This window comes from Oryctolagus cuniculus, chromosome 1, assembly GCF_051225735.1.
Source record: "Oryctolagus cuniculus isolate XC-2025 breed Fujian yellow rabbit chromosome 1, ASM5122573v1, whole genome shotgun sequence".
In the NCBI taxonomy this organism is placed as follows: Eukaryota; Metazoa; Chordata; class Mammalia; order Lagomorpha; family Leporidae; genus Oryctolagus; species Oryctolagus cuniculus.
This window is the reverse complement of record NC_142867.1, coordinates 237,211,428-237,274,464: the sequence shown is the minus strand read 5'-3', so window position 1 is coordinate 237,274,464 and position 63,037 is coordinate 237,211,428. Positions and strand designations below refer to the sequence as shown.

The following is a 63,037-nucleotide window of genomic DNA, read 5'->3' as shown; positions in this document are numbered from 1 at the left end:
CGGCCGGGACCCAACCCAGCCCTCCGACGTGCGACCCGGCACCTAACCACGCGGCCAGAAGCCCACCCTGGCTTCAGAGGAGTCCCACCGTGAAAATGAGCCCAGGCGCAGGGCCGGCGTCCGCGGGCGGGTAGCACCTCCCGGAGCTGCGCCCCAGCCCCGGCCCCGGAACCCCGCAGGGAGACCGGAGCTGCACACAGGGCCGAGAGGCCACGGACGCAACAGAGGTCGTGGGTGAGCTCCGACCGGCGTGACAGTCACCTCCCACGGGAGTCCTGCACGGAGAACTTCTATCAGTCGAGAGAACGGCCCAATTAAAGCAGCTCAATTAAAACTGGCCGAGAAGGAGGCGCCGCGGCTCACTAGGCTAATCCTCCGCCTTGCGGCACCGGCACACTGGGTTCTAGTCCCGGTCGGGGCGCCGGATTCTGTCCCGGTTGCCCCTCTTCCAGGCCAGCTCTCTGATGTGGCCCGGGAGTGCAGTGGAGGATGGCCCAGGTGCTTGGGCCCTGCACCCCATGGGAGACCAAGAGAAGCACCTGGCTCCTGGCTTCGGATCAGCACGGTGCGCCGGCTGCAGCAGCCATTGGAGGGTGAACCAACGGCAAAGGAAGACCTTTCTCTCTGTCTCTCTCTCTCTCACTGTCCACTCTGTCAAAAAATTAAAAAAAAAAAATTAAAACCGGCCAAGAAGTTGCAGGACCAGTGACGCCCACCCGGCACCTGGGCCCCGACACCACCACGCCAGACAGGAGGCGCCAGACAAGGGCAGGAGCACCGGGCTGGGCCCTGAGCCAGGGCTGGGCCTGGACACGCCCAGGACACGCGTGCTCAGCAGATCCCCCCTCCGTGGGACACGGCTTCCCCCATATCACCCCGCCACACACGTTCCAGCGGCTTCGGGCCGGCCCCTCGCACCTGACTTGGGGGTACCGGGAACGGTCAGGTGTAGGAGCCAGGGCAGGCGTCACGGAGACACTGTCGCCGCCCGGTCCCCAGGCCCCTCTACCTGTCAGTTCTGCCCATCCCAGCAGAGCCCGCCTCAGCCCCCCGGGGCCGAGCCAGGCGCCACGAGGGCGTTTGCTGCCGCCTGTCCTGTGGACACCAGCAGCAGGGCCGGCAGCGGCCACACTCAGGGCGGGTGCAGAGAGGCTCCGTGCCACGCGCTCCGACAGGCTCAGGTGGCCCAGGGCTCCCAGCTCAAGAGCGTGGCTTCCGGGGCAAGCGGCCAGAGGGTGGGAAGCACGGCGTCACCGCAAGCCACGCCAACCACGCGCCGATCGCTCGGCCTGGCCCGGCTGCAAGTTCAGACCGCCGGCCGCTGGCTGTTTGCTTCTCCCATCTGCCGGCTCACTCCCCGGGTGCCTGCGACAGCCTGGATTCCACGCCCATTCGGTGTGGCACTGGCACTGAACCAACCACCCTCCCGGCCGCGCGGGGCCCCGCGGCCCGTGCCCACGCTCTCGGGAGGCGCCCGGCCCAGCACCAATTCCCTTCCCCGGGTCTCGACCCCTCGGGGAGACACTCAGGGAGCCGGGGCTCCCCTGCCACACCAGGGGAGACTGAAGGAGCCGCTGCCAGAGCCCCAGACCTCCGGGGGCGCCCAGTGCAGTGGGAGGTCCCGCTCCCCACTCCAGCCTCCCGCGGACGGGCACCACGGGGGGCCCTAACACCCTCGTGGGCCTCAGACTCAGGTCTCCCGGCTCCTGGCTTCAGCCGGGCCCAGCCCTGGCCGCTGCTGGTATTTGGGGAGCCAACAGGAAGATGGAAGACCTCTGTCCTCCAACTAGGTGAAGGTCATTACAAGGATGTAAAGAACACACCCACCCAGACGCTGGAGAAGGCTTCCCGGTGAACTGGAAGGACGGACTCGTGGCCGGACCCGTGGGCGCCCGGCCGACCGCGGCCACGCACAGCCGCCCACGCCCCCCGCACGAGTGGCCTCGGGACGAGCTGGCTTTGAAGACGCCGGGTGTGGTTCTCAAGGTCAGGACCCCCGCTCCGGTCGCCCCCCACGCAGCGGCAGCTCCAAGGAATGGACGTAACCTGCAGAGCGCCCCACGCGCCCACGGGGCTCGCGGCAGCCCCGGTCCCAGGTCCAACAGGGTGTGTCCATCTGCACGTGTGTAACACGCGGGCTCACTCGGGCTCCATGGCCGTGAGCTCCCCCGCGGGCCGGGATCCTCCGCGCTCACCCGACACCGGCTCGCCACCACCGTCAGGTCCGACGCAGGGCGCCCCGACTCGGCATCTTCAGCCCGGACGCTGACTGCGCCACGGCCGAGCCGGGAAGGCCTCCAACCGCCACGGAAATGAAGCGCGGGGCCTTTGGTGGCAAGTCAGAGAGGGCGTTCCGTGGCGCTTCCGCCAGCCCACGCAACGCCAGCCAGGGCACTGAAGACACCGGGGCCGGGGCACGGGCTGCTGGCCTGCAGTCCTCGCGACATTCCGCACTCACGCCACCAGGAAGACCCAGGGCTTACGCGGCCGCTCGGGGGGCACGTGCCGGAAGCGGTGAGCTCCACCGGGCCGCGCTCCGCGGACGCCAGGAGCCGGGGCACCGCACACACCGCACACAGGAGGCGTTAGCTCATTCCTTTATTACACTGTAGTGCTTTCTTAAAATAAATACGGTCGCATAAGGGCCAACAGTGAGGGGTCAGCACACACAGGGACGGCGCGGTCATGGGAGGCCGCGCGGCACCCGGCGAGCCGGAGGCCCGGTCGCTCCCACGCCCAGCGTCCAGGTGCGGCGGTCACCCTCGTGTCCGGCGTCCTGCAGGGCTCAGGACGGTTCCAGTGGCACTCCCCAGGGAGCCTGGGCGAGACACAGCAGCTGCAGCCTCCCGGGCGGGCGGCCACGGCGCCGGGCCCCGCGTGGACAGCGCTGCCCTGGGTTCCCGACGGCAGCAGAGCGCCGCCCACCGGAGCTGAGCCGGGCGGGCGCAGCGAGCGTCTCCTCCCTCACGGGGCCTGTCTGCTCAGGAGCACAAGCCCCCAGCGCCGTGCGCTGCGAGGCGGCCCGCCCTGCCTGCAGGAGCCAGACTGCAGAACTCAGTGCCTGGAGTGAACGGAGTTTCAGTAAACTTTCTCTGAGCAGCAAGAAACAAGAATAGTTCAGAACCTTGGAACTGGGTACAAACGTTGGCAGTAGACACGGTCAATAAATATCTTACAGCTTCCTACACGGAGACAACCCCCACGACCTGACACCTGAGCGGAGGGCGGGCCGTCCGCTGCCGAGGGCGTCAGGCTGCGTGCAGGGGGCGGCGAGGGGCCACGGAGCAGGGCTTCAAGTAGGGAGCCACACGGCTCGAGGGACCACACTCTGCGCTCGCCCCCCGCCCGCCAGCCCCGCGAGCCCCCAGAGCACGGCCGGGCCGCCCCCGCGCCGCCTGGGCCCCCGCGGGAGTGCGGCCGGCGTTCCTCTCGCCAGCCAGAAGCCGCCCGGGACAGGTCTGGTTCTGCACGCGTCGTAGCAGGCCGGCGGCGGCAGGTCGCCCCGCCCGGCCGCGCGGGTCATTTGCGGTTCTGCGCCTTCTTGGGCGCCGCAGGCCGCTTGGGCTGCCACAGGTGGTTGTGGATGGTGAGGGCGTCCACGCTGACCGACATGGTCTTGGCCGGGATCAAGTTGAACTGCTTCCGGTCTGAGCTGTACTTGTACAGCTTGTCGATCATCTTCCTGGTGATGCTCCGGGGCCCCGTGCCCGTGAGCTTGTGGATCTCCTCGGAGTCGGGGTAGTAGCAGTACAGGGCCCGGAACTGGCAGCCGGCGTCACGGAACAGGATGATGTAGTGGTTGGCGTCACACTTCTCCAGCTCCTGCACGGGGAGGGGTGAGCAGCAGTTTAGAGTCAGGCCCCGCGCACGGGAGGGCAGCCGGGCCCACTCACGGCAGGGCAGCCGGGCCCGCTCAGGGGAGGGCAGCCGGGCCCGCGCACGGGAGGGCAGCCGGGCCCGCTCACGGCAGGGCAGCCGGGCCCGCTCACGGCAGGGCAGCCTTTCTGCACAGGTGACGCAGGCACTGAGCTCCGACAGGCCCAGCGAAGCCAGGGGCGTGCTCCCAGGGTGAACGCTGACCGCGAGCCCCCTCGTCCTGGTGGCTGCAGTCGCCGGGGACGAGGTGTGGCGCGCTCTCCCGCTGGCAGGAGACAGATGGCCACACCCCCGTCAGCACTGACGCCAGCAACCCTGCCCACTCCCGGCAAACGGCAACCCGTGCCCGACCACCAACGCCCGCCGTCCCCGGCAGTCAGCAGGTGCACGCAGGGTGGCGCGGCCATCCTGTCCGGACGGCGGTTCCGGTCCCGGCTGCTGGAGGCCCAAGAGCTGGGAGACCTGCAGAGTCCAGGCCCAGCCGCTGCGGCCACCTGGGGAGTGAGCCAGCAGCCAGAAGGGAGGGGTGTGTGTGTGTCCCTCTCTGTAACTCTGCCTTTCAAACAAAAAATAAACCTTAAAAAGAGAAAGAACCAGGGGGATGGGGGGCTCGGAGCACAGAGGTCAGAGGTCAGCTGGCTCCACCCTGAGGCCGCGTGCGAGGACCGCACCTGCCACGCAAAAACCGGAAAGGATCAACCTGAGAAGCAGGAGCAGCTTGAGCGCCTACAGCCGGCACCCAGCACCCAGCACCCGGCACCCGGCACCCAGCACCCCCGGGTGGTACCCGGCCTCCAGAAGGACGCTCGGCGGGCGGCGACGCCCCTCACAGCACGCGCCAGCAGAGGCGAGGCCGTGGACACAGGCGGGAGGATGGGGGCGACAGCTCGCGGCACGGCGTTCTGGGGAGGGGGGAGCCCGGATCCGGTGGGGGGATGGCCGCGGCTTGGAGTCTGCACGGCCACCGTGCACCTGGAAGGAGCCCTCCCAACGGTCTGGGAATCCTGTCAGCACAGCAAGACCCCGAGACCAGGGACGCGGTCCAGCCGTCCGGACGCTGGACACGGGTCTTCCCCGGCTCCTCGAGCCGACGCCCAGCGCAGTCTGTCGTGGTCCAGGGGTCCCAGGGCCCCTGAAGCCACCGCGCCATCTGCCTGTCAGGAGGCGCTAACAGGAGCCAGAGAAAGAACCAGCCAGGGCTTCCACAGGCCCGGCTGGCGAGGGACGAGCGCACGGGCTCCGGAGTGGCCGTGGTTCCAGCTGCCACTTCAGCCGCTCACACCAGGGCTCGGCCCGCGTGGCGGTGAGGCAGGATTTCTGAGGGGCCAAGGCTGCTGCAGCCTCGCCCGGGTAACGACCCAGACGCCCGGACGCGGTGGGGCTGCAGCGCCCGGCCTGGGCGGCCTCCAGACACGCCCCTGCAGGGAGACGCCTCCCCGCCCCCACACGCCCCTGCATAAGATGCATCCTCACCCCACACGCCCCTGCAGGGAGACGGCTCCCCGCCCCCACACACCCCTGCAGGGAGATGCCTCCCCGCCCCACACGCCCCTGCAGGGAGACAGCTCCCCGCCCCCACACGCCCCTGCAGGGAGACGGCTCCCCGCCCCCACACGCCCCTGCAGGGAGATGCATCCCGCCCCCACACGCCCCTGCATAAGATGCATCCTGCCCCCACACGCCCCTGCACAAGACGCATCCCCGCCCCCACACGCCCCTGCACAAGACGCATCCCCGCCCCCACACGCCCCTGCACAAGACGCATCCCCGCCCCCACACACCCCCGCAGGGAGACGCCTCCCCGCCCCCACGCCCCTGCACAAGACGCATCCCCACCGTGCCGCAGCAGGAGAGCCCGCGGCCCCGTCTACACCGCCAGTAGTTCCGCTCACAAGCTGCCGCTGTGCTGGCCGGGGCCCCAGCCTCGCAGGCATTCGCCCAGGCCAGGGGTCTCCCCCCGCCGACCTAGAACGCTCCCGCCTTGCCCTCCTCCTAGTCTCTGCTCAGACGCCCATTTCTCGCCAAGGCCCCCGTGAACAGTCCACTGGGCACGCACCGTTTTCTGAACACAGACCTGGACCCGATTGGGATGAGCCAGACCTACCCGCCTGTGTGCCGACAGGCTGTGCCGAGGCCGCCCTCGGCGTCTGACACTGGTGGGGCCCAGGCGTGGACACCCGCTATGGACGGGCTGGCCGTGGGTGTGTCCTGGGTGTCCCCTCTCCTCCGCCCCCGCTGTTGGGGGCACGCCAAGGCCTCCCCTCCCCCTGCACACGCTACCCCGTCCCACGCTCCACCTGCAGGGCCACCACCGGACTCGCTGGCAGCTGCACGCTCAGAGGCAGCAGTCGGCAAACCCAACCCAGCCCCTCGTGGAATGCCCTGAGACCACCAGCCACTTCCCCACCCTGAGCCCAGGGTCCCCCCCAAGTGCCCATGTCCACCTCCCCGCCACCCCGCCCTCCTCACGACACGGCCCCCCACCTGTGGTCAAACTGCTCTCAGCAGCCAACTCACTCGAGTGACCCCCGGAGGGTCCCAGCTGTCGGGACCCAAGGCCCGCCCTCTGCCATCACTGCAGTCCCCGCGCTCGGCTGGTCTGGGTCCCGCCCTCCTGCCCGGCGCCGCTCCCCGGGGGCTCTGTGCCTGCGCTGCCGTGACGTCGCGGGTGTGCGGCAGCAGCCACGCGGCAGGACCAGGCAGTCCCGGCTGCTCCGCCTCCGTGCAGCTGCCTGCTGGGGCCCAAGCGCTCGGCCTGCGCCCGGCTCAGCCCGGCTGTCACGGCCATCGGGGAGCAGATCAGCAGGGGCGCTTGCCCTCGGCCACTCCTTCAACTAAGACACACATTTCTCAAAGCAGGAAGCAAGAGGGGGACTGGCCTGCAGCACCGAGTCCTTGTGCGGCTCGTTCACCTTCCCGGCCAGGCAGCAGTGGCACACGGCGTTGTGGATGATCGGCTTGTTGGACTTGCTGCTGGGCTCCTTGAACAGCCTGGGACCTGAGGACACAGCGGGCTGGCACTCGCCGCGCTCCAGGCGCGCGCGCACACACAGACAGACAGACAGAAACCCGCGGCGTTTCACAGACCCGAGCAACGAGGGCGATCACGGGTACAAACGAGTTTTTGAAAACGAGAAGAGCCGCTTCCCATCTACCCCAAAAAATCCAAACGAAACTTAGGAAACCAAACACAAGGTGAGTGACTGACGCTGCACCCCGTCCTGCCCGGCGGCCGCGGCGCACAGTGGCCACTCTGGGGCGGGGGCGTGGCCGCTCTGGGGCGGGGGCGTGGCCACTCTGGGGCGGGGGCGTGGCCGCTCTGGGGCAGGGGCGTGGCCGCTCTGGGGCGGGGGGCGTGGCTGGCAGCGAAGACGGCTGCGGCCCACGCCGGGGCTCCCGGCTCCCGCTGCTGACCCCGGCTTCCTAGCGAGGCGGCCTGAGCGGCTGGGCCCTGCCGTGCACCTGGGAGACCTGCACTGAGCGCCCGGCCCCCGGCTACTGCAGGCCCCTGGGGAGCAGGCCGGGACGTGTCCCGCCTCTGTACAAACTGCAGCCATAACCGAGCCCCGGGGATGCTCTCCAGGGCCCAACAGCCCAAGCGTCAGAACTCCCCGCACCCTGGGCACCTGCGCCCATGGCAGGGAAGGGGAGGCGGGGCTTCCTCAGCCACAGGACACCACCCTCCCCAGCCGCCGTCCACCGCGCTCAGCGGCACGGACGAGACCTTGTATCTCATCAAAGTGAGGAACAGCAGTACAGGCCGCCCTGGGGGGCACGCGCCCTCACCTGTGTACTCCGCCACCGAGGCCAGGGAGGACGCCGCCGAAGCCGTCTCCCAGTCCCGGTCGGTGCTCCTGCTCGGGTTGCGGCTCAGGATGGGCAGGGCTTCCATCGACTCCACCCTGCGGCAGAACAGGGCGGAGGTGAGCAGGGCCTGGCCGCGGGCCGCACTCACCCAGCTGCTTCCCCCCGCCCACAGCAGGTGGGCAGCACCAGGGCAGGGCTTTCCGGAACGGCCTGGCGGGGCGTGTGTGTGTGTACACCTGTGTGTCTGTGTGTGTGTGTACCTGTGTGTGTGTGTGTGTACACCTGTGTGTCTGTGTGTGTGTGTGTACCTGTGTGTCTGTGTGTGTGTGTACCTGTGTGTCTATGTGTGTGTATACACCTGTGTGTGTGTGTGTACACCTGTGTGTCTGTGTACACCTGTGTCTATGTGTGTGTGTACACCTGTGTCTGTGTATACACCTGTGTCTATGTGTGTGTGTACACCTGTGTGTGTGTACATGTGTCTATGTGTGTGTACACACCTGTGTCTGTGTATACACCTGTGTGTGTGTACACCTGTGTCTGTGTGTGTGTACACCTGTGTGTCTATGTGTGTGTGTACACCTGTGTGTCTATGTGTGTGTGTACACCTGTGTGTCTGTGTGTGTGTGTACACCTGTGTGTGTGTGTACACCTGTGTCTATGTGTGTGTGTACACCTGTGTCTATGTGTGTGTGTACACCTGTGTGTCTATGTGTGTGTACACCTGTGTGTGTGTACATGTGTGTCTATGTGTGTGTACACACCTGTGTCTGTGTATACACCTGTGTGTCTGTGTGTGTGTGTACCTGTGTCTATGTGTGTGTACACCTGTGTCTATGTGTGTGTACACCTGTGTCTGTGTGTGTACACCTGTGTCTGTGTGTACGCCTGCTCTGGGTAATACAAGAAGCCAGCAAGTGTTGCGTGCACACAGCAGTGCGGGCAGGGGCAGGCACCCAGAGGGCCGTGGTGCCGCTGGCTTCGGGCTGCCTGGCCGCACCTGAGTAGGGGTGAGGTCCCTGGGTGCAAGGGCCCCGGCTGCACCCCTGGGCGGTTCCTGCAGCTAAGTCCCCACCAGGCACAGCAGATGCCAGGGCCAGGAGGCTGGGCACCGCGGTCAGGGCTCAGGCCCAGCCAGGGACCTGAATGCTGGGCCAAGACTCCAAGAGGGCCCGAGCCCCTCAGAGGCACCGCCGCGTGGCCCCGGAGACACAAGAGGCAGGGAACCAGCCCACGGTGGCCTCAGGGGCAGGCACGCGTGGAGGGACACACGGCGGGCAGAGGAGCAGGGGGCTCGGCAGCAGCTCCAAACGTGGACAAAGGGGCCATGGCGGCCACCGCGCTCCCTGCATCTCCGTGGAAACGACTTTCCAATCGCAAGGGATTGTGGGTGCACACCCACCGACCTGGAAAAGACCCCTCCCTGTGGGCTGCACCAGCCAGAAGCACAAACGTCCGTCTGACTATGGGAGGCCCACTCTGAGGGGCAGTCCACACACAGACAGAGGCACCGGCTCCACCCAGCGCTCGGCCCAGCCTGGATGCTGACCTGGGGAGACACAGCCGCCAGGGTGGTACTGGGAACGTGCGGAGGGCACAGATCAGCCGTGTCCAACCCGCCCTCGGAGACACACTCGTGGGACGAGCGACAAAGCAGACAACTGGCCACCTAGCAGGGCTCGGGACTCCTGACGGCATCCGCCACTCCACGAACCTAAGACGGCGTCAAGGCGACGCGACAGAAGCACCTGCCACACAGCCCCTTACCGCTGAGAGGGAGTGCCCCCTGAGTGGACGCTCTCGGGCTCCGTGGTCGCCGCGGACGCCAAGGACAGGCTGGAGCCAGACTGAGTCCGGCTCAAGTTGTCGGCTGCCAGAGACGGAGAGAGAGAGGCGGCTGTGAGAGGCTGGGCCACGTCCCCCAGCCCGCACGGGAGAGCCGGCGGGGCAGCCGCCCCCACCCTGCCCTGGGGAGACCACCCCATCTCAAAACACCAGAGCTGGCCTCAACCCTCTCATCTGTAAAATGGGGACAACCGCGGCCTCCGCCCCCTCCCAGAGCTGGAGCCCGACGGTGAGCCGCGCCCCGCAGCTGCTCACGGGTGGAGGAGCACTTGGTCCCCGAGTCACTGCACGACTCCTCCCGGTGGACGGACTTCGGCCGTGGCTTTTTTGGCTTTGACTTCGGCTTGGCCAGCCCCTGCTCCTCCAGGATCTGCTGCTGCTTCCTGCGCAGGTACTCCTGCTTGATGAGCTCCCGCCGTGCCTTCTCCTCCTCCTTCCGCACCCGGTCCTCCTCCGCTTTGCGCCTGAGGAGACGCGGGTCACGGCCCAGGCCCGCGCGGCCCTGCACCTGCCGCTCCCTGGGCCTGCTCGGTGGCCCTGCGACTGCGCCAGCCGCTGCCAGGAGGGGCCACGGGGCTACAGGGCAGGCGCCGAGCCAGCTCTGGGTTAACAGCTCGCCGGGGAGCACCGCGACCAGGCTCCTCGCTGCCCGGGCAGCAGAGCGGAGGCCTCGCTATCACAACGGGGAGAGAGGGGGCGTTGGCGGGCGGGCCGCCGCAGCACTGCAACACGAGCCCCTCAGAGACATGGCCCCGGGGAGCACCGCGCTGGCCCGGGAGGGACAGGCTGCCGGGGAGCACCGCGCTGGCCCGCCAGCCCCGCGCCCGCGCCCGCGCCGGGGGCAGCCTACCGGGCCTCGTCTCTCTTGAGCTCCACCTCGGCCTCCAGCTGCTGCTTGCGCGCCCGGGCCTCCTCGGCCTTGCGCTGCTGCTTCAGGAGGAAGGCCGCCCGCCTCTTGGCCAGCTCGTCCTCCGCCTTCTGTTCATCCTGCGAGCAGACACCGCGGGCAGCCGGCGGCCTCGGCGCACAGCCCGCCCCACCCGCCGCTTCTCGGCTCCAACGCGGGCACAGCACAACTCCAAGCCCTCTGAAGCGGAACTGGAGGAGCCATTGGGCCGCTGGCCAGGCCCCGCGGTGGGGCAGCCCCTGCGGCTCCCCCGGGCGTCTGCTCATATGTTTCTAAGACAGGGGCGAGCACGCAAGCTGGACGCTGACGTGTTTCCAAACACCGAACAGGGCCAGCGCGGCCGGCCAGTGTCTGTCACCGCGCCCGTCCCGGCAGGAGGAGAGGCCTCGACAGAAGGCACCGGAAAGGACATGGGCGGAGGGAGACGAACCTGCCGTGGATGGCCCGCGCCTGCCCAGGCCAGGCCCCGCCACCTGCCTACAGGCGACAGTGACGTCCACGGCGGGTGAGTGGCCCCAAGAGAAAAACGCCTGTGATGGGCGACACGACGTGGCACGCAAACCTCAGGGACCCCCGAGGGGCACTCGCCTACCTTGAAGAAGAAGCCGACCCCGGGCTTCTGGTCGGCGTCCCCCGGGAGCTCCGGGCCACGGTCGTGGCCGCCCCCCTCTCCGTCCTCTCCGGGGGCCCTCAGGTCTGCGAGGTCCACCTCGATGAGGCTGGCCTTGCTCCTCAGGGGCTCCTCCGCGGGCGCGGCCACCTTCCCTGAGCCGTCCTGGGGGCTGGGCCCCGCCTCGCGCACGCCCGCGCCCAGGCCGTCCTGCAGGCCCATCTGCTCCGCCAGGATGTTGGGGTCTGGGGCTGCGGGCACGGCCAGCGCGCGCTGCTTGCTCTCGTGGTAGAGCCTGTAGCCGTCACACGGGCTCTCCTCGTGCGGCTCGCCCCCGGGCTCCGCGGCAGCGTCCGGGTCGGAGGGCGTCCGTGCGTGGCTGCTCGGGGGCAGGGCGCGCAGGTGCGGCAGGGTCTCGGCGCTGGGGGTCGGGGTCTTACTCCGGGAGGAGCCCTGCGGCCGGTCCTTCGGCACCTTCAGCTCGGCGGGCCTCCCTGCCCGCGAACTCCGACCCTGGCCGAGGCGCGGCGGTTTGCGGTGACCGGCCGTCCCGGGAGGAGACAGCGGCTCGCCGAGGGGGACGGGGGCCCTGGCCCTCTGGTCCTGGGCACTGTGCCTTGGGGCGGGCGCGGGCGCGGGCGCGGCCGGGGACTGGAGCAGCAGCTGCTCCTGCTGCTGGGAGATCCTCAGGATGGCCTGCTGCAGCGTGCTGATGCTCGCGTTCAGCTTCTCGATGGACAGCTCGCACTCCGCGTCGGCCGCCTCGCCCAGGCCGTCCTCCAGGAGCGCGGCCGACAGCGCCTTCGTCTTCTCGGCGTCGTGCAGCGCGGCAGGGCCCCTGGCTCTGTGCTGCACCAGGGCCAGGCCCGCCACGTCCAGGGCCGCGGACTCGCCCAGGAGAGCCTCCCTCTGCTCTTCCGCGCCGGGCACGCCGGCGTCCAGGTCCTCCCCGCCGTGCTGGGAGGGCTCCGGCCTGGGCAGCTGGGGGGCGCCCTCGGCCTTGCCCTTCCGCACCACGTGCAGGAAGGCGGCCTTGCCCAGCCGCAGGCGCTGCCTCGCCGACGAGGCCTCCACCCGCTTCTTCTGGGCCTCGATGGCCCTGCGCTTCTCCTCCAGCTGCATGCGCAGCTGCGCCAGCTCCGAGGCCAGCAGGCTGCCGGCGTCTCTGCCGCGCCGGCCGGGGCTCTGCTCCCGCTTCTGCCTCCAGGTCGTCAGCGGGGCCGGGCAGCTCTCCGACCCGTCCGGCGTGGTCTTCTGGGAGCTGCTGGTGCTGGACTTGGTCTCGCAGCTGTTGAGCCTCTGCAGCTTGCGCTCGGCGAAGCTGGTCATCGTGACGCCGCCGCTGGCCGCGGACACGCTGCTGAGCCGCGAGGCCGTGCTCAGACACGGGCTGGAGCGGCCGCTGGCGTCATCCTTGTCCTCGTGCTCCTTCAGCTGCATGTCCTCCTGCAGCTTGGCCGACTCCTCCTCGCCGTCGTACCGCGCCACGAGCACCGGCGACTCCTCGCCCATGAGCACGTGCTCCACTTCCTCCACGTCCAGGCCGTCGGAGTCGGACCCCTGCCCCAGGAAAGCCCACGGCTCGGAATCCCGGGGGCTGGGGCTCCTGGAAGCAATGTACATCCTGCCCCCGGCGCCCACATGAAGGAAGAAGCCGTCGGCAGACTGGCCCTGCGGCGACAGGTCAAGTCCGCCGACAGCCGGGGGCCCGCCACAAGCCTCTCCTGCAGCACCCGGCGGCGGCGGCCCGGCCTCTGCGGGCGCGACGCTCGTGGGAGACTCGGGACACGGGATCGGGGTGAAGGTCCTGTTCAGGTCGTGGGCACCATGGCCGCCGGCCAGCCTCCTTCGCCCCAGAGGCTGGTGGCCGTCGCTGGGCCTCTTGGCCGTGCTGCTCCTCGGCCGCCCCTCCCCCAGCTCGTCCTCCTTGCTGACGACCTGCTTCTCCTTCGCCGGCTTGAGCACCGCCGGCATCAAGGGCTCCAAGAAAAAGCTGTCGGGCTTACTGTCCAGGCCGTCTGCCTGCCACTGGGGAGGCCGGGCAGTGGCCAGCGGGCCCGGGGCCCGGGGTGAGGCCCTGGGGCCTGCGGGGTCCTCACGGCGGGCAGCCACGTCGGACCCGATGATGGCCGCAAGCTCCTCCTCCTCGTCCTCAATACTGACGTTGGTCAAGAGGCTCCTGCCGCTGGTCTCGGCAGCCGCGGGCTGAGGCCGGTGCTGGGGGGTCAGATGAACGACGCTGGAGGCCAGACTGTCTTTGCTGATGGAGCGGGCCAGGCTGATGCTGTCGCCGGAGCCGGGGTCCACGTCACAACTGGCAGCATGATGGACAGCAGGTGTTGGCTGGGACACGGGCCTGGAACACGAGGGGACAGCATGTGCACACGACTCAGCACGGGCTGAGTGACACGGGCACCAGCCAGTGAGAGCGGGACAGGCATCGCACATGCCGGAGCTTCACCCCCACCTCGGGGCAGGGACGACGGACGCACTTTGAATTCTCCAGGGCCTGCACCTTACAGAGTTCTGGGGACCCCGGAGAAGACCCGCTCATGTCAGCAATCTGTCTGCCATAGTAAAGCTCAGACCCCAGTGACAGCTGTGGGCTGGCACTGCGGCACGACCGTTTAGGCCACTGCTTGGGACGCCTGCACGGGACTGCCTGCAGGTGTCGGTCCTGCCTCTGCTTCCTGCCCAGTGTCCTGCGGACGCACGCCCTGCGAGAAAGCAGGAGACGCTCAAGTACTGCGGCCCCTGCCTCCCATGTGGGAGACCCGGATGCAGCGTCCAGCTCCTGACTCAGGCCTGGTCCAGCCCCGGCTGTCGGAGGCACTCGGGTGAACGAGTGGATGGAGGGTCTCCATCTCTCTCTGTCGCTCTGCCTTTCAGGCAAAAAAAAAAAAAAAAAAGATTCCAAAGCCTCTTTAAAAATTACAGTGCTAAGTTCATGGCATGAGAAATATAGCTTCGGAAACAAGACGGCCTGCGGCCCACGTCGCCAGGGCTGGCACCAGGAGGCCCTGGTGCCTGGCAGCACACGGCAGGAGCCTCTGGACATCCCACCCCGCTGGCGAGACCACGCGTGGGACACGGCAGCGAAGCTCCCAGCACGGCTGAAGACAACTCTGGCCTCAAAGCTGCCCTGGGGTCTCCCTGGGCCCCGGCGTCCCCGGCGGCGACAGACCACGACCCACCTGGTCTTCCTTTCCGGCCACGCCGTCGCCGCGCCTCGTGGCTGACCATCCACGCGGGTGAGGGAGTTGGAGCGATGCCGCTGACCTGCAGTTGGCGGGAGCAGGGAGAGGGCTCAGGCTCAGCGGCTGCTCTCGCACCTCCTCCGACAACCACTTTCCAGGACCCGATCCGGGACGGCGCCAGCGACGCGAGGGCAGCGGGGCAGCACCCAGGGCGCCGCGGCGGGCTCACGTGTGAGCACGGCGGGCAGATGGCCGTGGACTACGCCACGTGAGCGCAGTGAGCATCGGTCGCCGAGTGCTCGCCCAGACGCCACGGCGCCCTGCGGGCACACACGTGCCATCAGGCCGCAAGGACCTCCCCTCTTTGAGACAGACTCTAGGCCACATCACAGACGCGACGTGACTCTGCTGCGGCCTCTGAGCCACGCGAATACGGCCGAGGCCGGCGAGCGGAGACGGACAGAGGGAGGCAGCGGAAGCAGCTCCTCACCAGAGGGGTCCTCGCCCTGCACCGGCTTTTGCTGTTTCTGTCTCAGTGGCAGCAAAGGATGGGACGGGCTGAAGGCCGAGGCTCCTCTCCCGCTAGATGGAAACAGGGCAGAGAAGTGTCACCAGGTTATCAGACTCCCAGAGCCCTCCGCACGCTCACGACGCCGCGCGGGACAGATTCTCGGGGAAACTGCTGTGAAGCAGGGCCGGGGAGACCCCGCCAACAGAGCCGTGCGGGCTTCCGGCCCCAGGCTGCACCGCCGCTCGGCTCCGACAGCCAGCGCTGAGCGCGTAGCTGAGATCACCTTTTTTTTTTTTTTTTTTTTTTTGACAGGCAGAGTGGACAGTGAGAGAGAGAGACAGAGAGAAAGGTCTTCCTTTGCCGTTGGTTCACCCTCCAATGGCCACCGCAGCCGGCGCGCTGCGGCCGGCGCACCGTGCTGATGCGATGGCAGGAGCCAGGTGCTTCTCCTGGTCTCCCATGGGGTGCAGGGCCAAGCACCTGGGCCATCCTCCACTGCACTCCCTGGCCACAGCAGAGGGCTGGCCTGGAAGAGGGGCAACCGGGACAGAATCCGGCGCCCCAACCGGGACTAGAACCCGGTGTGCCGGCGCCGCTAGGCGGAGGATTAGCCTAGTGAGCCGCGGCGCCGGCCCTGAGATCACCTCTTGAGAGGAGAAAGAGTAAAGAGAGAAAGTGACCACTTGAAAAGCACAATTTTCAAACACACACACAGCTTCCTGTGGACACGGCCGTGTCACTGCCACGTGGGAGACCAGGACGCAGCGGGGCCTCTGCGGGTCTTGGAGAGCGACCCAGCAGACGCGAGCTCTAACTAGGCTGTCTGTTGCACTAATGGTTAAAATACCCACAAAGCTGAAGACATGGAGGAGTGGCCAGACCGGGAACCCCACTTGCTGCCAGGCACAAAAATGCTCCCTCGTGGAGGACGCGACGGCAGCACCCACAGTGCACTGACGTCATCGCCCCGCCTACTTCCTGCACTGAGGTTCAGGAAAAGGGGGTGCATCACAGAGCAGGGCACAGAGCAGGGCACAGCACGGAGCAGGGCGCGGCCACGGAGCAGGGCACAGCACGGAGCAGGGCACGGCACGGAGCAGGGCACAGCACGGAGCAGGGCACAGCACGGAGCAGGGCGCGGGCACGGAGCAGGGCACAGCACGGAGCAGGGCGCGGGCACGGAGCAGGGCACAGCACGGAGCAGGGCACAGCACGGAGCAGGGCACGGCACGGAGCAGGGCACAGCACGGAGCAGGGCACAGCACGGAGCAGGGCACAGCACGGAGCAGGGCACAGCACGGAGCAGGGCGCGGGCACGGAGCAGGGCACGGCACGGAGCAGGGCACGGCACGGAGCAGGGCACAGCACGGAGCAGGGCACAGCACGGAGCAGGGCACAGCACGGAGCAGGGCGCGGGCACGGAGCAGGGCACGGCACGGAGCAGGGCACAGCACGGAGCAGGGCACAGCACGGAGCAGGGCACAGCACGGAGCAGGGCGCGGGCACGGAGCAGGGCACGGCACGGAGCAGGGCACAGCACGGAGCAGGGCGCGGGCACGGAGCAGGGCACAGCACGGAGCAGGGCACGGCACGGAGCAGGGCACGGCACGGAGCAGGGCACAGCACGGAGCAGGGCAGAGCACGGAGCAGGGCAGAGCACAGAGCAGGGCACAGCACGGAGCAGGGCACGGCACGGAGCAGGGCAGAGCACAGAGCAGGGCACAGCACGGAGCAGGGCACAGCACGGAGCAGGGCACGGCACGGAGCAGGGCACGGCACGGAGCAGGGCACAGCACGGAGCAGGGCGCGGGCACGGAGCAGGGCACAGCACGGAGCAGGGCACAGCACGGAGCAGGGCACAGCACGGAGCAGGGCACAGCACGGAGCAGGGCGCGGGCACGGAGCAGGGCACGGCACGGAGCAGGGCAGAGCACGGAGCAGGGCACAGCACGGAGCAGGGCACAGCACGGAGCAGGGCACAGCACGGAGCAGGGCACGGCACGGAGCAGGGCACGGCACGGAGCAGGGCACAGCACGGAGCAGGGCGCGGGCACGGAGCAGGGCACAGCACGGAGCAGGGCACAGCACGGAGCAGGGCACAGCACGGAGCAGGGCACAGCACGGAGCAGGGCACAGCACGGAGCAGGGCGCGGGCACGGAGCAGGGCACAGCACGGAGCAGGGCACGGCACGGAGCAGGGCACGGCACGGAGCAGGGCACGGCACGGAGCAGGGCACGGCACGGAGCAGGGCACGGCACGGAGCAGGGCAGAGCACGGAGCAGGGCAGAGCACGGAGCAGGGCACAGCACGGAGCAGGGCACGGCACGGAGCAGGGCAGAGCACAGAGCAGGGCGCGGGCACGGAGCAGGGCAGAGCACGGAGCAGGGCGCGGGCACGGAGCAGGGCACAGCACGGAGCAGGGCACGGCACGGAGCAGGGCACGGCACGGAGCAGGGCACGGCACGGAGCAGGGCACGGCACGGAGCAGGGCAGAGCACAGAGCAGGGTGCGGGCACGGAGCAGGGCGCGGGCACGGAGCAGGGCACAGCACGGAGCAGGGCACAGCACGGAGCAGGGCGCGGGCACGGAGCAGGGCACAGCACGGAGCAGGGTGCGGGCACGGAGCAGGGCGCGGGCACGGAGCAGGGCGCGGGCACGGAGCAGGGCACAGCACGGAGCACGGCACAGCACGGAGCAGGGCGCGGGCACGGCCCCCACGCGCGCACCACCCCTGCCCCACTCTCCTGCCCCTGGCCTGGGTCCGCTCGCTCCAGCTCTGCCTGTGCTCTGGGCCCCGAGCACCTGGGCGCACACCCAGCGCTCCCTCCCCCCGCCCCAGCAGCAGGGCTGCAGCACGCGCAGGCGTGAGGACCAGGGTCTCTGGACAACTTCGCCTCTCCTCGCACCCAGCCTCTCAGTGAGGTCGCCAGTGTCACGGCTGAAAACCCAGCTAACGGCCCCACTCCTCGTGGAGCCATCCTCCTCGTGGACCACTTAAAACCACGTTGCAGGGGCCGGCGCCGGGGCACAGCGGGTTAAATGGCCACTTGCGACACAGGCATCCCTTGTCAACACGTCAGGAGCCCCAGCTGCCCCAATTCCAATCTAGCTGCCGTCTAACGCCCCTGGGAAAGCAGTGCAAGATGGCCCAAGCCCTCTGGCCCCAGCGCCCACGCGGGAGACCCAGGTGGAGTTCCGGGATCCTGGCTGTGGCCTGGCCCAGCCCGTCACCGTGGCCATTTGGAGAATGAACCAGTGGATAGAAGATCTCTGTCTCTCCCTCCCTTTGCCACTCTGCCTTTCAAATAAATCAACCTGTGCGCTGGCATCCCCTGTAGGCGCTGGTTCCAGTCCCGGCTGCTCCACTTCTGGTCCAGCTCCCTGCTATGGTCTGGAAAGGCAGTGGAGGACGTCCCAGTGCCTGGGCCCTGCACTCACAGGGGAGACCCGGATGGAGCTCCTGGCTCCTGGCTTCAGCTTGGTCCAGCCCTGACCATTGTAGCCATCTGGGGAGTGAACCAGCGGATGCAAGATCTCTGTCTCTCCCTCTCTCTCTGTAATTTTAACTTTCAAGTAAATAAATCTTTAAAAAAATTTTTTTTCCACTAGAAACTCGCGCCCAGCAAGTGAGCGCAGTGCTGCGTGCAGGCCGGGACCGCAGGCCCCGCTCTCGAGGTCGGCACCAGACCAGGACTCCTGATGGAAAACGCTTCCTAAACAGCGCTGCCACTCGGTCACAAATCGGACCCTGACCACCGTGCACGGACGCTAACGAGGCAAAGCGTGACGATTCCCCCCACTCAACAGCGCTCTGTCCGTTCTACCACGTCATAAAGCCTCTGTCCATTCTACCAGACGTCACAGGGCCTCTGTCCATTCTACCAGACGTCACAGGGCCTCTGTCCATTCTACCAGACGTCACAGGGCCTCTGTCCATTCTACCAGACGTCACAGGGCCTCTGTCCATTCTACCACGTCACAGGGCCTCTGTCCATTCTACCAGACGTCACAGGGCCTCTGTCCATTCTACCACGTCACAGGGCCTCTGTCCATTCTACCAGACGTCACAGGGCCTCTGTCCATTCTACCAGACGTCACAGGGCCTCTGTCCATGCTACCAGACGTCACAGGGCCTCTGTCCATGCTACCAGACGTCACAGGGCCTCTGTCCATTCTACCAGACGTCACAGGGCCTCTGTCCATTCTACCAGACGTCACAGGGCCTCTGTCCATGCTACCAGACGTCACAGGGCCTCTGTCCATGCTACCAGACGTCACAGGGCCTCTGTCCATGCTACCAGACGTCACAGGGCCTCTGTCCATTCTACCACGTCACAGGGCCTCTGTCCATTCTACCACGTCACAGGGCCTCTGTCCATTCTACCAGACGTCACAGGGCCTCTGTCCATGCTACCAGACGTCACAGGGCCTCTGTCCATGCTACCAGACGTCACAGGGCCTCTGTCCATGCTACCAGACGTCACAGGGCCTCTGTCCATGCTACCAGACGTCACAGGGCCTCTGTCCATGCTACCAGACGTCACAGGGCCTCTGTCCATGCTACCAGACGTCACAGGGCCACTGTCCATGCTACCAGACGTCACAGGGCCTCTGTCCATGCTACCAGACGTCACAGGGCCTCTGTCCATTCTACCACGTCACAGGGCCTCTGTCCATGCTACCAGACGTCACAGGGCCTCTGTCCATTCCACCAGACGTCACAGGGCCTCTGTCCATTCTACCACGTCACAGGGCCTCTGTCCATTCTACCAGACGTCACAGGGCCTCTGTCCGTGCTACCAGACGTCACAGGGCCTCTGTCCATGCTACCAGACGTCACAGGGCCTCTGTCCGTGCTACCACGTCACAGGGCCTCTGTCCATGCTACCAGACGTCACAGGGCCTCTGTCCATTCTACCAGACGTCACAGGGCCTCTGTCCATTCTACCAGACGTCACAGGGCCTCTGTCCATTCTACCACATCATAGGGCCTCTGTCCATTCTACCACGTCACAGGGCCTCTGTCCATGCTACCAGACGTCACAGGGCCTCTGTCCATGCTACCAGACGTCACAGGGCCTCTGTCCATTCTACCACGTCACAGGGCCTCTGTCCATTCTACCAGACGTCACAGGGCCTCTGTCCGTTCTACCACGTCACAGGGCCTCTGTCCATTCTACCACGTCACAGGGCCTCTGTCCATTCTACCACGTCACAGGGCCTCTGTCCGTGCTACCAGACGTCACAGGGCCTCTGTCCGTGCTACCAGACGTCACAGGGCCTCTGTCCATGCTACCAGACGTCACAGGGCCTCTGTCCATTCTACCACGTCACAGGGCCTCTGTCCGTTCTACCAGACGTCACAGGGCCTCTGTCCATTCTACCACGTCACAGGGCCTCTGTCCATTCTACCAGACGTCACAGGGCCTCTGTCCATGCTACCAGACGTCACAGGGCCTCTGTCCGTGCTACCACGTCACAGGGCCTCTGTCCGTGCTACCAGGCCACGTCACAGAGCAAACTTAACCCGTTCTCTCAGCTTTTCTAATCTTTAGCTCACTTTTTTGAATCCTGTAATATATTGTGGAAAAAAGAGAAGAGGAAACACCTCATCCTTGAATACCATCTTTCCCTGGACAAGCTTTATCCGTAAAGGACACCAGAGCCCCGCGCCGGAGCCGCGCCGGGCCGTGCCACCCTGCCCTGGGCGGCCCACTGCACGCTCCCAAGGGCGGCCTCCGCGCTCAGAAGGCAGGAGGCCGAGAACTCGTTGAGAAAGCAGGAGACGGACTCACGGGTACTCGGACTCCTCGGGGTGCAGGTGGCACCTGTGACAGCCTTCCGCTGCCGGGGCGGCAGGCGGCTGCTCGGCCGGGCTGGCCGCGGCGGGGCTGCCCAGGAAGCTGCGCTTGGTTGCGTTGGAGATAGGCACGGGGGGGCGGCTGCTCTTCTGGTGTAGCACCGTCTTTGCTGCAGAAACAGGGATTCACAGGAACGCTCAGTGACCCCCGAGCACGAGGCCAGGAAAACGGCAGCCGGGCCGCAACAGAGGCGCCCAGCGTGCGCCTGGAAGCAGGGCCCCAAACGTGTTCCGTGACACCAGGGTCTACAGGTGAGCCGCAGCAAACACCACACCTGAGAGGCACCGCGCGGGAACTCGGCGGATGGCCGTGACCGTCCCGGACACGCCGCTGCTGCAGCGTCCGCACCGGCAGGCAGCCCCCAACCACATCCCCACACCAGCTCGGTGCCCAGGCCCACAGGGAAGGCCCCCGCCCCATGCCAGCCAGCGGGGCGCCGAGGCAGGGTCAGAAGGGCCTCCTCTGGACACAGCTACTCCAAGGATCTCCGGCTCAGCCGCCCAGCTGCTCCGTCCGTCCGCTTGCCCCCCAAGACCCGAGCTGCGGCAGGTGATGTGTGACCAGCTTGGTGTCGGCTCGGGGTGTGCTCCCCCTGTGCCTGGCCAGGAACAAGGCCCCGTGCTGGGTCCAGCAGCTGGCACGCCGTGAATGCAGGCTGCACGGCGCCCTGCCTTCTGCCCACTGCAGGAAGGACACGCCGACAGGCTGAGGAGCAGCAGCCGAAAGCCAGGATGGGAGCCGAGCCTCAGGCTGTGCTCTCCGGCGGCCAGGGCCCGGGGAGAGGAGCCCCCAGTCCCAGGAAGGCTAGCTCCGACGGCAGGGACCGCAACTGTGAGCCACGTGCAGGACGGGTAGACGGGGGCATCCTGGGACCCTCCAACTCCCGCTCTGAGCCGGCCAGCACCCCTGCCGGCCTGTGCTCGGGGACACAGCTAAGACGCCGACAGCTGAGCTGTAAGAGCTGGGGTCGGACGTGACCATCGAAAGGCGACAGAAGGGCGGAGGGTGTGCACCACACATCTCCCCTGCGCGGAGACACAGCCCACATGCTGGCCTCAGAGACAGACGCAGGACGACAGGGAAGCAAGCGGGCAGAGCGCGGGGCGGGGCTCGCCGGCTGTCACTCACCGCCCTTCGGCTCCTGCGCGTCCCTGGGCTGCACGAAGGCGGGCTTGACGCTCTCGAACCACCAGAAGAGCTCCGCGATGAAGACCATCACGTTGGGCTGTGGAGAGAGGGGGTGAGCGGCGGCGCACAGGGCGGAGCGCGCGCCCAGGGGGCAGCCTCACCTTGAGCACCGCGGGGGCGTACAGCATGTCTTCCAGGGTGAGGTAGCAGCACCTGTTCAGGTACTCATTGGAGAACTCCCGCAGAAGCCGGATGTTATACAGGCTGTCCGCCATCGACGTCACCTCCTTCAAGCATATGTCTAACAGGAGGGAGACGGGCAGGCGCTGCAAAGCCGTCCTCCCGGGGCTGGCGCTGGGGCACGGCGGGCAAAGCAACCGCCTGCGACGCCAGCTTCCCACTCGGACTCCGCTCCACTTCCGATGCGACCCCTTCTAATGCACCTGGGACAGCAGCGGGAGACGGCCCAGTGCCCGGGCCCTGCACCCCGGGGAGACCTGGAGGAAGCTCCTGGCTCCTGGCTCTGGATCAGCGCAGCTCTGGCTGTTGTAGCCAACTGGGGAGTGGACCAGAGGACGGAAGACCTCTCTCTCTGTGCCTCTCCTCTCTCTGTGTAACTCTGACTTTCAAATAAATAATCTTAAAAAAAAAAAAAAAAGAAGAAGGAAACGCTCAAGACAAATGTGGAGAAATCGTGAGGAGCTGAATTCCAGGGGTCGTGACTACAGCACGAGGGTCAGACCCGGCTTCCGAGCGCACACTGCCGACCGCCTGGCCGCGCCCTGTGCGGCGTCTGCGGGGCTGTCACGAGGTGCCTCTGCACGAGGCCTCCTCCACGCTGGAGGGCGCCGAGGAAGGCTGCCAGCCCCACAGCCGGCTGACCACACAGGCGGCTGTCCCCCCGGGGAGGGCTGGGGGACTCTCGAGGGCACAGCACGGGGCCGTGCACACACCCAGCCGAGGGCCAAGGTCTGCGAAGTGACCCGGCTGGAAGGGAACGAGCTCCTGCGACGACTGAGCCCGAGGAGACCAGGCCAGCTGGACCTCACGGGGACAACCGACAGGCGCTGCGGCCTCTCCTGATGCCCGCCGTGGACAGCGGTGGGCAACGTCTGGCTCACCCCAAAACATCGGGTCTGGACCTGCCAAGATAGCCACAGGCGGAACTCCAAGTTCAGTAAGTCCATAGCAGGCCGATCTGTTGTCCAGCTTTCTTTCTTTATGTTGAAAGGCCAGGAGCCCCGTCCACGTCTCCCACGTGGGTGGCAGGGCCTCCTACCCGGACCGTCACCTGCTGCTCTCCCAGGCACGTCAGCAGGGAGCTGGCTCGGAGGTGGCTCTGAGAGGGGACCGGTGTCCCGAGGGGCAGCTCAGCCGCTGCGCCACGGCGCCCGCCCCACGGCACCCCGTGCGTGTGCCGGGGAGGCATGGGCACTCACCGTCCAGCTTCACCTGCTCCGGGCAGTAGTAGTGGATGACGGCGAGGAGGGCGGCCCCGTCACTGCTGTCCCGCATCAAGTCCTCCACCCACGGGAAGTACGGCGACTGCCTGGCAGACGGGTGCTCTCGCCGGTAGCGGACCTGCGGCGGAAGAGGACCGCGTTTGTGTGAGGCCGCCCCGCCCGTCCGCCTGCCGTGCGCAAGGCCGCGGGGAGCAGGGCGGGCGGCTGCAGCCGTCCAGGAAGCGTCAGGGTGCCTGTCCAGGACACAGGGCTGCTCGGCCAGCCGGCGCCAGCAGTGACTCACAGCTGACGCCAGCGCCAGTCTAGTGCTGAAGCGACACGGGGGAGCAGGCCCAGGCCACCCGAGCCGACACACAGGAACTGCTGAGAAACAAGTTAAACGTTGGCCGAGCCGCCCCGCCACCTCCAGGTGTGGTTGGCACTGAGCTCGGACACTAACGCCGCAGGGCCGGAGGTGGTCAGGACTCGGGCTGGACAGCGTGTCTCCTAACGCAACAGCCAGCCACGCCGGGAACGAGGCTTCGAGAGAAAGCGCACACGAGGTGCTGCCTGAATCACGCGTCTGCCCACGGCTCCTGTCCTGCCGCTCAGGGGAGGCCGACGCTCGGGGTCCCGCGCCCTCCGTGTGCGTCCACCGGGGCAGGGCGCGTCGGGCGGCCCCAGCGCGCACCCCCGGGGCTGCGGCCCTGCATGTGGGGCAGCTTTGACCATGGCGCTCCCCATCAGCACCCATCCTCAGGGAAGGGAGCAGCGTCACAGCACCACCCGGGCCTCCGCGGGCCCAGGCCCAGCCCACAGGGCCTCCGTCCGCCTCCTAGAGTCCCTCGTTGTTAGCAAGCACACCGTGCAGACTCATCCACGCTGCTAACACAGGCTTCCAATTGAGCAGTACGGCTCCTCTTCCATCAACAAAATCTGCTTCAAGACACACTTAACTTGTTTCTCGGGGCCCACGGCACACGCGACACCACGTAACCCGCCGCATACTGTACCACGCGTGCAAAGTCCACGGGCTCCAGCATGCAGTGCAGCAGGGCATGCGCCAGGCCAGGCTTCCGGAGAGCGGACACGGGGCGGGGCACAGGCATGCAGAGAAGCAAATGGTGTTGTGGTTAAAGACAGATGGCACAGGGTCAGCAGCTCGCAGCGACAGGGTGGGGGCCGCTGGCCACAGGGCCTCGCGGACCCTCGTCCACAGCTCTGGGCTGGAAGGTGCTAAGGTGATGCCTCCGGCCTGCCCGTCTCTGCCAGGCCGCCCCACGGGACCCAGCGAGATGCGGCGCCATCCACCACCTGCGGACGCACACTCTCGCGGTCAGGACGGCTGCACGCGGCCCCCACTCACTGGCTGCTCCAGCAGGCAGGAGCCCACAAGTGGGGGACACGACAAAGAAAGCTCTCCTCGTGTGTCTCAGATCTCCATCGGGAAGCAGAGCACCCACTGTGGAGCACGGGGGCTGTCCCCGGCGGACACCCACTGTGCCCCTCCCCGAGAGGTCTCAGAGGAAGCTTGAGGGTCCAGGCCCCGAGGGACACACACAACCATTCCCAGAGGTCCCCGGGTGTGCAGGGACAGGCCGCCAGGACGGCCACCAGGCAGAGCGCAGCCAGAACTGTGCACGACAGTTCACACTGGGCCCCTGCTGACCCTCACCCTGGAGGGAATGGGGCCTAGGCGGCAGCAGCGGGGACCAAAGGAACTGGGGGCACAGTCACAGGGCCTCCTGGCGCCTACTGGCACCTGCACACCACACAGCCCAGCTCATGGTCACTCCGGCTGCCACGTTCCACTCCACCACCGGGCACGGCAACAGCCCGGAGCAGCAGCAGCCAGACCACACACCGCTCCTCCTGGTCCAGGAGAAGCAGACACCGGGGTCACCTGAGGAGCAAATGGAGCAGCCGGGCGAGCGCAGTCCCGAGTGACCTGCCCCAGAGCCCGCCAGCCCCCGCAGGCCGTGGCTCAGACCTCAGACGGGACCCTCAGACACACAGACAACACCGCGAGAAGGCTGGGTGTGGGCGGTTTCATGGAGGCGAGCGATGCGACAGGATGGCTCTGCAGATGGCAGCTGGTGGCTAGGGGTCACTTACGGGCACCAACTTCCAGTACCACTTGGAGGGAGACTGCCCGGGAAGCAGGGAGGAAGCAGGAGAGGAGGGTCAGCAGAGCAGGCGCACGCGTGCACGCCCGACGCGTGCTCACACGGCACAGGCACGGTGGCCCCGGGGCAGTGACCTCGGAGGATGACCCCCAAGGGTCCAGTCCCCTCCACAGTAGGGGCCTTCCCAGGAGCAGAGGACGCTGGGATTGTGGGAGGAGCTGGGTTCTGGAAGCAGGAAGTCCACTCGGGCTGAGGAGGGCTCCATCGGGCGGCCCACACACCCACTGGGGCACGGGCAGGAGACCTGGTGCCCGAGAGCCCGACAAGTGGGCGCGCACACAGCCCGTGCCGCCGCCCGCTGGCCAGTGTGTGGTGCCCGGGGAGGCAAGAGCAGGACGGGGAAGAGACGCCAAGGCAAGACTGCACCACGGTCAGGGTGTGCCCGGCGTGCGTGCGTGCGTGGACTGCGCACTCAGTCACGCACGGGCTTGCAAGTGAGAACGCAGTGCAGGGGACAGAGAAAGGCTGACGGGGGAGGTGCCAGCCCCCACAGCTCCCAGAGCCCCCGCCAGCTGCGGCACACGGAGGGACGGGGGTGCCTCTCCCAGGCGACTCCCCACTCTGCCCAGCAGGCCCGGGGCGGGGGCGGGGACAGGCTGCCAGGCGCCCGTGTGATGAGTGACACAGAGAAGAGCCAGTGGCGGGGCTGGCAGGGGTACACGTGGGAGACCAGCGACTGAGGGAGCTCGACGCCCTTTACCTTCTGATGAGCCGGGCTCTCCAGTGACTGCTGTTTCAGCTTAGCGTCCTTCTCCGCGATTTCCCTCATTTTAAGGTTCACCTAAACAGAAGGAAGCGAATTAAGAAGGCACCCTGACCTTTTCCGCACCGGCACCCTGACCTCAGCTCCAGGCCCCAGGGCCCCTCCCTCACCTAAGTGGCTCCCGGACGCACGGGTCGCTCAGACCACACAGACACGGAGATGCGGGGCCTCCGGGAAGCCTCACGCACGGCCCAGGGTGCCACGTGCGCACGGCCTGCGACGTCTCCTCCGGAGCCTGCCCGGGAAGAAGCCCGGCACCCTCACACGCAGACCTTCACCAGCACAGCCTGTCCCGGCTCTGGGGCGGGCAGTCTGCGGCGCAGGGCCAAGCTGCCACTCGGGGCGCCTGCGTCAGGCCCCACCCCCGGGGCAGATCCAGCTTCCTGCTAACGGCCTGGGAGCAGCTGACGGTCAAAGCGTTTGGGTCCCTGCAGCCACGCGGGAGACCTGGACACAGCTCCTGGCTTCAGGCCGTCCAGCCCTGGCCGGGCGAGCCCTGGGGGGTGAACCAGCAGACGGAGATCTCTCTCTGTCTCTCCCTCTCTAGCCCTCTGCCTTGCAAAGAAGTCAATAAGACAATACATCTCAGAAATTCAGGAAAAAACAGCCAATTAGATCAATTTTTTCCACTTACCACTTGTTGAAGTCTTTACTTAGTGGAGCGTAAATTAAACTTGTGATTATAAAGTAAACTCAAAGTCTGTCCTCGTAAAAATGCAAAGAACAAACAGGAAGGAAGGAGAGGGAAGGCGGCGCGTGGGCATCGCCAGCGTCTCCGTCTGCACAGAGCAGGCGAGTCCGCTCACCTTACACAAAAAAGCAGCCTCATCCAAGGAGACACAAGGATCCCCTGGAGACTGAGGGTGCCGGCACCTCCTGACACCGACATGGCCTTGACCAGAAATTCCCCTTCCTCTGGCCTTCAACAGCCTCAAAACCACCCACGCAGGTGAAGCCGCCGCCTGTAGCGCCAGCATCCCGAGTGGGCACCGGTTCAAGTCCCGGCTGCTCCTCTTCCAGTCCAGCACTCTGCTGTGGCCTGGGAAAGCAGAGGACGATGGCCCAAGTCCTTGGGCCCTGCACCCGCATGGGAGACCCGGAAGAAGCTCCTGGCTCCTGGCTTCAGCCTGGCCCAGCCCTGGCTGTCACGGGTATTTGGGGAGTGAACCAGCGGATGGAAGACCTCTCCCTTGCTCTCTCTCTCCACAACTCTGCCTTTCAAAAAAAAAGAAAAAAGTATATCCCCTTTAAAATGCACATTTGAAATTTTGATGAAAAAGACATTTTAAAGGAAAATGTAGGTTATCAAAATAAAATCAAGAACCCCAAATAATATCTGCCTGCATCCCTGGTAAAGCCACATAAAAATGAAAACTTAAAAGCTGGAAACCAGGGCTGGCATTGTGGCACAGTGGGTTAACCCACTGCCTTCTGCACCGGCATCCCATATGGGTGCTGGTTCGAGTCCCGGCTGCTCCACTTCCCATCCAGCTCTCTGCTGTGGCCTGGGAAAGCAGCAGAAGACAGCACAGTGCTCGGGCCCCTGCACCCGCGTGGGAGACCCAGATGGAGCTCCTGGCTCCTGGCTCCAGCCTGGCCCGACCCTGCCCACTGCAGCCATCTGGGGAGTGAACCAGCGGATGGAAGCCCCCTCTGCCTCTGCTCGCCCTCTCTGTGACTTTGCCTTTCAAATAAATAAATCTTAAAGGGGGGGTGCCCCCGGTCCTCAGCACAGAGGCCGAGGCCGGCGCTGCCCTTGAAGGAACAAAGCCGGGTGACGCCGTCAGCCAGGCCCCCGGGATGCAGCAGCGGCAGCAGGAGATGGAGCCACACCCCCTCGAGAAAACCCTGCCGGCCTGGGCTCCAGCCCCAGCTGCCAGACCTCCGGGAAGCAGAGAAGCCAGAGCCCAGGGAGCCCTGAACCAGGACGGCCGGCAGAGGGCGCCCGACACTGCCCCGCAGAGGAACAGGCGCAGGCTCAGGTGCTCACCGAGCTGAACAAAAGCCCCATTTCGCGCAGGAAGCTCCTTGAAAGCTGCACCAGCTTTGGGGCTGGCGTTGTGGCACTGCCGGTTCAGTCGCCAGCTGTGCAGCCAGCGTCCCAGACGGGCGCCAGTCTATGCCTGGCTGCTCCACTTCCCATCCGGCTCCCTGACGCACCTGGGAAAGTGGCACAAGATGGCCCAAGAGCCTGGACCTCTGCCCCCGTGTGGGGACCCAGCTGGAGCTCCTGGCTGCTGGGTTTGGCCCAGCCCAGCCCGGACGGTGGCAGCCATGCAGGGAGTGAACCAGCGAGTGAAGATCTCTCTCTGTTTTTCCCTCTGTAACTCTGGCCTTCAAACAAACCTTTAAAGAGAACACTGCCAAGAATGTTTTTTCATTTTTTGGGTTTTTTTTTTTTTACAGGCAGAATGGACAGTGAGAGAGAGAAACAGAGAGAAAGGTCTTCCTTTGCCGTTGGTTCACCCTCCAATGGCCGCCGCGGCCGGCGCACTGCGCTGATCTGAAGGCAGGAGCCAGGTGCTTCTCCTGGTCTCCCATGGGGTGCAGGGCCCAAGCACTTGGGCCATCCTCCACTGCCCTCCCCGGGCCACAGCAGAGAGCTGGCCTGGAAGAGGGGCAACCGGGACAGAATCCGGCACCCCGATCGGGACTAGAACCCGGCGTGCCGGCACCACAGGCAGAGGATTAGCCTAGTGAGCCGCGGCGCCAGCAACCACAAGTTGTTTAAAGTCACAAGTGTTCAGGAGCACCCCCTCCTGTGAGGGAGGCAGCGGGCCAAGCGCAGCGCTGCCTCCAGGACAAGCAGGCGCGGCTGCGGAGCCTCAACAGGACCTGGACGCACCACGGCCCCGCCCAAGCCATGGAGGCAGGTGTGGGTCTGCTCGCCGCTACGGAACTACTTGGGACACCCACATCCCATATGGGGTACCTGGGTTCAAGTTACCCCCTGCGAGAGGCCTGGACCGAGCCCCGGCGCCCCAACCTGGGAGGTCACCCCCTGCGAGAGGCCTGGACCGAGCCCCGGCGCCCCAACCTGGGAGGTCACCCCCTGCGAGAGGCCTGGACCGAGCCCCGGCGCCCCAACCTGGGAGGTCACCCCCTGCGAGAGGCCTGGACCGAGCCCCGGCGCCCCAACCTGGGAGGTCACCCCCTGCGAGTGGCCTGGACCAAGCCCTGGGCGCCCCACCTAGGCCTGACGCAGCCTGGCTGTCGCAGCCATTGTGAACCAACAGACGGAAGACCGATCAATCTCTCTCTCTGCCTTTCAAATAAATACAAATAAATACTCAACAAATAACTTAACCAACATCCGTAACTTGGCAGTGAAGAACTGAATTTTCTAGTGTTTGTTTTCCAAGATCAGGCAAACTCTTCCACCACTCCACCCAGCACTGCATGGAGGCCTGCCGGTGCAGTGGGGGCATCTTTCATGTCAAGTAGTCATGAGCACAGACGGGAACCAAGTGCAGCGGTGCCGTGCACGGGGAGCTAGAGCTGCACGCAGAGCGCCCCGTGGACTTCTGAGACCAGCGGGCAAGCACGCCCTGGTTCACTCCAAACGCCTGCAAGAGCCGAACCCGGGCTCGCTGGAGCCAGGAGCCGGGAACTGCAGGCAGCTCTCCCGCGCGGTGGGGCAGCACCGACCGCTCGAGCCACCGCTGCTGCCTTCTGGGTCTGCGTGACGAGCAGGCGGAGGGGCCCGGCCGTGGCGCAGCGGGGAAAGGCGCCGCCTGCAGTGCCGGCATCCCAGATGGCGCCGGTTCAAGACTCAGCCGCTCCACTTCCGATCCAGCTCTGCTGTGGCCTGGGAGAGCAGAGGACCATGGCCCAAGTGCCTGGGCCCTGCATCCGCATGGGAGACCAGAGGAAGCTCCTGGCTCCTGGCTTTGGATCGGCGCAGCTCCAGCCGTGCGGCCGTCTGGGGAGTGAACCAGTGGATGGAAGCCCCCCTTTCTCTCTCTCTCTCTCTCTGTGTAACTTTGACTTCCAAGTAAAATAAATAAATCTATAAACAAAAAAAAAAAAATAGGAAGCTGGAATCGGGAGTCGGAGCTGGGCACCAAACCCAGGAATTCCAACATCTGCCCCTGAAAACAGGGCTTTCTCTACGCCACTAGAACTGAGACACATGCTTGATGAGGCCACAAAACGTAAGTCAACACACGACCTGCTCACTGCAATGCCAAGGCTGCGACAACTGGAGATGAGATCGGGAGGATGCCACTCAACAGAACCAAAGCCGTGAGAGGCCAGGGATGAATGCGATTACACACGAAGGGCTGGGACGCTGGGAGGACCACGCGCGTGTGACGCGCGCCCGACGGCCAGCTCACCTGCGTCCCCACGCAGGGCCTGGCCCAGCTCCTGACCCGGCCTCCTGTCGAGGCAGCTGCGCCCCTGCCGCCCGTGGGAGACCTGCTTCCAGCCCCAGCTGCAGCTCCGGCCAGGCGCAGCCCTGGGCAGGGCGCCAGCAGGCGGGGGCTTTGTCAGCTCCGTCTGCCGGCCTCTCCCATTTCTGAACGACGCAGCACGGACAGGCACAAAGCACACGCTGGGCACGGAGGATCGCGCTTGCTGATTCCCAGTTCTGCCCGAGCCGACCCACTGCATTCCCGGGGGAACCCTGGAAGTGCTGCTTTACAGAGGCTAAGTGCGGAGAGGACCTAGAGAGGCCAGAATTGTGATTTTAAAGATTTATTTATTTGAAAGGCAGTTACAGAAAGAGGTAGAGCCAGGGGGCCGGCGCTGTGGCGTAGCGGGGAAAGCCGCTGCCTGCTGTGCCAGCATCCCCCATGGGTGCCGATTCGAGTCCCGGCTGCTCCTCCTCCGATCCAGCTCTCCGCTGTGGCCTGGGAAGGCGGTGGAGGATGCCCAAGTGCTTGGGCCCCTGCACCCACGTGGGAGACCCGAAAGAAGCTCCTGGCTCCTGGCTTCAGATTGGCTCTGCCCCAGCCATTGTGGCCAACTGGGGAGTGAAACCAGCAGGTGGAAGACCTCTCTCTCTGCCTCTCCTTCTCTCTCTGTGTGTAACTCTGACTTCCAAATAAATTAATAAATCTTAAAAAAAAAAAAAAAAAGAGGTAGAGCCAGAGAGAGAAGACAAGAGAGAGAGAAGACAAGAGAGAGAGAAGACAAGAGAGAGAGAAGAGTGAAGAGTGAAGAGAGAAGAGAGAAGAGAGGCAGAGAGAGAGTCTTCCATCCACTGGTTCACTCCCCTGATGGCCACAACAGCCAGAGCTGAGCCAGGCCAAAGCCAGGAGCCAGAAGCCTCTTCCAGGTCTCCCACGCGGGTGCAGGGGCCCAAGCACTTGGGCCATCTTCCTCTGCTCTCCCAGGCCACAGCAGAGAGCTGGTCAGAAGAGGAGCAGCCGGGACTCGAACCGGTGCCCACACAGGATGCTGACATTGCAGGCCGGGGCTTTAACCCACTGTCCCACAGTGCCGGCTCCCAAATTATTCTTTAATAAAAAGGATATGGTTGGAAGACTTTCATTATCCGAATTCAAGTATCACTATGAACTACAGTCATCAAGACGGAGTGGGGTCGGCCTAAGGCTGGACACAGGTCAGTGTGTCAGCCAAGGGAACCCTCGGGAGAGGGAAATCTTCCCGCACACGGCTTGTCAGCACGGACTTCAAGTGGACACCTGAGCTAAAGCCGCCCACGTCCAGAGAGCACTGACAGCGGGGGGCAGGGACAGTCCTCACAGAGGATGCCAAGGACAAGCCACCACGGCAGCGGTGACACGCGGGCTCCACACACGCAAAACAGGGGCAGGACGGGGGCCACACCTGTGACCCGCCTCACACACGCACATACGTGAACACGGGACGGGGCCACACCTGTGACCCGCCTCACACACGCACATACGTGAACACGGGACGGGGGGTACCTGCGACCCTCCTCACACGCACATACGTGAATGTGAGACAGGAGGGGGCCACACCTGACGACCCGACTCACACACCCACATACGTGAACGTGAGATGGGGGGCAGGGCGCACCTGACAACCCGACACACACGCACATACGTGAACGTGGGATGGGACACCTGATGACCTGACTCACACACTCATACGTGAACGTGGGATGGGGGGACCTGATGACCTGACACACACGTGCATGCGTGAACATGTATGTGTACGTATTTTTTTTCAAATTCTTATTGATAAGACAAACCACTCAATTAAAAATCAGGTACAATGTCGTAACAAGCATTCCACAGGGCAATTCACAGGAACTTCTCAACTCCTGAGGGAAATGCCAATCAAAACCACAAACCCGGCCGGCGCCGCGCGCGGCTCACTAGGCTAATCCTCCACCTTGGGGCGCCGGCACGCCGGGTTCTAGTCCCGGTCGGGGTGCCGGATTCTGTCCTGGTTGCCCCTCTTCCAGGCCAGCTCTCTGCTGTGGCCCGGGAGTGCAGTGGAGGATGGCCCAGGTGCTTGGGCCCTGCACCCCATGGGAGACCAGGAGAAGCACCTGGCTCCTGGCTTTGGATCAGCGCAGTACGCTGGCCGCAGCGGCCACTGGGGGGTGAACCAACGGAAAAGGAAGACCTTTCTCTCTGTCTCTCTCTATCCACTCTGCCTGTCGGGGGTGGGGGGAACCACCACAAACCCCTCCCCAGGCCCTCGGCTGGCCAGCCCTGCAACACGGACCACGCCACGTGTCCACAGAAGCGCAGCAGCCGCGACTCCCCTCGCTCATGGCAGAGGTGCGGCACACGGTGCAGCAACTCTGCAAAACACGCTGGCGATTCCTCCTGCAAGTCCAACTGGGTTCACCCTCCAGACCAAGGAGCACCAGGCACTTCCCAAGGCTCATGGGAACGCGGAGCTGATGGCGTGTGTCTGTAGGGAAATCTGAACCCGTGCACGGCACACGCTTCCCCAGCCTCCGGACGCCCTCCGTGTCCAGGCCGAAGCAGCCACGTGGCGAGCTGACCACGGTTGAGCACGGAGCGTCCCCAGCAAGGCCCAGCGACGCCAGAGCCGGACAGCACGCTCGCGGGGAGCCCGCGCAGCCAGGGCCGTCTGACCGCGCCGTCTCGCTGCCGGCCTTCTCTGGAGCACCGCCTCGGCGAAGCCAGACGCGAGCTCATGCCGTGTGACCGCCCAAGGGGCAAAACTCGCCCGGCGGCGACCGGGCCAGGGTGCGGGACACTGCAGAGCACCGGCACCTGAGAACCGGACTCACGCACGGCATCCGACCCAGCTCAGCCAAGTGGCTCACGGTAGCACTCAGAACACCCAAGGGGTAGGCGCTGTGGCGGAGCGGGCAAAGCCGCCACCTGCAGCCCAGCATCCCAGGTGGGCACCGGTTCAAGTCCCGGCTGCTCCTCTTCCGATCCAGCTCTCTGCTGTGGCCTGGGAAAGCAGTGGAAGATGCCCGAGTGCTTGGGCCCCTGCACCCACGTGGGAGACCAGGGAGACGCTCCTGGCTCCTGGCTTCAGATCGGCTCAGCTCTGGCCGTTGTGGCCAACTGGGGAGTGAACCAGAGATGCAAGACCTTTCTCTCTGTCTCTCTCTCTCTCTCTCTCTCTAACTCTGCCTTTCAAATAAATAAATAAATCTTGAACAACAACAAAAAAGAGCACCCAGGAAAGGAGAGGTGGAAGCAGGTGGGCAGGTCACGCCCAGGACAGGCGCCGACGGCGGCAGTGGGCAGTGGGCAGCACCCCCAGGGGGCTCAGAGCTGTCCACGCGGGGCGGGCTGGGCTCGTGCAGGTGTGTGTCGTCTCAGGCACCTCAGGCAGGCACCACGCCCGCCCCCCCTTGGGAGGTCTGGGCCAGGAGGAGAAAAGGGGGCAGCGGGCGCAGACACAGACAGCCTCGGCTGGGCAGACGGAGTCCTGGGCGACACCACCAAGAACGAGAAACTCAGAACCCACCCTGGCGAGGACCCAGGAACCCGGTGGGGGGAGCGCGTCCTACGGGTCAGACGCCAAGGACGGGCTGAGCACAGGGCGGCAGCGCAGGGGCAGAGGACACACGGGGAGAGGCGGGACTCCCACCGCCGCCAGCGTCAGAGCAGGCCCCAGGTCCCCAAGTGAACACCACTAACACGAGGAACTGAACTCCACACGGAAACACGCACGACACAGAACACGGAAAACACGGGACAAACACGAGTCCTGGGTGAGGGAAGGAGAGGCCTGAAGACAGGACGGACGGAGCGCGTGTGAGAAGGCGCGTGAAGTCTGACCACGGCACGCCCACACCATCGGCGCAGCACAGGACGGCGAGACGGGGGTGGAGGCCGCAGGAGCACCGAGCACCCATCAAGAGCCAGAAACGCGGGGGGGGGGGGGGGGGGGGGCGCCGGGCACTGTCGCGGGGGCGCCTGAAGGTCACCTTCTCCACCCACCACGTCCCCGGCAGAGAGGGCCGACGGCCAGGGAAGCCACTTATACACACCTGACACACACGACAAATACGTGAGGTCACTTACAAACATGTGCAAGCACGTGTCTCATACATGTGTGACAAACGCATGAGGCCACTCACACATGACAGATACATGAGGCCACTATACACGCTTCACACACGTGACATGGGTGAAACCGCTCACACACGACACACGTGGCGATACACGAAGCCACTTCACAGGCGACCAATACAGGAGGCCACTTACACACACGTGGGAACTGATGAGAAACCTCATCCAGACGGGGAGGGGGCACGGGCGCCCCAGCCCCGCCCCAGTGAAAGAAACCGGACGCAGTGAGCAGTGACTTACCCAGGAGGACACGGCACTACATGCGCTGGGTTTTTTGATTAATTTATTTCGAAGGCAGAGCGAGAGGCCAGGGGAGAGACAGAAAGAGATGACCTATCTGTTGGTTCACTCCCGGCTCTCCCCCATGGACGGCACAGCCCGTCACCTGGCGCCTCTGCAGGCAGCCGAGCAGGGCGCTGGACAGGAAGCAGAGTGGTGAGCCGGCGGCAGGCCAATAGGGGGCGCCAGTGGCCCAAGCTGCAGCTTAACCCCTGGAGGGTTTTGTTTTTGTTTTGAAGATTTATCTATTTGAAAGTCAGATTTACAGAGAAGCAGGGGCAGAGGCAGAGAGAGAGAGAGAGAGAGAGAGAGGTCTTCCATCCGCTGGTTCACTCCCCAGATGGTGGTGATGGCTGGAGCTGGGCTGATCTGAAGCCAGGAGCCAGGAGCGTCTTCCAGGTCTCCCACGTGGGTGCAGGGGCAAGCACTCGGGCATCTTCCACTTCTTTCCCAGGCCACAGCAGAGAGCTGGGTTGGAAGTGGTGCAGCCGAGACTTGAACCAGCGTCCGTACAGGATGCCAGCACTGCAGGCAGCAGCCTTACCCAGCAGGCCACAGCACAGGCCCCAACCCCTATAGTTTTGCCAGTGAAAGAAGAAACATAATGCGTTTCTCCATCTTTCAAATTAGGAAGTATTTAAGAATATCCACGTACGGAGACAGGAAGAAGATAGCAGCACACAGCGCAGAAAGCGGCAGAGGGCCGGCGCCGTGGCACGGAGGGCAGAGCTGCCGCCTGTGATGCCAGTTCGAGTCCTGGCTGCTCCACTTCTGACCCAGGTCCTTGCTGTGGCCCGGGAAGGCAGTGGAGGATGGGCCCAAGTGCTTGGGCCCTGCACCCATGGGGGACCCAGAGAAGCTCCTGGCTCCTGGCTTCAGCCCGGCCCAGCCCTGGACATGGTAGCATTTGGGGAGTCAACCAGTAAATGGAAGATCTCTCTGTCTCTCTGCAACTCTGCCTTTCACATAAATAAATAAATATGTAAGTCTTAAAAAAAACAAAAGAAAAAAGATAGAATCTTCACGGTCAGATTTGCCAAGAAAGAGAGAGAACAAAACAAGCAAACGTCTTGTTTTCGTCACAAGCACTCCCTGCAGCAGGGCGGCTGGGTCTGCCCCTACCACGGCGCTGGACACGCGGCGCGCAGGGGGCTGGGGGTCGCTGCGGCCTGCGGCGTGCGGGAGAGGTCCCTGCACCCATGAGCGCGAGAGGACCTGACGGAGAGGCAGGGGCTCCCGTCCCGGCCCCAGAATGCGCGCCACCCCATGGCGGGCGGGACACAGCCACCCAACGGCGGGCGGGACGCGGGCCACCCCACGGCGGGCGGGACGCGGGCCTCTCCAGGCCTGCGCTCACCTACAGCTTCCCAACTTCCTCTAGCGTGCACCTCGTGTCTCTCAGAAGGATTAAAGAAAAGCTAGAACATGAACGTCAGCCACAGGCCCCGGCTCCTGCCCCGCAGAGCAGCACCGTGTCACCGGTTCCCCGAGAGCCACGGGAGGTGGACGGGGTGTCCAGCACCAGGCTTTCCCTGGGCAGTGGGGTTCGGGCAGGGGCAGCGCGGGCCCATGTCCACACACAAACCGGGCCTGACTTCTCCCCCACCTCACAGTGAGCCAAGATGAAGGGACTGACTCCCCAAACCCACCCCCCAGAGAGCAGAGGCGACGGCACGGGGCCCGGGGCCTTCCAGCGAGCGTGCAGACGTGGCACCCGGCCCCCAGGGTCTCGGGCGCACCAGCCACCGCTCCACAAGGCCACGGAGCCGGCTGCTTCCCTCTGTGTTAACGCTCCTGATGGACACTGTCCCTGCAGCTGATCACGACCCTGTCAGAGCCGGGGGAGGGCACTGCGGCCTCCAGGCGGGAAGCGGCACTCAGGAGACGCCGCCGCCCTCCTCACCGGATGCGCGGCAGAACCGCGTGCGGCGTCTCCACGCACACTGCTCCACCCCCCCGCGCTCACCAGGAAGCGCCCGGCGAGGCCCGGCGCTCGGGCCGACCCACCTTGTTGATCCAGAACACCATGGCGTCCTCCAGGTCGTAGGGAAGCTCTTTGGAGGCGCTGAACGTGGAGAAGCGCTTCACGCTGGCCACCACCTTCTCGATGCTGATCATCTCCACGGTGTAGGCCATCATCAGGGCGTCCACCATGGCCATGTGAGCACTCTGGGGGCAGGAGCAGCAGCTAGAACCCCGCAGGCCCCTCGGCCTCGCCTGCGCCTCCACCAGGTGCCCAGGAGGCAGAGTGGCCACACAGGAGTGCCCTGCTCCTGTCCCTTCCCCGCCCGTCGGCCCGTGGGGGTCCCCTGGCAGGTGCCGTGTGCCGGCCCACGCCCAGCCACGCCCCCGCGACGGCGCCTCCAGAGCACGGGACACGAGTCACGGCTCAGCAGAGCCCTCTGGAGGCGCCGCACGGTGCAGACACGGAGAGCCCTGGGAGCCCCGCCCGGAGGCAGCAAGTGCTCACGGGAGAGGCCGAGCGAGGCACGGGACGCTCACCCGCACACACAGGCCTGCTCCGCGCCCGGTGCGCCCTCTGCTGGCGGGGGGCTAAGCTGTGACTGTAGAACAGACTCAAAGTTCTTCGTAAAAATGAAAGAAAGAGTAAGGAAGGAGGGGCGCCACTACGCCCTTCAGTTCACCTCACAGAAACAGAAAAATGAAGGGTCAAACACAGCCAGGACAGGCCCGACGCCGGCACCACCCGCTCCGCGTAGAGGCGGCGTCAGAACGGCCCTCTAAACGCCTCGCCCTCAGCCGGCGAGGCCACGTGGGAGAGCGTCGCCAGGCCGCTCGTCCCCACCCATCGAAGCCGCTCGCGCCGGCAGAGCCCGCGGCTGGGGGAGCGTGAGGCACTCACCATCTTGATGGGCGCGCGGCTGAGGTCGGGCTCCGTCACAGGGGTGTCGTCGCCCTCCATCACGTAGATCCCCTTCCGGGACAGGGCCTGGATGACGGCCTGGTGCCCGTGCAGGGCGGCCGCCTGGTCGCCTGGCAGGATGAGGCTGCACACGCGGCAGTACAGCTCGCTGGACAGCAGAAGCTTGGTGACGGGCGGCTTGATGTGTTCCTGCTCGTACTGGTCCATGTAGAAGGGGTCTCTGAGGTCCTCAGGGACGTTGTCTAGGACAAGCAGAGGTCCCCGTGAGGCTGCGATGCACGCTCACGACCCCCCACGCTCCACCCGCAGGGCGACCCGACACAGGGCCAGGCAGACGGTTCCGCCACACGCGCTCAGCCTGCGGCCACACGGGCAGCACGGGCAAGCACGGCACAGCCGGCAGGTGCGCACGTCCCGGGCGTCGGCAGCCCAAGGGACAGCTGGAGCCGGGCCCAGGGGTTGCCATGGCGACCGAGTCGGACGCACACCACAGGGCTCAGAGCGGGACAGCCGTGCCGCGCGGCCGTGTGAGCAGGGACAAAGGCAGTCGCGCAGCACCAGGCCTGCACAGGTGCGCACCCGGTGAGGGCACACGGGCAGAGCGGGCACAGCCCTGCGGGGAGGCCAGAGTGCCCTCCTTCTGAGACCAAATCCAAGGCGACAACAAAGACCCAACAGCCAGACCCGCTGCCGCCGTAACCATGACGATGGCTCAGGCAGCCCGGAGCCTTTGTCCAGCTCTGCCGCAGGCGGCACTGAACCTACAAGAACCAGGCTGCTTGACGCTCCCGACGATCACGCGAGATCGGGGCTGCGCCGACGCTACAGACGGGGAAACTGCGCAGACGGTGAAGCGGCCAAGGTCACAGGAGGCAGAGGCCAACCGCAGCCCACACGCGGCCGAGGGCTCCGCACACGTTAGGCACACGCAGCCTCCCACCAGGGCCGCGGCCCGCGCAGGGCACAGCGCCGGTCAGGCGTCAGCCCACTCCTCCGCAGGGCGCACGCCCAGCTCTGTGCCTCTTGCTTTACAGGGGCCAGCGGCTGTCCCACAGCGGGTGAGGGACGGCGGCCGAACACATGCGGGAACACAAACCCTCACCAAGGACCCCAGCCCTTCAGCAGGCTCCAGCCCCGGGACGCCGCAGTAGCTGCAGTGTGCCCCCCCCCCCCCGAGAGTTTCAAAGTCTACTTTCTCCGTTAAGCAGGCGGCGTAGCCGTCAGCCTACGTGTGTGCGAGGCCCAGAAGACGGGGGTTTGTGTGGGGTGGGTGAGGGAAGCGACACGGCGGCCAAGCGGCCTCACGAATCCGAGTCCTCGGTGGGGGGCGCCCACTCCTCCCCCGGCACCAGCACCAGGGGACGGTTTCGGAGTTCTGGGAGGAACACCCGGCCGGAGGCGGGAGGCCACACCGCGCGGGGCGCCTGCCCGGAGGCTGCCCGGGAGCTCCCTGCTGCTCCCTGGCCCCCTGGCGACTCCAGAGCAGCCGGTCTGCCAACAGCTCCAGGGACAGCGACCGAAGGAAGCCGCCGGCACGGGGCACCACACACAGGGACACGGAGCTGCGCCCAAGTCAGCCAGGCCGGGCTCCCGCGGGACTCCTGACCCACCCGGCCCCGCCCCGCGACGCGCCCCACAGGTGCATTTCTGAGTCTGAGTCACCCACCACGGCTCTTGGCTCCCTGTCGTCCCCCCGCACCGTGACACTTCACACCGGCCTTCTCATCTCTACCGGCGCAGCCGCCGTGCGCACTGCTGTGGGTGCCCATGTGGTCACCACGGTAACCACGGGCGGGCAAGGCGGGCACCCAGCCCAGCTCCGGAAGGCTGGAGAAGACCTCTGCCTCTCAGGCTTCCAGGGAGCGGTCGGAGCGGCGGGACCGGGGGAGCGGGAGCCGCCCTCGCCGGGACACGGCCGCGCGGGGCAGCAGCGGGAGGCCGAGGCGGGCTTCTGAGTGCACGAGCCAGGGAGGCCCGGCTCAGCGACACCTCACCCTCAGGGGACGGCTCCCTCTCCCCCTGCCCGGCCTGCACCCTCAGGGGACGGCTCCCTCTCCCCTTGCCCGGCCTGCACCCTCAGGGGATGGCTCCCTCTCCCCTTGCCCGGCCTGCACCCTCAGGGGACGCTCCCTCTCCCCCTGCCCTTCCCTGGCCCTGCCTGCTCTGGGCTGCTTCTGCAGACAGTGCAGGGGGCACTTCCATCTCACTGCACAGCGACCCCTCCAGAGCGCAGAGGTGGTGACCCTCCCTCCTGGCCCCGCTTTCCAGAGCGGCCTGCTGACACTCGGAACTGTGCAGAGGGACCCGGGCCCAGCGGAGGGCCGGCCGTCTGGGACGCAGGGAGGGCCCAAGGGAGGAGGCGGGGCCACGGCTGCAGGCGCAGGAGACCGGCTCCCCGCTGAGCCTCCCACCATCTACCAACTAGAACCGTCCTGGGGGGCCACTCTCACAGAATCAGCGCGAAGTGATTCACCGGACTGTCACAGGAGACTGAGTAAGAAGAATTAGGCAAGGGCCGGCGCTGTGGCGCAGCGGGTTAAAGCCCTGGCCTGAAGCGCCGGCATCCCATATGGGCACCGGTTCTAGTCCTGGCTGCTCCTCTTCCAGTCCAGCTCTCTGCTGTGACCTGGGAAAGCAGTGGAAGATGCCCAAGAGCCTGGGCCCTGCACCCGCGTGGGAGACCCAGAAGAAGCTCCTGGCTCCTGGCTTCGGATCGGCGCAGCTCCAGCCGTTGCAGCCATCTGGGGAGTGAGCCAGAGGATGGAGGACCTCTCTCTCTCTCTCTGCCTCTCCTCCCTCTCTGTAACTCTGTCTTTAAAAAAAAAAAAAAAAAAAAAAAAAAGACCAGAGGAGACCAGCTGGCCAGCTGGCCGGCTCGCCGACAGGCTCCTCCACGCCCGCACTAGGCGGGCCGGCGGTGCCGCACGCAGGCTCAGGCAGCGGGCGCGAGAGAAAGGAGGGACGCGTCCCAGCAGGCTCTGGGCGGAGCAGCTGCAGGACGGGAGGTGCTGTGTGCCGGGTCCCTGCCCACGGCGGGCCTGCCCGGCTACCACAGCGCCTGCAGCGAGACGCTGAGGGACTCGGCCCTGGGAGCCGTGAGCGCCACGCCTGTGCCTCCGACACGGAGCTGTGACGGGCGGACCCACGCTGCTGACCGCCAGCTGGGCGGAGCGCCAGCACCTCCACTGGTCCAGGACGGCCGGGGAGGCGGGAGGAGGGTTCCAGGCTGGCCCTGGGGAGCACAGAGAGCACGCAGCTCTGATCTCGGGACGTGAGCTTGGAACGCAGACAACCAATGCCCGGGCGAGATGAACCCACGGAGCAAGCACCCCCACGCCGCCTACCCTGGGCACCCCACAGACGCCAGCCCGGCTCCACCTGGTACGGTGGGAAGGCCAGACACCACAGAGGCTTTGAAGACTGGACCACAGTGACCTGCGGCCCACAGAGGGTGGCCCGGACATGCTCCTCAGCCTGACCACAAGGGCACCTGCCAACAGATACGAGCCCACCTGGCCGGTGTCTAACGGGACCCCGAGTCTCAACACATGACACCCCAAATGCATGCGACACAACTCGAAAAGACAACAAGAACAGGAAAACCTCGGGCTTTCAGCAGAAAGGGAACCAACAGAGCCACCCAACGCCGGGGCCATCCCCGGAGAGACAGAGCGCTCCCGGCTCGGCACACGCTCAGAACACGGAAGAAAAGTCCCAGCACACAGGGGACCAGAGCCAGAGCAGCAGGCAGCCATGGGCTCAGGAGGGGGACGCAAACCCACAGCCACAGCCAACACTCGCCACGCCCCCTCCCGAAGCCTCCCTGTCCAAGATGGGGTCACACGCAGGACGCAGCCTTCAGGGGACAAGAGCTCTCACGGCACGTGGGCTGACAAACAGGAACAACTTGCCACACCAGGTGTCCCAGGCAGGAGCTCCTGTCACCTCACACACACACACAGCACAGGCAGGAGCACCTGTCACCTCACACACACACACAGCACAGGCAGGAGCACCTGTCACCTCACACACACACACAGCACAGGCAGGAGCACCTGTCACCTCACCTCACACACACAGCACAGGCAGGAGCACCTGTCACCTCACACACACACACAGCACAGGCAGGAGCTCCTGTCACCTCACACACACACACACACACAGCACAGGCAGGAGCACCTGTCACCTCACACACACACACACAGGCAGGAGCACCTGTCACCTCACACACACACACACACACACACACAGCACAGGCAGGAGCACCTGTCACCTCACACACACACACACACACACAGCACAGGCAGGAGCTCCTGTCACCTCACACACACACACACACACACACAGGCAGGAGCACCTGTCACCTCACACACACACACACACACACAGCACAGGCAGGAGCTCCTGTCACCTCACACACACACACAGCACAGGCAGGAGCACCTGTCACCTCACACACACACACACAGCACAGGCAGGAGCTCCTGTCACCTCACACACACACACACAGCACAGGCAGGAGCTCCTGTCACCTCACACACACACAGCACAGGCAGGAGCACCTGTCACCTCACACACACACAGGTGTTCCTGTCACCTCACACACACACAGGTGTTCCTGTCACCTCACACACACACAGGTGTTCCTGTCACCTCACACACAGCACAGGTGCCCCTGCAGGCCCTCCCATTAGCATCACACACTCAGGACTGTTCTGGACCAACAGCCGTCGTAAGAGCTGGCTGGCATGACCTGCCACACAGCACACAGCCTGCACCTGAGCGAGCAGACGAGGAGCCGGGACTCGGGCATGTGACACAGACGCGCCTCGAGGACGAGGTCCAATCAGGCAGCCAGGAGGGCTGCGGGGCGCAGCTGCTGGGGTGAGCCCACTCGGGCGCGGCTCGGGGAGGAGAGCACCAGAGACCCCCAGGGCTGCAGAGCTCGGTCTCCAGGGTGCGGCTCCACACCACGGGCCCGGGCCTGCCGCACACATTGGGCTGGGGACTCCTAGCAGCAGGAGCGACGTGAGGCAGCCCAGTCTCAAGCCCTGAGACACTTTGACCCACAAAACCAGGGCAAGGTCGTGGGCCTGCCCGTGTCCCCAGGGGACGACTGGAAGCAGAGGCAACTCCCCCCGGAGACAGCAAGCACCCCCATTCTCCTACACCTTTCACACACAGCGCTCGGTGCCCAGTGACAACCAAGCAAACAGCAGAGACATCATCACGGTGAGAGCCGGCAGACACAGGGAGGCAGAGCCGGCCCCCAGGCCCCAGCGCGGCTGCCCTGCTCAGCCGACCGCCGAGCGCTCTGGACCCGCAGCCGCACAGCCTCAGGACTGACACTCGCAGGGGTCCCCCGTGGTGTTCCGAGCTTCCTCTCCTTCTCGGGCCTGAGGGCACCCGGTCACGGGGCTGTGCGGCAGGCCGACAGCCAGAACTACGGCAGACCCTGGCTCCCTGCCAGACACCAGCTGCGGTGGGCAGAACCTGGGGCCGTCCCCCCGCCTTTCCCCTCCAGCCTGGCCCAGGTGGGCAGCGACAGCAGGCACGGCTGAGACCGAGGGAGACCCCGTCTCTCCCGGCAGAGGGGAAGGCAAAGGGTTCCCCGGAGCCGGAGTCTGGGGTGGGAGCGAGAAATCCAGGAGCAGAGAGCGGAAGGGGGCCCTGGAGCAGCGCACAAGGCAGACCGACGCGGCACAGCAAGGGCTCCGAGCCCGGCTGGGGAACAAGGCCAGCACAGCCCATGATCAATGCACACACAAGGCAGCAGCGCGCGAGGCCTTTCTCGGAGCCCTGCCCCGCCGCGGCCCAGATGCCAAGGTCGGCACCCCGGGAAGCAGCTGCAAGGACAGGCCCCAGGACGCGGGAACCCGGCCTCAGGGAGGACTGAGAAACACGACAGCCAGACTCCGCCGAGGACGCCACCGGCGCTTGCCGAGAGCAGAAATCAGGGATCCACCCAGGCGCGGCGCAGAGCAGGCACCTCGCGCCCACGGCTGGGGCACGCGGCGGCGCACAGGCCTGCGGGCCTCGCGGACCCTCAGTCACACCGAAACCGCAGACGGAGACACAGGCCCCGGGCCCGCCTCAGAAAGCAAGGAGGCAAGGCACAGCGAGAGCCGGCACAGAAACCGGAGCAGACAGAACCTCTAGCGCAGAGGACGGCACACAGCGGACTGTGGGCCACACGCCCGCGCGCGTGAGCGTCAGCAAACCGGAGCGCGTGGAAGCAAAGCCCGTGGGTGGAGCACGCCGAGGCAGAGGCGGACACGGCTGGGAGGGCACAGACACGTGAAGGGAGATCCCCAGTACCGGGAACTCAGGAAACCAGCTCGGGACTGAGTGGCAATCGACACCAGCGCCCCGGAGACCCACGGAAAGCCCAAGTCCACGGCAGTCGGGGTGGGGCTCGGGGGGGCAGAGCAGGGCAGCAGACACGTCTCTCCTGCTCCTCTGCCGCGAGCACAACCACAGGTCTGGACCCAGCTCCGGGGGGACGGCAACGCTGAGCGGAGGGAGAGGGGCAGGGCCTGGGCCAGGACTAACAAGGGGGCAGGGTCTGGGCAGGACCAGGAGAGGAAGGCGGGGTCTAGGCAGGACCAGGGGAGGTGGGCGGGGTCTGGGCAGGACCAAGGGAGGTGGATGGGAGTCTGGGCAGGACTAGGAGAGGAGGGTGAGTCCTGGCCCAGACCCTGCCCCCTTGACAGTCCTGGCCCAGACCTTACCCTCATCTCCTGGTCCTGGCCCAGACTCCCATCCACCTCTCCTGGTCCTGCCCAGACCCTGCCCACCTCTCCTGATCCTGGCCCAGACCCCGCCCTCCTCTCCTGGTCCTGCCCAGACCCCGCCCCCTTGCCAGTCCTGGCTCAGACCCTGCCCCCTTGCCAGTCCTGGCCCAGACCTCACCCTCCTCTCCTGGTCCTGGACTAGGAGAGAAGGGTGAGGTCTGGGCCAGGACTGATGAGGGGGCGGGGTCTGGGCCAGACTGGCAAGGGGGCAGGGTCTGGGCAGGACTGGAGAGGAGGGCGTGGTCCGGGCCAGGACTGGAGAGGAGGGCGGGGTCTGGGCAGGACTGGAGAGGAGGGCGTGGTCTGGGCCAGGACTGGAGAGGAGGGCGGGGTCTGGGCAGGACTGAAGAGGAGGGCGGGGTCTGGGCAGGACTGGAGAGGAGGGCGGGGTCTGGGCAGGACTGGAGAGGAGGGCGTGGTCTGGGCAGGACTGGAGAGGAGGGCGGGGTCTGGGCAGGACTGGAGAGGAGGGCGGGGTCTGGGCAGGACTGGAGAGGAGGGCGTGGTCTGGGCAGGACTGGAGAGGAGGGCGGGGTCTGGGCAGGACTGGAGAGGAGGGCGTGAGTCTGGGCCAGGACCAGGAGATAAGGGTGAGGTCGGGGCCAGGACTGGAGAGGAGGGCGGGGTCTGGGCCAGGACTGGAGAGGAGGGCAGGGTCTGGGCAGGACTGGAGAAGAGGGCGGGGTCTGGGCAGGACCAGGGAGGTGCACGTGAGTCTGGGCCAGGACCAGGAGATAAGGGTGAGGTCTGGGCCAGGACTGGAGAGGAGGGCGGGGTCTGGGCAGGACTGGAGAGGAGGGCGTGAGTCTGGGCCAGGACAGGAGATAAGGGTGAGGTCTGGGCCAGGACTGGAGATGAGGGTGGGGTCTGGGCAGGACTGGAGAGGAGGGCAGGGACTGGGCAGGACTGGAGAGGAGGGCGGGGTCGGGGCAGGACTGGAGAGGAGGGCGGGGTCTGGGCAGGACTGGAGAGGAGGGCGGGGTCTGGGCAGGACTGGAGAGGAGGGCGGGGTCTGGGCAGGACTGGAGAGGAGGGCGGGGTCTGGGCAGGACTGGAGAGGAGGGCGGGGTCTGGGCAGGACTGGAGAGGAGGGCGGGGTCTGGGCCAGGACTGGAGAGGAGGGCGGGGTCTGGGCAGGACTGGAGAGGAGGGCGTGAGTCTGGGCCAGGACCAGGAGATAAGGGTGAGGTCTGGGCCAGGACTGGAGATGAGGGTGGGGTCTGGGCAGGACTGGAGAGGAGGGCAGGGACTGGGCAGGACTGGAGAGGAGGGCGGGGTCGGGGCAGGACTGGAGAGGAGGGCGGGGTCTGGGCAGGACTGGAGAGGAGGGCGTGAGTCTGGGCCAGGACAGGAGATAAGGGTGAGGTCTGGGCCAGGACTGGAGATGAGGGTGGGGTCTGGGCAGGACTGGAGAGGAGGGCAGGGACTGGGCAGGACTGGAGAGGAGGGCGGGGTCGGGGCAGGACTGGAGAGGAGGGCGGGGTCTGGGCAGGACTGGAGAGGAGGGCGGGGTCTGGGCAGGACTGGAGAGGAGGGCGGGGTCTGGGCAGGACTGGAGAGGAGGGCGGGGTCTGGGCAGGACTGGAGAGGAGGGCGGGGTCTGGGCCAGGACTGGAGAGGAGGGCGGGGTCTGGGCAGGACTGGAGAGGAGGGCGGGGTCTGGGCAGGACTGGAGAGGAGGGCGGGGTCTGGGCAGGACTGGAGAGGAGGGCGGGGTCTGGGCCAGGACTGGAGAGGAGGGCGGGGTCTGGGCAGGACTGGAGAGGAGGGCGTGAGTCTGGGCCAGGACCAGGAGATAAGGGTGAGGTCTGGGCCAGGACTGGAGATGAGGGTGGGGTCTGGGCAGGACTGGAGAGGAGGGCAGGGACTGGGCAGGACTGGAGAGGAGGGCGGGGTCGGGGCAGGACTGGAGAGGAGGGCAGGGTCTGGGCCAGGACTGGAGAGGAGGGCGGGGTCTGGGCAGGACCAGGGAGGTGCACGTGAGTCTGGGCCAGGACCAGGAGATAAGGGTGAGGTCTGGGCCAGGACTGGAGAGGAGGGAGGGGTCTGGGCAGGACTGGAGAGGAGGGCGGGGTCTGGGCAGGACTGGAGAGGAGGGCGTGAGTCTGGGCCAGGACCAGGAGATAAGGGTGAGGTCTGGGCCAGGACTGGAGAGGAGGGCAGGGACTGGGCAGGACTGGAGAAGAGGGCGGGGTCGGGGCAGGACTGGAGAGGAGGGCGGGGTCGGGGCAGGACTGGAGATGAGGGTGGGGTCTGCGCCAGGACTGGAGAGGAGGGCGGGGTCTGGGCAGGACTGGAGAGGAGGGCGGGGTCTGGGCAGGACTGGAGAGGAGGGCGGGGTCTGGGCAGGACTGGAGAGGAGGGCGGGGTCTGGGCAGGACTGGAGAGGAGGGCGGGGTCTGGGCAGGACTGGAGAGGAGGGCGGGGTCGGGGCAGGACTGGAGAGGAGGGCGGGGTCTGGGCCAGGACCAGGAGATAAGGGTGAGGTCGGGGCCAGGACTGGAGAGGAGGGCGGGGTCTGGGCCAGGACCAGGAGATAAGGGTGAGGTCGGGGCCAGGACTGGAGAGGAGGGCGGGGTCTGGGCAGGACTGGAGAGGAGGGCGGGGTCGGGGCAGGACTGGAGAGGAGGGCGGGGTCGGGGCAGGACTGGAGAGGAGGGCAGGGTCTGGGCAGGACTGGAGAGGAGGGCGGGGTCTGGGCAGGACTGGAGAGGAGGGCGGGGTCTGGGCAGGACTGGAGAGGAGGGCGGGGTCGGGGCAGGACTGGAGAGGAGGGCGGGGTCTGGGCCAGGACCAGGAGATAAGGGTGAGGTCAGGGCCAGGACTGGAGAGGAGGGCGGGGTCTGGGCAGGACTGGAGAGGAGGGCGGGGTCGGGGCAGGACTGGAGAGGAGGGCGGGGTCTGGGCAGGACTGGAGAGGAGGGCGGGGTCTGGGCCAGGACTATCAGCCAAGCACCACCCAAGGGAAGGGGCCCAGCCTGCTGCTTCCCCACCCCCCAGTCCAGCAACACAACCAGGCCTGGCAGGCTCTTCCGGAATGCTCTCTTCCCAACCCAAAGCTCCACGCAGCTGGAGGGCACCAGCAAGGGAACCCGGCCATGAACCCTCAGGAGCCTGGGAGCCCGCCTCCACCGGAGGGCACAGAGGCTCTGTCTGCCTCCGAGGGCCACCAGCAGAGGTGGCGAGATCGAGGCCCTGAGCGTGAGACGCCACTGGAGCCACAGCCAGAGAGAGCGGCCGAGGCCCGAGTGTGGGACCTCCACACCGCGACCACCTGCCCAAACTGCAGCCAAACTTCTCATTCTCCTTATTTATTAGAGAGGTAAAGCGAGACAGGCAGACAGACAGGGCTCCCATCAGCTAACTCAGCCCACAGATACCCACCGCAGCCAGGGCTACGCCAGGCCAGAGCTAGGAGCCAGGAGCTCCACGCCAGTCTCCCGCGCAGGTGGCAGGAGACAGCCCGAGCCTTCAGGCCGCCTGGCAGGTGCCCACGCCCACACCAGAGCGCCTGCGTCCGACTCCTGGGCCGACTCCTGGGCCGGGCTCCCGACTCCAGCCCTGGGAGGCGCAGCGAGGGAGGCCCAGCTGAGTCCCGAGCTCAGCTCCAGGCTGCCAGGCCCCGGGTTTCTGTGGCGGGAACCAGCAGGGCGGAGGGATCGGCCTCTCCCTGCCTCTCCCTGCCGTGGGCCGCAGAGCGGGGGAGGGGGCCAGGCTCCACGCCACACCTGGGAAGGCACGGAGAAACCCGCAAGAGCGGGGCGCTCGCAACGGCAAGCATCGGCACGGAGCAGCCTCGAGTCCCGACCGTGGGCGCAGCGAAGGCAGAGCCCACACACCAGAGACGCTGACCAAGCCAGAGACGGACAAGCCCACCAGTAAGCAGGACCGACACTGTGACCCAGACACGGACAGAGCCCCGGCCACGGCGTCCACAAGGACGCAACAACAGGACCCGACAGACAGGCACACACACTCCCCACCCAGACGCGGGATCCGACTGACACGCACGCCCCACTCAGACGCAGGATCCGACGACACGCACACCCCACTCAGACACGGGATCTGACACGCACACCCCACTCAGACGCGGGATCCGACTGACACGCACACCCCACTCAGACGCGGGATCCAACTGACACGCACTCCACTCAGACGCAGGATCCGACTGACACGCACACCCCACTCAGACGCGGGATCCGACTGACACGCACTCCCCACTCAGACGCAGGATCTGACTGACACGCACACCCCACTCAGACGCGGGATCCGACTGACACGCACTCCCCAGACGCGGGATCCGACTGACACGCACACCCCACTCAGACGCGGGATCCGACTGACACGCACTCCCCACTCAGACGCAGGATCTGACTGACACGCACACCCCACTCAGACGCAGGATCTGGCTGACACGCACACCCCACTCAGACGCGGGATCTGACACGCACACCCCACTCAGACGCAGGATCCGACTGACATGCACTCCCCACTCAGACGCAGGATCTGACTGACACGCACACCCCACTCAGACGTGGGATCCGACTGACACGCACTCCACTCAGACGCGGGATCTGACAGGCACACGCACTCCCCACTCAGATGCAGGATCCGACTGACACGCACTCCCCACTCAGATGCAGGATCTGACACGCACACCCCACTCAGACGCGGGATCTGACTGACACGCACACCCCACTCAGACGTAAGATCCGACTGACACACACACCCCACTCAGACGCGGGATCCGGATCTGACAGGCACACGCACTCCCCACTCAGACGCGGGATCTGACACACACACCCCACTCAGACGCGGGATCTGACACACACACCCCACTCAGACGCGGGATCCGACTGACACGCATTCCCCACTCAGACGCGGGATCTGACTGACACGCACTCCCCACTCAGACGCGGGATCTGACACGCATTCCCCACTCAGAAGCGGGATCCAACTGACACAAACACTACAATCAATAGCAAAACATGCAGTGTTATCAAATGCCTAAGGAATATTCGCGAAAATAGACCACGTCCTAGACTGTAAAACAAATTTTAGCAGGCATAAAAGAACAGAAACCAAATAGTGCTCTCTCCCCACAGAGCAGCGTGGGCCGCGTGAAGCCCACAACGCCACCGGTTCAGCCAGGACAGCCACGGACGGGACCCAGCACGCAGTGACCCACAGCAGGCCGACCCCGGCGCTGATAACCACGCAGGGCCCACGGCGGGTGCTATAAATACCCAAACGGCCCTTGGCAGCAACGTGTTCCCACCCCTGCAAAGAAACCAACTAGAAATAATAGCAACGAGCCAAATCAGGAAAACCTCCACAAACACGCAGAAACTGTCCTACCAAGCAAGGCCCGAGCGCCATGTTTGAATACCGCGTCCCCTCAGAATTCCCCGCCAGAACCTGAGCCCCGTGGCGGTGTCGGGAGACAGGGCCTCTGCGATGTGACCGGGTCACAAGAGCTCTGCCCACGTGACCGGGCGGACGCCCTCCTCCTGAGAAGCCTGCGGGCCAGGCCTGCCCCTCCGCCCACGGGGACACCGTGAGGCAGCATCCAGGAGGACAGCCCCGTGCCAGACCCCAAGCTGCAGGTGACGTGGGTGCTCCGGCCCCAGAGCCGCGAGCAGCCCTTCCGTCACGCAGCAGGGACCCTGTCTCGGGCTGCTGCTGTGGCGCAGCCAACACCAGCATCCGACGGGGGCGCCGGCTCAAGTCCCGGCCATCCCACTTCCCATCCAGCCCCTGCTCATGCGCCTGGGAGAGCAGCAGAGGACGGCCCAGGTGCCGGGAACCCTGCACCAACAGGGAAGACCGGGGAAGCTCCTGGCTTCAGCCTGGCCCGGCCCCCGCCACTGTGGCCATTCCAGGAGGGAGCCAGCAGGTGGAAGATCGATCCGCGCTCTCTCTCTCTTCTCTCTGTTTCTCTGCCTCTCCCTCTCTCCCTGTAACTCTGCCTTTCAAATAAATAAAGTCTTAAAAAAAAAAGAAAGAAAAAGAATTTACCCCATAAGCCACCCTGTTATAGCAGCACACACAGGGGAAAAAAGCAGGCCAAAGGGGAGGAGAAAAAGAATTAAAAAAAAAAACAACACAGGGAACTCAATGAAAATGGAATGACAACACATCAGGCCAGTGCGGCACAGAGAGCTGAGCTGCAGCCTGCAATCCCGTATCGGAGCGCTGGTTCGAGTCCCGGCTGCTCTGCCTCCAATCCAGCTCTGCTGTGGCCTGGGAAAGCAGCAGCACATGGCCCACTGGGCCCCCGCACCCGTGCAGGAGACCAGACGGGGCTCCTGGCTCCTGGTCAGCCTGGCCCAGCCCCAGGGGCTGCAGCCACCTGGAGAGTGAACCAGTGATGGAGGGGCTCTCTCTCCCTTCAACTCCGCCTTTCAAATAAATAAGCAAATCTTTTTTAAAAAAATACAACATATCAGGCCCGGCGCTGTGGCTCACTTGGCTACTCCTCCACCTGCCGCGCCGGCATCCCATATGGGCGCCAGGTTCTAGTCCCGGTTGCCCCTCTTCCAGGCCAGCTCTCTGCAGTGGCCAGGGAGTGCAGTGGAGGATGGCCCAGGTGCTTGGGCCCTGCACCCCATGGGAGACCAGGAGAAGCACCTGGCTCCTGCCATCGGATCAGCGTGGTGCACCGGCCGCGGCGGCCATTGGAGGGTGAACCAACGGCAAAGGAAGACCTTTCTCTCTGTCTCTCTCTCACTGTCCACTCTGCCTGTCAAAAAATATATATACATACAACAGATCGACACACGCTAAAGCCGCGCTGAGTGGGAAATCCGCAGCACTAAACGCGTCCATCAGAAAGAGGAGGGAGCTCCTCGCTCAGGGAACCAGAAAAACCGCAGCAACAGAAAAACCCAGGCGAGCCGAGGCAGCGAGGAGCGGAGAGCGAGTGAAAGAGTTACAGTGTATCTTGGTGTAAAAAAAAGTTTGAGATTCACGCAGTTTTTCACAATACACGCCTTTCATGACTTCTTTCTTCTTGTGTGTGTTTGTTTGTTTGTATCTCCCACCTACAGACTCACTCCCCAAAGGCACACACGGCTGAACAGCAGCAAGGCAAAGCCAGAGCCCAGAACGCCATCTGGGTCTCCCTGACGGGTGGCAGGGGCGCGCCGAACCAGGCATCACCCGCCGCCTCCCGGGAGCTGGAGCTGGAAGCAGGGCCGGACTCAGGGGTGCAGGCGGCCAGGGCCCTCGGGCCGCGAGCTTTCCTTGTTTACGTGAGATTGACTTATTCATGTGAAAGGCAGAACTTAGAGACAGAGACCTTCCACGCACTGGCTCACTTCCCAAACGGCCCAGCAGCCACAGCCGGGCCGACTGAAGCCGGGCGCCTCCTCCCGGTCTCTCGGGCAGGTGCAGGGCCCAGCCCGGGGCCGTCCTCCACCGCTTCCCGAGGCATCAGCAGGGAGCCGGCTCTGAAGTGGAGCAGCCGGGACTCGAATAGGTGCCCACTAGGGGGCCGGGGCCGCAGGTGCTGGCTTTACCGCTGTGCCACAACAGCCCGGCCTTCTGAAAGACCCCTCAGGACTTCAAACCTTTTTACACCAAAATAAGCTTATTTTAGCTGCACCTCCCGTGAGCTTTTCCAGTTCCCTCGCAGGAAGTCAACACTTGGCTGTGCGGCTCAGCGTTCCACCGGGAGCCGCCCCGGGGAACTGGGCGGGGCACCCACACCCCTCAGTGCTGTCTCCTTAACTGCAGGTTAACATGCAATTCTCAGAACAAAATATTTAGATCTTAAAACTAGCCAAAAAAAAAAAAAAAAAAAAAACTAGCCAAAGATCTTGAAGCTCCTTTTGGAAGAGACCTAGCCACTAAGTCTATAAAGAACGCCCGCTGGGACTGGCGCTGGGTTAAAGCCGCCACCTGCAGTGCCAGCGTCCCACATGGGCGGCAGTTCAAGTCCCGGCTGCTCCACTTCCGATCCAGCTCCCTGCTGTGGCCTGGGAAAGCAGTAGAAGATGCCCACGTGGGAGACCCAGAAGAAGCTCCTGGCTCCTGGTTCAGTCTGGTCCAGTCCTGGCCATTGCAGCCATCTGGGGAGTGAGCCAGAGGATGGAAGACCTCCGTCTCTCTTCTCCTCTCTCTGTATCTGTGCCTTTCAAATAAACAAAATGATTAAAAAAATATTCTGCACTCAATCAGGGTATGATTTTACAGCCCGCGAGAGCACGCACAGGGGCCACAGGCAAGGTCTCCACGTCACACACGGGGCTGTGTCGGCGCTGGGGCCTGCAGCCAGCTCCCCACGGGAACCGCTCCATGCAGGCAGCCTTCCCAGAGGCCCCCACTTCACACCCCACAGGAGGCACTGACCATGGCCCCCGAGCAGAGGCTGGCCTGCAAACCCAGATCTGAGACGCGTCACCCCCAGGACACACGGAGAAAGACCCCAACTGGCATCAGCCATTCAGGGCACTCCAGATCGAGCCCTCCCGACCGTGTCACGGCTCAGCGAGTTGAGCCGTCACGCGCCCGCCCACATCCCATATGGCCGCCAGCGCAACTTCTGATCCAGCTCCCTGCTGATGGGCCTGGGGAGCAGCGGAAGGCGGCCCAAACCGGCCAGGCTCTTGGAACTTCCGCCCTCGACAACGTCATCAGCCCCTGAATGTCCCACCTGCCCTTGGCCTCCACCCACGCCAACCTTCCCAGAACACCCTCAGCACCCCACCTACTTAAAGTCTTCCAGACACACAGCTCCACCGTCCGAGAAATCCCCACCAGCCTGAAGAGCTAACAGCCCGGCCCAGACTCTTCCCCGGTAATCTCCTACTATTTCAGGCCACAAAGCCTCTGCCCCAACAAGCTAATCCACTCAGCACCCCGCCCCCGCTGAGGGAGGCCGCCCCCTCGCCTCCGCACGCGACCACCACCTCTGGAGCACCGGGCGCTCTGGGCAGCACTGTGGTGACGTCACCGTCACCCTCGAACTTGGACCATCTCCTGTCCGTAGTGTGCAGCAGCAGCTAAGCAAGGAAGGAGACCACATCATAAAATTCTCCCTTGCATGTCCTACAGCGCAAAGACCGGCACACAGAGGGGCCAGAGTATCCCGGGTTGGATGAAGGCAACACCGGCTCCACCCTGGCCACCCAGAGCAGATGAACACTGAAGAGGGGCCGGCGCCGGGCGCTCGGGTTAAAGCTGGTTCTAGACCCGGCAGCTCCACTTCCCATCCAGCTCTGCTACGGCCCGGGAGGGCAGTGGAGGACGGCCCAGGTCCTTGGGCCCTGCCCCCGCGTGGGAGACCAGGAAGAAGCTCCTGGCTCCTGGCTTTGCATCAGCCCAGCTCTGGCCGTTGCGGCCAATTGAGGAGTGACCTGGCAGATGGAAGACCTCTCTCCCTGTCTCTCTCTCTCCCTCCCTCTCCCTCTCCCCTCTCTGTGTAACTCTCTCAAATAAATAAATAAATCTTTAAAAAACAATAAAAAGTGTTCCGGGGCCGCGCCGTGGTGTAACAGCGCAAGCCTCCATCTGTGACGCAAGCATCCCGCACGGCCCAGTTCCAGCCCCGGCTGCTCTCCCCCACCCAGCTCCCTGCGAACGCACTGGGGAAGCAGCAGACGCCCAAGTCCTGAAGCCCCGCACCCACGTGGGAGACCGGGACGGAGCTCCTGGCTCCCGGCTTGGCCTGGCTCAGCCCCGGCTGTCGCAGCCATTTAGGGAGTGAACCAGTGGAGGATCTCTCCCCCTTTCTGCCTTGCAACCCTGCCTTTCAAATAAATAAGTCTGAAATAAATAAGTCTAAAAACAAACAGAAACTCTGAAAAGAAATAACGCGTCCCAGCCACTTTTCCCAGTTGGCACGTATCTGGGCACCATGCACTGGGCACCGGGCACCAGCCCAGGCCTCAGCGTGGTGCCCACACGACGGACAGCAAAGGCCCTGCTGCCCAGACCACCGGGGGCCCCAGAGTGTCCGGCGGGGCTCAGCGACCTGCGGAAGTGCTCTGGAGCCCCCGCCAAACACCAAGTCTGAGCCCAGCCCGAGAGGAACCCATTCCAAGCTACCATCTAGACTCAGACACCGACCACCTGAACAAGTCAGCCGCCCACTAAAATCCCTGGCGACGCGGAGGCTCGGCCCCTGTGCTCCCAGGGAGGCCGGCAGCAACAGGCGGCGGCGCCAGTTCTGGAGCTGGCACGGGGCCCCGAGCACAGAGCGCATCTGACCAAATGTCACCACGACCAAACGTGGCGCCCCCAACGCGCCATGAAGGGCTCCCTCCTGCGGGTCACAGCCAATGGGTCTCACTGCCCACGCGGCGTCCGTGCAGCGAGCCTGCACGGGGACCCGCCCGGCCGCAGGGCCCCCACAGCCCCCCTGCAGCCTGCTTTCCCACTCGGTGTTTAAGTCACTCCGGCGAGGGAACGCGGGGACAGGCAGGGGCCCGGCAACCCAGCGCGGCCAGCGACGGCGGGCAGGCCCGGCTGGCCGTGGCCTCACTCCAGCCCAGGGCGCTGCGGTAAGGTGAGAAGGCTGAACCGCGGCCAGCGGCTCCAGGGCAGCAGGACAACGGCGCCCAGACACAGCAGCACCCGGCAAGCGGCGGAGTTGACGCCGTCCTGGACAGAACGCGCAAGCCAGCACCCCGCGCTCCCAAGCCCCTGGGCGCACGGCAAAGCCGGCGCAGCCCGGTGAGGAGGTGCGCCTGCAGGGCCCCTGGCGGCCACAACCCTGCAGCCAGACGCTGGAGCGGATGATTTTCAAATAAGTTATTCCCAAAAAATAAATAAAACAGGAGCTCCCAACAGGGAGGGGGAGGGGACCTAAAAATACACGCGCAGGCGGCCCAGAGAGACCAATAAAACCGCAGCTCTTTCCACACGGCCTGTGCCACGGCCCGGCTGGCGAGCGCGGCCAGAGCCTGCCCTGCCGACACGGCCGCAGCCCTGGGGACGCTGCGGAGGCCACGCCAACAGGAGGCACCTGCAGCCCCCACCCCGGCGCGGCCCGCAGCCCAGCCCACAGCGGTCACTGGTGAGACGGCTCAGCCACTGGCACCGCCACAGCCCCCACACGGCTGCCGCCAGGCGTCCAGGCCGAAAGACCCGCGACCAACGGGCTGGACACGGCTGCCGCGCCGTGGGGGGCACCCAGCAGACTGAGAACGCGGGTCTCCGGGGGGCCGCCGCCGGCACCCCCTCGCCCAACAGTGACACGCAGCCATCAGCAGAGCCGAGACTTTCTGACCCCCGAACTGGAGCCTCCCAAATGTGTAAACTCGGAAGTCCTGAACGCAGGGCGGCGCTGTGCACGGTGGACGGAGCCCCTGCCTGCAGCGCCGGCAGCCCACACGGGCGCCAGTGCAAGTCCCGGCTGCTGCACTTCCCATCCAGCTCTCGTCTGTGGCCTGGGAGGGCAGTGGAGGCGGCTCCACGTGCTGGGCCCTGCACCCGCGTTGGGGGTCCGGAGGAAGCTCCTGGCTCCTGGTCGGCGCAGCTCCGGCCGTTGCAGCCATTTTGGGAGTGAACCAGCGGGTGGAGGACCTCGCTCTCTCTCCCCCCCTCTGTAATTCTGACTGGCAAATAAATAAATCCTTAAAAAAACTCAATTTAAAAAAATCGACAGCTGCTCCCTGCTGACACAGGCGCCCGGCGGCGGAAGCCTGGACGGCAGCTCCGAGGCCGCGGGGCTCCTGCTCCGCTTCCGCGCCGAGTGCCCGCGGGGAGCCGTCGGTGCCCAGCTCGGTGCCTGCAGTCACGTGTCAAAGACCAGGGCGGTCCAGGACAGGAACCTCCGGGGGACGCGAATCCCGCACCGAACCTCACGGCCGAATGCAACAAACAGAAACCCAAACAGCGGGAGCCTCCGCCCGCCCCCCACGTGAACCCTGAACACCCGCAGGGAGCCGCCTGGAGGTGCCCGTGTGCCAGGGTCCAGGCGGCAGCGGGAAGCCAGGGGACCCGGGGAGCCCAAAGCAGGGCTCAGAGGGCAGAGCCCCCACCCACCCCAGGGACCCAGGGGGAACCAGCAGCCCCGGGGCCGCGTCCAAGCCAGATGTCGGCGGTCACTGCCGGCCCGTCCCCCTGCACGGAGCACACACGCGCCCCGCGGTCCCGCGATCCCAGGACACGCGCGCGCCGAGCAGGTCCAGCCACACCAGGCCGGCACCCACGCTGTGGACTGGCCCCGTCCAGGAGGCCACACCAGGCCGGCACCCACGCTGTGGACTGGCCCCGTCCAGGAGGCCACACCAGGCCGGCACCCACGCTGTGGACTGGCCCCGTCCAGGAGGCCACACCAGGCCGGCACCCACGCTGTGGACTGGCCCCGTCCAGGAGGCCCAAACCCGGGGTAGGCAGTGCACGCTGGGTCCCCCAGGTCGCGGTCCCGCCCAGCCCCGCTCGGCGCCACGGACGCCTCACCCCCCCCACGAGCTGTCAGACCAGCGAGGCACCGCGCGGCCCAGGGCTGCCAGGCCCCCCCGCCCCGTGCTCCCGCCCGTCAAGGGGCAGCCCGCGGCCTCCGCCACCAGGAGCGGCTCCCTGACCGCACCAGGGCAACCGCGGCACAAAGGCCGGCCCTGCCCGGACCCGCCCCCCGCCCAGCTCGTCCTGCATCAGCCGCCCCAACTCCCCCTCCCCCTCCTGCTGCTCCCCCGCCCACAGCCGGGGCCACCCAGCACAGCCCCCCCCCACAGCTGGAGCCACCCAGCACAGCCCCCCCCCACAGCCGGGGCCACCCAGCACAGCACCCCACACACAGCCGGGGCCACCAGCAGACCCCCCCCCACAGCCGGGGCCACCCAGCACAGCCCCCCCCACAGCCGGGGCCACCCAGCACAGCCCCCCCCAGTCCAGGGCCACCCAACACAGCCCCCCCCTCACAGCCAGGGCCACCCAGCACAGCCCCCCCCAGTCCAGGGCCACCCAGCACAGCACCCAAGACGTACAGCACAGCCCCCAGCCCCCGGACCCCACAGCGCCCAGGCCGACGTCTTCGGCCGCACAGCCCCCGACCACATTAGGGGGCCACCCAGCACAGCCCCGGGACGTACAGCACAGCCCCAGCCCCCGGCCCACTGTGCTCCGCCCCCAGCCCCGGCGCGCTGTCCTCGGCCCCCAGCCCCCGGCCCGCTGTCCCCCGGCCCGCTGTCCTCGGCCCGCTGTCCTCGGCCCCCAGCCCCCGGCCCCCAGCCCCCGGCCCCCAGCCCCCGGCCCGCTGTCCCCCGGCCCCCAGCCCCCGGCCCGCTGTCCTCGGCCCCCAGCCCCCGGCCCGCTGTCCCCCGGCCCCCAGCCCCCGGCCCGCTGTCCCCCGGCCCCCAGCCCCCGGCCCGCTGTCCCCCGGCCCCCAGCCCCCGGCGCGCTGTCCTCGGCCCCCAGCCCCCGGCCCCCAGCCCCCGGCCCGCTGTCCTCGGCCCCCAGCCCCCGGCCCCCAGCCCCCGGCCCGCTGTCCCCGGCCCCCAGCCCCCGGCCCGCTGTCCCCGGCCCCCAGCCCCCGGCCCCCAGCCCCCGGCCCGCTGTCCTCGGCCCCCAGCCCCCGGCCCGCTGTCCCCCGGCCCCCAGCCCCCGGCCCCCAGCCCCCGGCGCGCTGTCCTCGGCCCCCAGCCCCCGGCCCCCAGCCCCCGGCCCGCTGTCCCCCGGCCCCCAGCCCCCGGCCCGCTGTCCTCGGCCCCCAGCCCCCGGCCCGCTGTCCCCGGCCCCCAGCCCCCGGCCCGCTGTCCCCGGCCCCCGGCCCCCGGCCCGCTGTCCCCGGCCCCCAGCCCCCGGCCGTGTCCTCCGCCCGCCGCCCCGGCCCACCTAGGCCGTACGCCTTGGCGCAGATCCACTGCAGGTTGGCGGCGATCTTGGCCCGCGCCGAGTCGTAGCGGTCCAGCGGCACGAGGTCGGCGGCGTCCGGCGGGGCCTCCATCCTCCTCCAGCCCTCGGCGGGGCGGCCGCAGGCGTCCACCATCCGCACACAAAGGCCAGCGCCGGCCCGGCCCGGCCGCAACAAAGGCGCCGCCGCCCGCAGCGGGCCCGACGGGCCCGAGCCGCGCCGCCCCGCAGCCGGCCGGCCCGGACGCTGCCCTCACAGCCGTGGCCGCCGCGGCCGCGGGCGCTGCATGCCGCGGGCGCCGAGCAGGCGAGGGGCGCCGAGCGCGGCCGGCGAGGTGGCGGCGGGAGGGCGCGGGCCGGGGGCGGGCGCGGGCCGGGGGCGGCGGCGGCGCGTGCGCGGCCCCGAGGAGGCGGCGGCTGAGGCGGCGACCAACCGGCGGGAGCGCGCGCTCCGCCGGGGACCCGCGCAGGCGTAGTGCGGCTCCGCCCCGGCCCCGCCCCCTTTCCGCAGGCGCCGTGGGCACGTCCGCCCCGCCCCTCCCCGCAGGCGCAGTGGGTGCCGCCCGCCCCTTCCGCGGCGCAAGGCCCGCCCCGGCCCCGCCCCTTCCGCAGACGCTCGCGCGCCGGCCCCGCCCCCACCGCGGCGCGAGGCCCGCCCCGGCCCCGCCCCTTCCGCAGACGCTCGCGCGCCGGCCCCGCCCCCTCCGCCGGCGCCGGGACGGACCGGCTCCGGGGGCAGCGCCGCAGGCACGGCCGCGGCCTGCTGGCGGGGTCGTCTCCCTCCCAGGCCGCCGTGCCAGCCGGGGGCGCTCGAGCCGGGACCCCGACGGCCCCAGGGCCCCCTCAGCGGCTCCCGGAGCGGGGGTGGCGCGGCCCCGCGTCCGCCAGGTCCGCGCCTCGTGGCCGCGCGGGGCTGGGGCAGGCGGCGCCGGGCACCGTGAGGTCGCCTCCGGGGTGGGAGCGGAGCGGAGACCCCGAGTCCGGGGCCCGGGGCGAGGACCCAGCGGGGGGCGGCCGCTGGCACCTCGCTGGACCTGCGTGGTCAGTACCGCCCTGCTCCCAGCCCGCCGTGGCCAGGGCCTGGTTTTGGTAGAAGCAGCCCCGAAGCCCCGGGCCGGCTTTTGGGGGCAGGGTTTTTTTCTGTGACTTGACTTCCACGCGAGGCCAGGAGCCCCCGTGGGCGGCGGGTCGGGGTTGGGAGCGGAGTCCCAGGCTCTGTGAGTCGGGGTGCGGGTGTCCCCGTGCGCCCGGCTCTCCCTCCAGGGGCGGAGCTGTGACCAGGGGCAGGCGGGGAGCCGGGTGGACAGTGTGACAGAGGGGCGCTGGCCCCGTGTCCTCGGGCAGGGGCCTGCTGGGGAGACCCCTCACCTACACACGCGCGCCGCCGCCCTGGGTGCAGAGTGGCCTGGGGGTGGGGGCTCGGCTCGGTCCACTCCCCGACGCCCCGGTCAGAGAGGGGCCCTCAGGCAGGCCCCTGCCCACCTCGTCCCAAAGGTGGACCCGAAGGTGTGTGTCCCCTGAGGATGGGGCAGTCACTGGGGACCGGGGAGCGCTTCGCCCCTTGGGCAGCGAGCCAGCAGGGGGGAGGTGTGTGTGTGTGTGAGAGAGAGAGAGAGAGAGAGAGAGAGAGAGAGAGAGAGAGAGTTACACCCCCAGGCAGGAGGAGGCTCCGCTGCGGCCGGCGCCGGGGCTGGCGTCCCCTCGGCCCTGGCCCCTCGGCCCCGCCCCAGCCTCCTGGAGCCGGGGCTGGCGTCCCCTCGGCCCTGGCCCCTCGGCCCCCGCCCCAGCCTCCCGGAGCCGGGGCTGGTGGCCCCTCGGCCCTGGCCCCTCGGCCCCGCCCCAGCCTCCCGGCGCCGGGGCTGGCGCTCCCCCCTCCCTAAGATGTAAGTGCGTGCTCTAGCTGCTCACTGAACCCGGCTCCGAGCGGGCAGAGCGGCCCCCCGGGACTGGGTTCGCGGTAGGGACGAAGCCCGGGCTCCCATGCCGTGTCCTCAGTGGTGCCGGCCTGGGGGTGCGCCAGGGCCGGCTCAGCCTGGGGGTGCATCAGGGCCAGCTCAGCGGTGCTAGGAAGGGGAGGAGCTTCCCGCCCCCCACGCCCCCCAGGTTCTGTGGGGCGCAGGCCGAGGGGTGGAGCCAGCCCTGTGGGGGACGAGTCCAAGCGCCTGCTGTGTGGCCACCGCCCGCACGCGCTACTCCGGGGCCCTCGGCCCCCCGTGCGAGCCTGCAGGGGTTCGAGCCCGGTGTGCACCGAGCTGGCTTCAGCTCTGGTTCCGTAAGACCCAGCGTGGCCTACTTTGGGGTTCTGAGGAATTCGTCGACGTGTGGCCCCAGTGGAATGTCCCCCGTGACCCGTCCTCGTGTCCAGCCTTCCGGCCCCGGCACAGCTGGGCATGGTCACTAGAGCAGGGTGGGGCGGGCGGCGCCCTGGAGTCCTCGGAGGGTGTGGTGGGCCGGGGCGGGCACCCGGGCTGCAGGTGTGGGGCTCGGGGAGCACGCATACGGTCACGTGTGTTCCCGGCTCACTGCCAGTTCCCACGCGTGGTGCGTTTCTATGACAGCGTTTCCAGTGGCGTGGCTGTCCTGGGAGGGCTGCGTGGCCAGCACCCTGCCCACCGCGAGGCCGGGCACCGCCCCTGGCTCCGTCCGTGGGGGCCGAGCGTCTGCACCTGCAGCCGGCTCCGGGGGCCCCCAGAGGCACAGACACCCGGGAAGAAGGCCGCCGCCACCTGCCCCTCGGGAGAGCCGGCAGCTGGGCCGGGGCAGACGTGGCCCTGCGGGGGTGCCGGCGATGGCTGGGGGGGTCCGAGGCAGCGTGGAGAGAACTCGGCCGCAGGCGGCTGCTCCTCCCCCCAGCACGGCTGGGACCACCCAGCCGCCAGGTCCTGCGCCCCTCCTAACAGCCTGAGGGCGGTGCACCCCGCCGGGCAGGGGCCACACACACCCTCACCGTTCCCTTTCCCTCCGGGGCTCCCTGGCCCGGATGGACCGCGGGTGTCAGCGCTGGGGAGCCATCGGCAAAGCCAGGGACCAAACATGCCCGCTGGGGGCTCGGGCGGCGGGCGCCCGGCCGAGGGGCACTGGGCTGTGTCTGGGGCTCGGGCAGGAGGCCCCGGCTGAAACCGGGCTGCACCCTGGCTCTCCGGCCGGGGCGGGGGCTGGGCAGGCCCTCTGACCACTGCCGCCTCGGTGCTCCTGGCTAGGATGGCCCAGCTTCCTGGGGGAGGCGCGCTGGCACGCGGGCTGTGCTTACGGGACTGAGCGTGTGCCAGGAAGAGGAGACAGCGTGGGGGCGGAGCTTCCTGCCACTGGGCAGTGCTGTCCAGGAGGCCGCCGCGGCAGTTACCGGGGGCGGGGCTCGGCGTGTGGCACGCTGCTTGAGACGCGGCTTGGACGCCTGCATCCCGCATCCAGAGCCTGGGCCGTCCCGGCTCCGCCCCCGACTCAGATCCCGATAGCGCGCCCGGCGAGGCTGGGCTGTGTGGAGCCCCAGTGTGGACAGGTGTCGGGGCCGTGGGGGCCGCAGCTGGGCACTCTGGGTGGAGGGCTGTGGGGGCTCCTGGGCAAAGCCGCCTCTGCAGGCGGCCCCCGCCTCTGCCTGTTACCTCCCTCCCACTCAGCCTAGGGGCCGAGCTGGGCTCGTGGGCCGGGGCAGAGAGGTGCTGCGGCCGGCCTGCGTGGGCCGGGGCGCCGCCGGCTCCCCTAACAGCTGTGCCCTCTCCAGCGCCTCCTGTGTTGTCCCGCGTCTACCACCACGTGCACGCGGGGTGCCGCCTGCCAGCTGGCACCCGTTGCAGTACCACCAACGGCCACGCGAGGGCAGGCTGGGGACCAGGCCCCCCTCTCCGCCGGGAACCACAGCCCACCAGCCCGGGCAGGGCCCAGGGTGGGCACACGAGGCGGGGTCCCTACGGCGGCGCCACGGTGGAGGGGCCTCCTCTCGGGCCGGGAGCGCGCGCGTGCTGTGAACACCGGGCAGTACGGGGAGGTCACGGCCAACCGGTCAGGCGCTGCTTGGGTCTGTCGGGCACGCTGGGCTCTGGGCCGGAGCTGCGGGCAGGGCACCCCCAAGGCCGGGCGCCCGGCTCCACTGCGGGGCGTCGGCACAGGGTCCCAGCCCAGGCCGGTGGCCCCGCCGCCTTTTCCCGAGCTGACACCTGCAGGCGGCGCGGTCCAGCCAGCCTCCCTCCGCCGGGGCTGGACGCACCAGGGCAGGGTCCTCCTGGGGGCTCTGCTCGTCGGCAGAGCAGGGGGAGCCGTGGAGGGCACAGGCAGGCCAGCTCGGCTTCCGGAAGAAGCCGCCGTGCTGGGGGGGGGGGGGGGCCGCTGGCAGTGCAGGAAGAGAAAGGCGGCCCGGAGGCCGGAGCACTCGGCATCAGACTGACCGCGACGGCCCCCGCACGCGTGGGACCCAGAGCACCCCTCACCGCAGGGCGGAGCGCGAGGCGCCAGCGGGGCGGGGGGGGGGGGGCGGCCGGGAGGCAGCAGGGATGCTCCAGTGGGGCCCTGGCGCCCAGAGACCCGGATGGAGCGCCCGGCTTCAGCCTGGCCCAGCCCTGGGGGCGCCTGTCGCTGCCTTCCAGACAGTGCACGGTGCACAGCCGTGCGCCCCCCAGAACGTACGGCTGTGACGTCAGCCCCT

The 63,037-nt window shown here is 66.7% G+C and overlaps 1 protein-coding gene across 3 annotated transcripts; it reads right to left on the bottom strand.

Moving 5' to 3' along the window:
• Positions 1-2,585: 2,585 nt before the first annotated feature.
• On the bottom strand, positions 2,586-58,826 carry CAMSAP1 (calmodulin regulated spectrin associated protein 1). 3 transcript variants are annotated; one of them, XM_070059223.2, is made up of 18 exons: positions 58,381-58,811; positions 37,784-38,046; positions 36,928-37,089; positions 26,072-26,152; positions 25,301-25,333; positions 23,183-23,324; positions 21,905-22,044; positions 21,744-21,840; positions 20,550-20,724; positions 14,733-14,824; positions 14,240-14,324; positions 11,028-13,401; positions 10,379-10,515; positions 9,784-9,992; positions 9,451-9,553; positions 7,663-7,778; positions 6,756-6,874; positions 2,586-3,822 (listed from the first exon to the last, which is right to left on the bottom strand). In XM_070059223.2, the coding sequence occupies exons 1-18, from the start codon at positions 58,532-58,534 to the stop codon at positions 3,520-3,522; spliced, it is 4,785 nt and encodes a 1,594-aa protein (XP_069915324.2). In that variant the 5' UTR covers positions 58,535-58,811; the 3' UTR covers positions 2,586-3,519. The 3 variants fall into 3 exon arrangements, with proteins under 3 accessions (XP_069915324.2, XP_069915319.2, XP_069915332.2); XM_070059218.2 differs by lacking the exon at positions 25,301-25,333 and adding an exon at positions 24,199-24,258; XM_070059231.2 differs by lacking the exon at positions 25,301-25,333 and having other exon boundaries at positions 58,381-58,826.
• Positions 58,827-63,037: the final 4,211 nt, after the last annotated feature.

What these genes read in the sequence shown, in the direction of transcription:
- CAMSAP1 (XM_070059218.2), bottom strand. Translation starts at nt 58,534, where the DNA reads ATGGTGGACGCCTGCGGCCGCCCCGCCGAGGGCTGGAGGAGGATGGAG. An exon ending in CTCAAGAGAGACGAGGCCCG is followed by an intron (nt 9,993 to 10,378) that starts GTAGGCTGCCCC and finishes GCGTCTCCTCAG; the next exon opens with GCGCAAAGCGGAGGAGGACC. An exon ending in GGGGGCACTCCCTCTCAGCG is followed by an intron (nt 7,779 to 9,450) that starts GTAAGGGGCTGT and finishes GTTCTGCCGCAG; the next exon opens with GGTGGAGTCGATGGAAGCCC.